The sequence below is a fragment of the Phyllopteryx taeniolatus genome, chromosome 3 (genome assembly GCF_024500385.1).
Source record: "Phyllopteryx taeniolatus isolate TA_2022b chromosome 3, UOR_Ptae_1.2, whole genome shotgun sequence".
NCBI lineage: Eukaryota > Metazoa > Chordata > Actinopteri > Syngnathiformes > Syngnathidae > Phyllopteryx > Phyllopteryx taeniolatus.
In genome coordinates this window covers 26,172,066-26,244,154 of record NC_084504.1, presented here as the reverse complement: position 1 = coordinate 26,244,154, position 72,089 = coordinate 26,172,066, and the positions used below count along the sequence as shown (strand labels likewise).

The 72,089-nt window shown below is 42.2% G+C and overlaps 2 protein-coding genes across 9 annotated transcripts in view; one reads left to right on the top strand and one right to left on the bottom strand.

The window, feature by feature from the left end:
* The window catches only part of rasef (RAS and EF-hand domain containing), a 26,252-nt gene extending 12,373 nt beyond the window's left edge, over positions 1-13,879 (top strand). For 3 of the 7 annotated variants that reach the window (XM_061767926.1, XM_061767925.1, XM_061767923.1), the window contains exons 3-18: positions 5,288-5,434; positions 5,500-5,590; positions 6,299-6,394; positions 6,786-6,863; positions 6,968-7,083; positions 9,271-9,339; positions 9,435-9,501; positions 9,845-9,939; positions 10,280-10,592; positions 11,037-11,195; positions 11,311-11,461; positions 11,911-11,992; positions 12,071-12,185; positions 12,336-12,443; positions 12,673-12,749; positions 13,173-13,879. In XM_061767926.1, coding sequence (XP_061623910.1) covers positions 5,288-5,434; positions 5,500-5,590; positions 6,299-6,394; positions 6,786-6,863; positions 6,968-7,083; positions 9,271-9,339; positions 9,435-9,501; positions 9,845-9,939; positions 10,280-10,592; positions 11,037-11,195; positions 11,311-11,461; positions 11,911-11,992; positions 12,071-12,185; positions 12,336-12,443; positions 12,673-12,749; positions 13,173-13,275 — 1,867 coding nt within the window. In that variant the 3' untranslated portion in view covers positions 13,276-13,879. Of the gene's footprint in view, positions 1-5,287; positions 5,435-5,499; positions 5,591-6,298; positions 6,395-6,785; positions 6,864-6,967; positions 7,084-9,270; positions 9,340-9,434; positions 9,502-9,844; positions 9,940-10,279; positions 10,593-11,036; positions 11,196-11,310; positions 11,556-11,910; positions 11,993-12,070; positions 12,186-12,234; positions 12,444-12,672; positions 12,750-12,860; positions 13,069-13,172 lie in introns of those variants that run through there. The other 4 variants (XR_009787782.1, XR_009787783.1, XR_009787784.1 and 1 more) reach the window with 4 other exon arrangements.
* An 18,754-nt stretch (positions 13,880-32,633) lies between these two features.
* Positions 32,634-64,010, bottom strand: LOC133475290 (transducin-like enhancer protein 1). Of its 2 annotated transcripts, XM_061767917.1 has the most exons (21): positions 63,321-64,010; positions 62,314-62,373; positions 62,087-62,187; positions 58,893-58,956; positions 56,522-56,566; positions 49,453-49,515; positions 49,250-49,354; positions 45,930-46,146; positions 45,772-45,788; positions 42,186-42,299; positions 41,971-42,024; positions 41,609-41,758; positions 41,380-41,518; positions 40,644-40,846; positions 39,897-39,973; positions 39,522-39,771; positions 38,587-38,834; positions 36,793-36,940; positions 36,515-36,665; positions 34,752-34,828; positions 32,634-34,266 (listed from the first exon to the last, which is right to left on the bottom strand). In XM_061767917.1, exons 1-21 carry the CDS (start codon positions 63,342-63,344, stop codon positions 34,159-34,161), a joined length of 2,415 nt encoding a protein of 804 aa, XP_061623901.1. In that variant the 5' UTR covers positions 63,345-64,010; the 3' UTR covers positions 32,634-34,158. The 2 variants fall into 2 exon arrangements, with proteins under 2 accessions (XP_061623901.1, XP_061623902.1); XM_061767918.1 differs by lacking the exon at positions 62,314-62,373.
* Between the last annotated feature and the right edge of the window lie 8,079 nt (positions 64,011-72,089).

The window sequence follows — 72,089 nt, the reverse complement described above, 5'->3', positions numbered from 1 at the left end:
CTTATTTCAAAACAAATATTTGGACTTTCTATCGTTTACTATGTGAAAATGTGCCAGTATGCAGTTAATACCAAAAGAGAAGCAAGATATTCCTCATCCATAACCTTATTTAAGAGATTTGATGTCGAAGTATTTGTGACCAACGCGCTGTGTCTGCGCCAGTGTTAAAATCTCTATCTAATATATGGGGGGGGGAGGGGGAATTCATAAATAAATTGTATTTTTATCGTCATCATTAGCTGAATAAGCATTTTCTGTTAGTCAGTTGACTATGTGAGCAAAGCTATGGGAACACATTGCTTTGAGCCTGAGCCAACGCTAACAAGCGCTTGGTTTAAGATAACACTTTTTTTTTTTCCTCAAAACAGATATTGTATATAGCTGACAGTGAAACAAATATTTTTTTTTAAATTTGTACTTTTGTACTTAAGTAGCCTACGTCTTTTTTCCTCACTTTTACTTAAGTGAAGTACTTAACGTGAAACAACCAGTATTTCTACTTTCACCAATCTCTTTTTACACAAGTATCCGTATTGTAGTACACTGTGTGAGTACTTTTACCACCTCTGTTTATTTAATGTACAACACCTGCTTTGATAACTTGGCACGACAACAAAAACAACTTCTCTGCACCCAAACTGGTGTCACTCTTCTGTTAAATTGTTCGTCATCGAAAAATGCTAAATCAGCTATAGATAACAAATAACACATGACCTGTTTGTGTTTTTATTTATTTTTTCCCCCCCTGATTAGATATATTTTAGGCTGGCACAAGATACAAAACATTTGCCACAAATCATTCTTGGAGCCAACAACATCAAAAAACGGTCACGGATGGGGAATATCGCACTTCTCCGACTCTGTTGACGTAAATGTGCCAAGGTTTGCATATCTCCATGTCGCAAGATCTTCAAGTCTTAGTAATGATATTAAAGATAATAAGAATAATAATAAGTAGATCAATCTCAACCACAGTTGACTTCATTTCTCTTTATCTACGTCGTTCTTACATCTTGTCGTCACCCGCGAAGGTTGAAAAAAGTAACCGGCCCATTTGACAAAATAAGGAGTAGAAAGTACATATATTCGTTTTTAAATGTAGGTAGTGAGCAAAAAATCATCAGACAAGTAATTTCTCAAGTAAAGTACAAATACCGGTACCTGAAACATCTACTTAAGTACAGTAGCAATGTATTTGTACTTTTCCACCATCAGTCTAGCAATATGTGTTACTATTCCTCTTCACCACCTTAGAGATTACTTATATGCTGTACCATTGTACTGAATTCATGCAGTGTGGTTAATATTTGTTATTAACCAAAGTTTCTTGAAAAATAACAAATATGGGTGCCAAAGATTCTTAACTCCTTTTGTCCCACCTTTCTGCAATGTGAGATTGATCAGGATTGGACAGTCTTGCGTGTCAATCATTATAACAGCACCGATGATCTCTCAATATTTTCCAAAGTCTGTCAAAAAGGGAAGGAAGGTCCCTCGTATCTAGGATATTTGCTTTAATTCGGTTGCTAAGCCAAATGTTTAGGGGTTTTAAACTGTTTTGCATTTTAAAGCAAGAATATGTATGAATTGGGCCTTGAAAGAAAACTCCACGCTCCGTGATTTATAGCCCGCCTCAGAACTCAATGAATCAGGGTTCTTTGGTGTTTGTGCATTTCATTTGTAGCTGTGCTACATGTGCTAACATGTGCTAGTGCTAGCATCAACTAAATTTGCATTTTAAGTTTGCGGAGGTTGTTCAAACTAAAATGATCAATGTTTATTTCAAGACATGGTGTTATAAGTGTTTGGCGATGTGTCCGCTGCATGCGCCAAATACACTGATCCAGTACACTAACTAAGTGTAATTTGACAACTTGATGGCGTGACGTGTGCTGTTTCCATGACAGAAAATACAGTAAGCGTGAGTGCTCAATTTTTTTTCTTCTTCTTCTCTCTATGCACTAATCGGCTAGTCATAGCTACTCACAACCTTCCAGCTTCGGCCCTAGTCAACATGGTCCGACAGCTACCATATGGGAAGTTTGGGTCTCTTGTGGTTTTAGATGATTAAACCTCTAAAGAGCCATCCACCCACGTGTCCATTTCCCAGAGATGGGATGAAGTCACATGTGCAAGTCTCAAGTCCCAAGTCATTTTGTCTTGCGCAAGTCAAGTCATAGGTTAGTTCAAGTCAAGTCGGCATAATGATGTAGTCTTACCTGCGATAAAGAGAGGAGACCAATAAAGTCAAACAATTGTATGCTTGGGCAAATCTCAAACGTTGCTGTCACTAGTATTAAAACTAAGAAAACCTAAAACATCATGGAAGAGCACTATGAAAGCAAAGGCCTTGAAATGCAGGAAAGTAAAATAAATTCCAAATTCACTATGAACTCGACAGATGTTTTGTCCTTTTAAAACCAAGAATTAGTCAGGGCTAGAGAACAACATTTGAATTTGCTTGCTATTTTAGTCAAAAAATACAGTACATAAGATCAAAAGTCAGCACAGATCAGCAAAATGATACAAATGATTGAACATCCAAAACCACCTGAGAATACGGTAACTGTATTACCATGCCAGAATTTGATACAGTCAACCAAAAAATTAAAAATAAATGTAGAGAAAATGGTTTCGCGGCTGAAACCGGCAACTTTCTCCTGTCTTGGCACAATACCATCGGACTTTTTCAAAACTATTGCGGTGTCTTTGCTAGCTTATTTGCAGCAAATAATTAATTGCTCACTTCGGTCAGGTGACTTTCCTAAACCTCTTAAAGTCGCCGCCAATAAGCCACTTCTAAAAACGGAAGAATGCTGGATGGTTCCATGTTAGCAAACTATAAACCCATCTCAAACCTCCCGTCCACAGCTAAGATTGTTGAGAAAGCGTTTTTTAATCATCTCAGCTATTTCTTGAACCTAAATGCACTTTTTGCAGAATTTCAATTAGGTTTCCTTCCTCATCACTGTACAGAATCACCTCTTATGAAAGTGCTAAATGGTATAAGATGGAACACTGACTCAGGAAAAGGGTCAGTTCTGGTCTTGTTGGATCTGATACAGTAGACCATAACATACTTTTGAACAGGTTAGAAACGAGTGAAGGACTCAATGGAACAGTCCTTAAATAGTTGCGGCCCTACCTGGAGGAAAGTAACCATTGGAAGTTCTCAATCTGATCGAATACGGCATACGGGGTCCCTCCAGGGTCAGTTCTTAGACCCCTTTTCTTCAGTCTGTATATGCTACCCTTGGGTCAAATTCTTCAGAACTTTAATATTGACTATCATTGCAATGCAGATGACAGTTATAGATCTAGCTAGTTCAAGTGAGGTGTTGTGTCACTGTCGAAAACAAATAAATAACTGGATGAACTAAAATTATCTTTAATTAAACCACGACAAAACTGAGGTCATTGTTTTTGGTGGTAAAGAAAAGAGGATTGCGGTTAGTAAATACCTGGAGTAACGCTCAGATCATAGACACGCACACTTTGTCGCTTACGTTTGTGAAACAAGTCTGTTTTTCACTCGCTGTTAAAATGAGGTTTTTTTCCCCCCCTCTTGCTGGTGTGACTGCACTCTGCTTCTGCTATTATTGGTAGTTTAGCTGGCTAACATCCCTGCCGACACCTGGTAAGCCAAGTCAGATAGTGGTTTGGCCTGCTGTGGGCAAGAAGCTGGGTACACACCGGACTGGTCACCAGTCCATGGCAAGGCACATATACACAAACAAGCATTCACACTCATATTCACACCAATGGACAGTGAATCTAAAATGCAAGTTTTTGGAATATGAGGGGAAGGCAGGAAAAAGCATGAAGAAACCAAGCAAAATCAGATTTGAACCTAGAAACTCCAAGCTGTGAGGTCGACGTGCCAGCAACTATAATAAAACTGCGCTGCCCGCTATGGGTCTAATATTAGTGCATTGAAATGAAGATTCATGCAGTTTGTATTATCTAGCAAACATTGTTTCTTGGAGATATAGATTTTTTTATTGGCCCCCGCGTGTGTGCGCGTGTGTGTGCATGTGTGAGCCCCGGGAGGCCTGACATGGGACGGGGGTGCTGCACTTTCGGAGAACATCGATTGTCACAGCGGTGGTGTTTGTGATGCACAAAGCACTAAAGAAGTTCTCTTTTTTCCTGGTCAGCTGATGGAGGACATTTTGACAACGTGTGTTTTGAATGCATGAAAGGCGAGTTTGTGTGTCCATGTGTTAAAAAAAAAATATGGCGACGTGAGGGAGGCTTGAAATGAGCGTGACTCTGTCCTCTGGGTATTCTCCGGAACAGCACTTATTGGGTCGACTTCGGTTTGTGTGTGTTTTTGGTCATGATAAATGCGTGTGCCGCGAGCTGTTGACAGACGGCAGCCATGTCTGTGTGCTCAGCCCGCCATGTCAGTCAACACACACAAGCGCGACATCGCACATTTTTGCTCTGTGACACATTATACTATTACTCTAAACTCAGCCATGAGTAGGATCACATTCACCCAATGCTTCAATAGGTACAGCTGAGAAATCTAACTCACTCACTGACACTCACTCACTCACTCACTCACTCACTCGATAAAACACGAACAATCGCTACCTCACTCACTAATCAAGAGTACTGTTGTTTTAGAATAATATGACTCAAGTAAAAGTAAAAAGCCACAAGAAATTGTCTTAATTTTCATTGTTTACGCTCATGAAACAGCACAATAGGCTCACCAGACAAAGATTACAAAGCCGTTCTTTTCTCTATAGGGTTTAACCAGATTTCATGAAAAATAGTTCAACGTTTGTAAACGTTGCTTCCGTGTGAGGCTGCGGAGACTTCGAGCGTTTGAATGGTCAAATGGAGTCAAACATCACTAGCAGTTCCGTTGGATTCCAGACCTCCGACACACCCACCACATGTAACCTGGAAATGAATGCACAAACACTAAAGAGCCCTGATTCATTGACTTCTGAGGCTGGCTGTAAATAATGGAGCGTGGAGTTTTCCGGAGAATTTTGAATGTCATCGAAATCCTTGAGAAAAATAAAGCACACTTTAAATGTGAAAATACCTTGCATAGTGGGTGTGTCGTCAGCCAGACGGGACGTGCCCACTCGCTCACTCATTCCCATGGACCCATTAACTGTTGGTGCGCTGGAGGTGCAGATGAAGGTGCCACCTGAGAAATGTAGCTAAAAATGTCCTCATTACAGTCTGCTTGCATTGGGGCCAAGTGGGGCAGTGGCCTGATGGATCCATGAAGGGTAACGCGAAGTCTTCATTTCTCTTGTTGCAGACACGAGCAAGTGTTGACGTTGTACCAGAACATCAGCGTGAATGAGCCCAGGCTTGTCCCTCAGCTGGAGAAAATCCTGTTGAGTTTCACCAAGGAGATCAAACAGCAGAATGCCGAGATGGAGAACCTGGCGCTGGCCATCAGGCGGTAAGTGATGCACACGCACACATACTTGTGTGTTGAGTTTGAAGTAACACGGCGTTGTGTAAAAGAGCGCAGGATCAAGCGTCCATGCAGCTTAGCGAGATGGAGGAGGAGATGGACCAACGTATCCAAACCACGGAGAGGAAAGCACGTGAGCAGGTGGGACACATCATTAGGTACACCCACATCATCCTACGATGTCATTAAACCAACAATAATGCTCACTTTTGAGTGACACCGTCAGGAGAACGTTCTCATTTAACAATACAGTGAAACCAAAAAATAATTCAAAATCCAAAGTTTTTACACTTTTAGAATAGTCGGTGATATTCCAATTTTACGCGTTACCTGTACAATAGTGAGGGGGTTTCTAACATTTTGGTCAGCTCATTGATATCCACAGTTTTTCTTCGCAAAGAGGCACTGAACAGTTTGTTCAGCTCTTCCCTCATGTCAAACACAAAACAACTGATCTGAGATCAGATTACTGATGCAAGAACGCACGCGCTCCTTCACTGTAAGAAACACGACAAGTAACTCACTCATGTTCGAGCTGGCGATGAAGTTTATTGAAAAGCTGTGACGTAAAGTGTGATCACTATCAGTGTGTGTACATAAAAACTTATGTAAGCGTATCGCTGGGACTCAGCTGACTCAGGATCTGATGTTTGCTTTGTGACACGGCAAATTGGAGGCCACTTATTTTTGACTCGGCTTATCGCTTGTTCTAGAGCGGTAACAGGTGAACATGTCACAGGAATGTCTACGCAACTCAATTGAATGTTTCGTTCACTCCAATCATTTTGAAAAAAAAAAAGTGGTAATGATTGATGTGTGTGTTGTTGTGTGCGCGTTTTGTGTCTGTAGGAGAAAAAGCGAGGGGAGGCGGAACTTGGCGAAGTGCGAAGAACCTATGAGATAGAAGTGTGTGAGCTCCAGTGTAAGATCCAAAGGATGCAAATGGTAACCACAGTCTTTTTTTTTAAATATATATAATCACTACAACAAGACCATTTTTATGATATCTCATCAAAAATAAGTTTTCCTAGACTAATGCCTGTAAAAAAAAAAAAAAGTATCTTACAGTCAAGATAAGCACATATAAATTGAATAAAGTGATGTTTTCAAGTGTCCAGTGTGGTGAAAGAAAAAGCAACAGTAAGGAATAACCAACCATAATAGTGGAAATATTATGACAATAAGTACATACATAAATTTGATACAGACATCATGGTGAAATAGGATGTGAATATAGCCAAAATATTCATCTAAAATGGACATATAGCGTTGTAGTTTACTGATGATTATCAAATGGTTGCTTTAAAACGTGGTCTAACCTAAACGTGGTGCACAGATTGAGGAGAAGTACAAGAACATCACAGTGAAGGACGAGAGTCCGGCCCTGAAGAAGAAAATCAACGAGCTGACATTGGTAAGACCACAGCAAATAACTCTTTTTTTGGTTTTTTTTTCTCCGTATTGTTCTTTAATGGCTGCCGCATTCGGTGTCGCGTCCCCGCATGTTGCTCTGTGTAGGAGAATCAGCGCTTTAAACAGGAGCTGCTCAAGTCCCAGACCAAAGTGGCGTGCCTGCAGAGTGACCTGGACTCACTCAAGACCGAGCTCACCGACCAGAGCATCAACTCTGAAAGGTCATTACGTAACCTCACTTTATTTGACTTGATGTTCACGTCCGCAGCCTGTATCCACTTGAAAGTATTACATATCAACAAGTACCCTGTGACCGAGCACCTTTAGAGCATGAATCATAATGTTTATGCACAAACATTAGTGCTAGCACTAGCTAGCTCGCTAGCTAGCTACGTAACATTATGTAGCCCGCTTGCTAGCGGTATTGAATAGTATGTTTTTTTGTTTGTTTTTGCGTGTGTTCTAAAAGGATGTGAAAATTACCAAAACTGTCCTCTCCGGACCACCCAAGGACGATCCCACGCACGTTTTTTTTCTTTTTTTTTTGTAACGTGTAAACGTCCATTATTCTTGCTAAAATCTGCTCCAAAATTTCAAATGGTCATGTAATGAATAATAAGGTTGAGCTATTGCAAGCATTTAGTTTTCTTATCAAACCCCTTTATAAACGATTCTCCTTGACTTCTCATTTCAAACCTAGTTTTCCATTAATATGTTGTGTGTATCTAACATGGTGAGGCCATTAAACATTTGTATGGTTTCACAGTTATAACGTCCCTCTGAGGGAAAGCCTAACTACAATGTGGCCCGTGGAAAAAAAATGTTAGGTTATAGTCAAATTATTACGTACTGTGGCAAAAAATGATACAGATTTTCTCGTTTGACCACTCTAGTATCCTTCCATTAAGGCCAAGCGGGGCAGTGGCCCACCAGATCCAGCAGATGGAGCTGTAGTGAAAAAAAAGCTTCCTTTGTGTGTGTGTGTGGTGCTTTATAGTGCACTCCTGCCACCTAAAGGACTGAAATGGAACGCCATCTATGTCGCGTGACATGATTTTTCAATCAAGCCAGTCAGGCGGACACGTTTCGGACGGTTCTGGCCTTGGCTGAGGTTACCTCGACCTCCAGAAGCAATTTGAGTCATTTAGGGTCTGAGGCAGAGAGAGAAAAAAAAAAAAAAAGAAAAGAAAACGCCCCCCTCTAAGTGTCCTCTCCCTGGCATTGGGGGGTGTTTTCTTTTTGTCAACGGGCGAAACAGGATATCCTGGAGCGAGGACAGACCAGCAGTGTGTGGTTGCCTAGCAACACAACAGCACAGGCAGGACAAGGCTTTCCCTCTGTCTTGTTTTCCTTATCATAAATGATACTCACAGCTGCTTAGTGGAAGCACAGATGACCTCAATGTGATTGACGCGCGACATCATGCGACTCATGCTCATTGGACACTTCATTAGGTACACACAACCACAGGCAGGACACCCAGAAGAAGAGATGTGTCCAAAATGCTGCCCCTCCAAAGTTGCACTATTTTGTCAACTCAATCTGGTCCATTGAGGTAAACTGCTACGAGTTTTAACGTTAATTAACGTCAGCTAGACTGGTCTAGAACAGTGCTTCTCACACTTTTTAAACCAAGTGAAATCTAAAAACCAAATTCTTCCGCTATAATGGCGAACTTTAAAACGCAGTAGCATAGTAGCCCCAGGTGTTCATCACAAACAAGACAGGTTAAAAGACTGCATTAAAATAAATTGCACATAAAACATAAATTGTCCCGAAAAACATTTCAAACTAAATAGTTTTAAAAATTGAAATGGAGCTGTATGGTACTTAAAAGTTAAATAAAACTGAACTGTACTTAACAAATGTACTGCATCAGTGCTTCTAAAAAGTTTTATATTGGTGAAATAAATAAATAGATTTTCAGTTGTAGTCTTTGGAAACTACAATACAAAAATGTAATAATGGTAAAATTCCATTTTTCTTTTTTCTTTTTATCAAATGTGCCCTGCGATTGGTGGGCGATCAGCCCAGTTGACAAGCGACAGGGCAGAAAACGCAGAAGCAAAAATTGATTATTATTCAGTTACTGGTTTGATCCGTAAAATGTCAGAAAATGTGGATCATCGTAAAGGCGATTATCGAGAAAGTTCTTGATTAATTTATTAATCAATTTGTTGTCGATTAGTTGATTATTTGTTGAACATGTAGTGTAATGAATATTTTCACCAATATTTTGGCAGGATTTCAAAAGATTTGAGCAAAACCTTTGAGTTACCACAGTAATTCTCCACGGGTAAAATTCTGGATTTTCTGATTCTGAAAACTGTTAAATATGCATCATGCTCAGATTAGCAACAAATGTTTTTTGATTCTTATTATTATTGTTTAATTGGTGTAATTTGCAGAGACGAGGAGCTGATGAAGCAGTTTTCGGACGAACGAGACATCCTGGAGAGCCAGATTGAGATCCTGCAGTAAGTCACACTCGCGTTTTACCTGTATTTCAGAGAAGACATGATATTGTCAAGATATAATAATTCTACAAATTGTTCTGTGCGTGTGCGGAAAGGGAGGCGAACAGGAAGCTCCACGACAGCAACGACGGCCTGAGAGCTGCTTTAGAGAGGGCCACCAAGGTAGGTGGGCAACGTGTTTTTATTTTTCGCTGACTTACTGTAAATAATAACATTAAACACTGGCTGAAACATTGCTTTGATAAAATAATTGAATGTATTATCATTAAATAAATGAGAAATAATAAAATTCAAATTGTTTCAATCTTACAAATGATCTGGCGTGTCTTTCTGTTTTAAAAATCCAAAGTGGCCCTTGAGCAAGGATATTTGAGTCAGTATGGAAGCACCACAAGCACTATATCGGGTCCACGTTTGGTTACTTGCTGTCATCTTGCTGTCTATATTCAATTATTGTCGTTAATTTTGTTTAAAAGCGCGGTGTATGTGTGTTCCTGTGTTACAGTCAAGTAGCAGCGGGTCTTCCGGCACCAAAGGGACTCCAAAGGGCAGAAACAGAAGCAAAAGCATCGGCTACCCGTCGCCGTACACTCTGGACAGGTGAGATTGCGTCCCTCGCTACGAATGTCACCCGAATGCCTCATTTTGGGTGAATCACAGGGCTCGGACTTTAACGAACGTCGACCGCAGAATTTGCCGAAATGAGTCGCGATCGGAAGCAGGTATCCGAGACCTAAACGATGTGAAATTGTCAAGCGTTTTTCTGCCGATGCCATCCGATGTGGGCGGCGCATGACATCAAGTTATTTTATTTTCCTAGCAAATGTTCTATGTACATAAACCCTGCAGATGCTAAGCGTTTCAAACCTGATGAACCAGCTTTGGAACCGGTCGACATAACGTCGAAGGTTCTTTTGGGTTGTTTTGCACCTCTTTTCAGGTTGTGCCAGCGCCCCGACGACTACCCCGTTTTCGGCCGCCGGCCCAGCAGCGAATCGCTGGCCCTGGCGCTGTGCGACCCGGGCCTGCAGCGGCGGAACAGCAGCGAGTGCGAGGAGGACAGCCTGCCCGAGATCTACATGGACAGCGGCCTGTCCACGCTGCGAGGCTCGCACGGCGGCTACGACTCGGAGCAGGAGGTCAAAGGCCTGGAAGAGGAGGAGGAGGAAAAGGTGGAGGCGGAGGAGAGGCTGACCGAGAAAAGGGAGGAGTTTGTCAGCAAAACCTTGTTTGAAGAGACCTCTGACGCTGATGTGAGGATTAATTTTGCCGTCTTTCTGTGTCGTGGTGTGTGACTGCGTCGTGTATGAATGAACGGCGCACACCGCGACTTCTTTGGAGTGGCACTTCATTCCATTTCGTGACCTGACCAAGTCAAATCATCCAAACGTGCCCTTCTACCATGGAGAACTGGGACCAAAAGGGCCTTTTCATACTTTAAAACAGTGATTCTCAAAGCGTGGTACGCACGTTCCCTGTAGTGGTACTCAGTGTGTCGTCTAAATGCATGGACACATCACATCTTCAACGCCGCCACCTTAGGGTCAAACCAGTGCATTTTCCCCAGAAAACATTCAGTTGGATCTAACTTTGAAGTATAAGACAAACAAGTGGGATGCTTAAATTTGTATGAGAACGCTTAAATTGAGATGATGAAATCTGATCCCCGGAATTGTTGCTGCTATTTGGCGCGACAGCCGGCAGAGACGCAGGACGCAGAGTCAGCGTTTGGCTCGGACAGGAGCTCCGTTCTGGACCGGAAGCCGTCCGAGCCCGTTCGGCCGCCCGCGGCCGCGACCCCGCCCGCCCCAGTCGCCCCCCACGCCCGAAAAGCCGTCAGCGCCATCAGTGTGCGGGTGAGACTTTACACTGTTTTCACAAGGTTCATAAAATCCAATTTGCCCTAAGTAGTATGTAAGGGTCAAAGCAAAGAAATAGGCCAGTAAGATGTGTCCATGTTGTTTTCCTTAGAGCGAGGACAAGGACAACGGCGACCTGGGCTACACGCCGTCCAAGAAGGCCTACAAGATCGTCATGGCCGGAGACGCCGCCGTGGGCAAGTCCAGCTTCCTGCTGCGCCTCTGCAAGAACGAGTTCCAACCCACCTCCAGCGCAACCGTGGGTGAGGAGATCCGCCGCCTTTAAAGCGACGCTACGTCACGATCTGCCAGCGTCCAAAAGTTTCAAGCCGAGTCATCTGTTGAAAATGATTTGAGGTGAGGCCAAGATAGAAGATTGCAAGAATTTCAACCCCGCAGCCTCAGCACTGTGAGGCGGATGTGCTAAGCACTCATAAACTGTGCCACCCAAAAAGTGGATTTCAAGGTGTTGACGTCTTAACATGCGAACTTGCTACAAGCAAGCAAACAAATGTATGTGACAACATTGGCTAAAGGCACAGTCAAAAACTGCACGGGGAGCCCTGCAGCAGTTTGAACGTTTGCTTTCATTCGGAAAATATGCCAAATGTTTTCGAATGCTCATTTACATTCTTTTTAAGATGATTTTCATGTGCATTTGAAATATATTTTACACATGATTTATATTAGAATATATTTCCCCATTTTTCAGCCGTGGATTTCCAAATGAAGACTTTCATGGTGGACGGAGAGCCCACTGTGTTACAAATTTGGGACACTGCCGGACAGGAGAGGTGTGTGCATGGTTGTGTGTGTGTGTGTGTGTGTGTGTGCTTGTGTTATATTATCATGAGTGTTATTGTTGTGTCCAGATTCCGCAGCATCGCCAAGTCTTACTTCCGGCGAGCGGACGGCGTGCTGCTGCTGTACGACGTGACGTGCGAGAGGAGCTTCCTAAACGTGAGGGAGTGGGTGGACATGATCGAGGTACACGGCAGATTCTTCTTCTCCACCCACCGTTTCTCTCATTTGACAGATATGTAAAGTGTTGTCACGGGATTCTGGTGTCGCGTGTAGAAGCTTTGCTGCTATCCGTGGTCATTTGGAGTGCGATGGTGTGTGTGTGTGCGCAAACAGGACATGTCTCAGGAGGACATCCCCATCATGCTGGTTGGCAACAAATGTGACCGGAGGCAAGGGGCACCCTACTGTGTGCCCACCAGCTACGGCGAGAAACTGGCTATGGTGATGACCGCTATTATTATGATTATTTCTTTTTATGCTAATATATTATGCATAGTGTGTATTATACCCGTGCCACTTGTGGGCGATATGATATTTGAACTATGTACACACATATCAATGTACAAGTTCTAATAATCAAAATGATAAAATGACTAAGATAACTATAACCCTAAAATATACAATGCACACTGATTCCGTATTTAATCTTGTCTTGTGTTTATGGAAACAGACTTACAACACTTTGTTCTGTGAAACCAGCGCCAAAGATGGCTCCAACATCCTGGAAGCTGTGCTGCATCTTGCTCGGTAAGCGCTTTGCTGCCATCTAGTGTTCCAATGTACAACCAGCTACAGTGGTGAGCGCCTAGACAATTTTTTCTTTGTCAATTAAGGAAGCGTTATTTACCTCCCATGTAGGCAAAGAGAGCCACAGTCGCTCAATCTTAAGCAGGGTCGAAGAGCCACACACACAAATACGACGTGAGAACACTCGCAAGGAGCTGCTGCAGGCCACAACTCACACCAAGACTCTCACATGCAGACAAACTGGCCAGCTTCTGACTCACTAGGCCACGCCCCTCATTTAAATACACACATCCAAGACGTGAATACCGCAATACGTAAAGTAATTACGCGTTATAAAACCAGTGTAGTACTTTACATTCTCTGTTATGTTTATTTTATATGTAAGTCTTAATTTGACCATGTTTCCTGTCTCTTGTGGCACAGGGAGGTGACCAAACACTCAAAGCTCGACGAGCAAAGTCACTACCAGGCGCTGCCCAACTTAGACGCGCCGAGAAAAAAGCCCAACTTCTCCTGCTGTAACTGAACGACCCATTTAAAAAATTATTCTTCTTATTATTTTTTTTAATCGAGATAAACAAAATGCAGCAAAAGGAACAAAACAAACTTTGTGGCTGTGAAGACATCTGAAGTGACAGTGGAAGTCCAGCAGAGCACAACTGCAACTTGTGTCATTTATCGGAAAATGACAGCGCCTACTGAACTTTTGGAACTTTTGTGTTCATCTCATGTTGCTATTAGCTCATTCGCCATCATTTTCCGCACTTTGCAGATCCGACAGATGAGATGTGAACGCTTTAAGACAGATGTGAAATGTTTTTTTTAAGGTGAACTTAGTATGTGGTTTTTTTTTGTGGAAGGATAAGGCTGCATTTGATTATTTTATGGCAATGAGCTCAAATTTCAGTTGCACAGGAGCTAATTGTCTGCAATTTTACACTTCAAAAAAATGTCTTACTCAACCTACTGCTGATGTGATTGTTGCCCTACAGTGTTACACTCATTCTAGTGATGATTTCAGACTTTAGCAAGTGGAAAGATGGATGCTTTTTCCCTTTATGCTTGTTTATCATCTATTGCTGTTAATGTTGTGTTCAAATGTAAACTAATAATACAAATATCTGAGTTACTGTTCATTTCTTTTTTACCCTGAAATGTCATTTTGTGTGTGTGTGTGTGTGAGAGACATATCATTTTTGATTGGCCTTTACATCTGTGACGTCGTGTCACCGTTCAACTACGATTCAAATTTCGGATCACAGAAAAATTACTTGAGCGCTAGTTCTGCAACCCTGCACACTACGCGACATTTCAGTCGCGTTCGGTCCCATCATCCAGGGTGCAAGCGGGCCTGAGGAGTTGGACTTTAGACTAGGAAATTCGGGTTAGAGTAAACTTAGTGCCAGGGTTAAGGTTTCAGGTTAGAGTTAGGTTTTGGGTTTTATAGTTGGGTTAGGGTTTTCGATTGCCCCCAAAACCGAGAGTTGAGGTCCAGGGTATAGTGGTCAGGTTAGTGTTAGAGTTAGGCGTCGAAAGGGTTTAGGGATCAAGTTAAGGTTCGGTTGTTATTTTATTGCCATGAAAAAGCTATTCAGTGGAACCTCCTTTTAACAGACCAATGGGAGGAGTCATCCATTAAAGCCGTTTGTCCGTTAATTTGAAGCACTTTTTTCATGGCCCAATAAAAAAAAAGAAAACAAAATTTGTGTAATTTAATATAAAAATGTTTGGAAAGTTTTAAAATTGACCTAAACCGACCTCGAACTGCTGCTGTGATTATCTAATACTGAAGTAAAGGTGCCGTTAAATCCAAAGTCCGTTGTTTCCGGCTCCGTTAAATCGAGGTTCCACTGTACTTTACAATAATAAAACAATTTCCTAACTTTACCCAACTCAAACTATAGATCAATGTAAAAGTCAATCTTTTATATTTTTTTTCTCAAGTCACCCACAAACACACACACACACAAAAAACATCCAACTCATTTTTTAGTGGAACTCAAACATTTTGCAAAACATCCAACGAAATTGTGACGAGAACGGGTTCATCCTGCGGACAGCAGATGTCCAGATGGTTGCGTTGTGAGCATATGTGTTGTCATACGCCTTCTTCAAGCCAGCCAAGCGGAAACCATTGAATAGAGCTCGCCAAGTGGGTAGAACGCGGCCTGTAACTGAGGGGTCACCGGCTCGACCCCCAGCCCAACGCTTCAGCGTGCCGCTAATGAACACATGATGCATGGAAAATGGAACAAACAGTCTCGGATGGTGAAACCTTCATGTGAATATGAATATGAATTGTCTTCCGTGCTCTGAAAAGATAAATGAACACGTCACAATTTTTCTGCTTGGCTGCTTTCCTGTGAGCATCATCAAGGCTCTTTTCAATAACATATGTTCTTCATTTTACCCCACTGATGATGATGATGAGGATGAGGATGATGATGCGTGTGTGTGTGTGTGTGTGTCCCATCTGTTGACATTGTCACGCGAGTGATGAGGCGAGACCGTTCATTTGTCAGACAACAGGTGGGGGAGCAGAATGGTGGCGAGTGGGGGGGGGGGGAGTAATTAGATAAACGGGGGACGGTGCAGCCCGAAGGTTAATGACAGTAATGAATAGATTAGTGTGGTGGAGGACGAGGCCTCAAGACCACCAAGACCACCATCCTCTAAATTTAAACCTTTTGAATTAAAACTAGATTAAGAAAGTGATGCAGTCAATTGGAATGTAAATTATCATTGAATACATTTTTTTTTTAATTCTGAACTGATACATATATATATATATATATATATATATTCAAAATGACAACCCCAAAAAAATCTACAAAATATATTTTGAAATAAAAAAAAATAAAAATAACTTCTTTGCTTTGGATTTTGTTATTAATCACAAAAAGTTTAGTTTACAATTAAACCCTAAAAATAATAAAATATATACAAAATCTTTAAAACAACAAAAATAAATCTACAAATTTTTTTTAAATAGATTTTAAAAAATAAATTTTTTGAAATTTGAAATAACGTTTCAATTTTAAAACAAAATTCTAACACCCAAGAAAAATCGTGATTTATATTCCACATAACTGTATTGTTAAATACAAACATATTTCCATATGTGTTACATAATGTTTGATGAACTTAATTGTGTGTAGAACAAAATGCAATTGAGTGTTGTCAGTTTTCCTGTAGTTGAAGCACTGGGTGCAGTACCGTTTGTTCCAGCTAGAGGGCGGCATCCGCCACTTTCGCTTCATCCATCCAGCTATCCATTTTCTTTACCGCTTTATCATCACAAGGGTCGCGGGCATGCTTCAATACATGAGGATTTCTAGTTTACAGTTGACGTTATACTGTATATGACACTCCCTCCATTCATTTATGCAAGAACATTTATATGTTAAAGCATGTTAAATTAGATACTTGACCTTATTTTCAGATTACAGTCATGTTTGCACGTAAACATACATTTATTGTAAAAACATTAACTTCACCGAGAATGTCTTTTTAGTTCTTTTTCGTTTTATTACAATGACAGAAGGCCCAGTTTTTTTATGGCAATAAACAAGCCTTTCATTGCATTCCCTTTGCACTTTTCCAGAATGAATCCCAACCGGATTTATCATTGCCTTAAAACAAACAAAAAAGTCAATATATAGTAATTTTGTAGGGCCACACTAAAAAGAGAAAAAAAATCTGAACTCATAAAGTTATATTATTACTTTATCAAGATATCATAATTTGATAATAATAAAATACAAAAAATATATATATATATTGTACCAGAATAATGTACTACAACATGAGAGAGTCTATGATCTAATCTATGAGGCTAATATTATGGTTAAAAAAAGAAATTCACCACAATTAAGTAATAATGTTACGAAAAAGTAGCATAGAAAGCAATGATATCACTCGGGGGGGGGGGGGGGGGGGGGGGGGGGGGGGTAACATTTTTACAAGAAAAAAATAATATTACAGGGAAAGAAACACCCAAAAAAGTATGAACATAAATGGAAACTGCATGACATTTTAGCAGAATTAAGTCATAATGTTTGGAGAAAATAATAATACACAAAAGATCAAGTCACTTATGTAAATAATATATTTTAAAAAGTAGTTTACAAGGGGGAAAAAAACATTTCATCCAAATAAAATCTTAATATTTAGAAACTTAATTCATATTTCTATCAAAATAAAGGCATAGTATTCCTTTTTAAATTTTTAACATAAGCTAACATACTAAGCAAAATAGATTACACAAAAGAATGTGAATTTTACCCCCGAAAAGTCCTAACATGACCATACGTTTTTTTTTTAAATGTTATTTTATTTTACAAGTCTAAATCTGTAATATTACCAGAAAACTTTTTTCAAGAAAAAAAAAAAAGTTTTAACTTACTCAATAAAGACTCAAAGCTTTTTTTAATCCCTGAGAAAACATTGGTCACCAAAATGTGACCTATCAAAATCATGCTTCCACAAGGCCACACACACGCGCATGCACACACACAACCATTGCTATTCTCCCTGTTCTTTTTCTATACTCAATTAGCCTAAATGACAAACAATGGATGCATACACACGTAAACATTAGTGTGCGGGTACACACGCTCGCACACGTAGGCATGCACGCGCACGCACACACACACACGCACACACAACAACTGATTAACTGTCAAACTGCACAGCCCAATAGGTCAGTAAAGGTTGATATTGATTTACATAGACAGATGGAGAGTCCTATTAGAAGTGTGTGTGTGTGTGTGTTGTGCTGCTGTTGTGTCTCTGCAAACACTCAGCGTTACCATGGCGATGATAAGTCTGCATGATGAGGCCCAGTGATAGTTCACGTCTGTGTGTGTGTATGTGTGTGTGTGTGTGTGTGTGTGTGTGTGGTCAGGTAGCGCGGTTGTTTTTGTGTGTGCATTGTGGGGAAAATGCAGACGTTAGACGCAACATAAGCATAATGATAATAATACCCAGATACATTTTTTGCTCTTACTAGCGACATATAGGAAAGGGTCTGCCTGCTCCGTATAATATGAGCAAAACAAATTCATCATCAGTATGGTCGCAGAACAAATTAAAGTCATATCTCGAGGCACCACTGTATAATAATATTAAATTAGATTACAAGGGAATCATTTTTGGGTGAGAATGAACCCTCAATATTATACCCAAAATAAATAAAAATAAGGAACATGATTCCATTAGAATAAAGTGGCAGTACTGGAAGGGAAAGAAATGAAAATTAAGATTGAGGCTGTAATAATATGGGAAATAAAATTGACATTTTTATGAGAAACGTTGGTATTATTTTACAAGAATAAAGTGGTAATATTATGAGGGGGGGGGGGGACATTATTGTACAAGAAAAAAGGAATCATTAATAAGAAAATAATAATTACATTTGACGAGAATTAAGTCTTCTTTTAATGCAAAAAAAACAAAAAAAAGTATACTTCGGGAAAAACCTTTCGTTGCAATATTACGGGGAAAAAATACAACAATATGAGAATAGCGTTGTGATTTAACGAGGAACTTTTTGTTTTTACTAGAATAAAGTGGTAATATATGTGTGTAAAAAAACAAAGGTACAAGAACAAAGTAATAAGAATATAATAAGAAAAGAAAAAAAAATTCTGTGAAAAACAGTTAATATATGCAACTAAACTCTTGATTAAAACATGTTTCGTCAACATGTTTTGATGCCAATCAATCATACCTTTGCATATAATTGCTTACTAAGAATCCCTGACGTGGACACGTATGCTAATGAGCAACTTAATTAGGCCAATCAGGTGAGTCAACGTGGTGGTCATTAGCGCTAATTGCCCTGCTAATAACATACACGAGAGTGGATGTGTGTGTACACAGGAACATGTGTGACCTACTTGTTCAAGTCTCCATACTACCGTGTGTGCGTGTGTGTGTGTGTGTGTGTGTGTGTTGTTGTCCATCATACCCATTAGCATCCTCCCTGAGCGGGAGCCGTGCCAGCCAATCAGGCGGCGGCGGTGCTTGCCGTCAGGTGCCGTCAAATGGTGGGCCAGATTTATCAAAGTGACAAAGCGTGCTGCACAGCGTGACAGCGGCATTTATCTCTCTCCATCAGACACACACACACACACACACACACACACACACACACACACACACACGCCACATGAAAGTCACATCACCTTGACTTAGTGCAGAATCCAAAGGATGCTCTTGCCTGGGGGCTGGGGTAGAGTTACTGACAATATTATTTAAAAGTCATTTTCAGAATAAAATATTGGGCAGGGGGGGGGAGGGGTATGGGGGGGGGGGAATTGACTTACTCAGGTAAGTCAACTTAAAAAAAAATGGGATAGATATTTTTCTTTTGATCATGGAGACGGAGGGGTGTATCCATCCAATTACCCAACTACTAGTTTAAAAACACTTTACTTGGTTAGTTGACGAAATAGCTATAGGATAATCGATTGACTGATGGTGGCCGGATGTTGTGATGTTCGCTGCCGCCATCTAGTGGCGAGATCCTGAAGCTCACTTGTATGTCAAAGTTGCTCACGACGCAGACAAAAATCGACTGACCGATGGCTTGCAACTTAAAAAATAATAATAATTTAAAAAAAAAAAAAATATTTTAAACTCAAATTAGGGCAATCTCAAATCAAAATATGGAAGAAATCGGACCAACTCTGCAATCGGAGTTTGTTTTCGAAGGGCCCACGGACCCCGAACTCAAATGGTGGACTTCCTATATCTTCTTGGCCATGGGTTCTTGAGACTTTTGCAGGTTTACTCAAGATAAACAAGCCTACTAAATTCAATCTTGCTTAGCGAAACTGGCGATGAGGTGTGAATTTGTCCAATTTGGATGCAATCCATCAAAAGTTTTTCTTTCGACGACCCCCGAAAATCAACAAAAGAGCCCGACATGGCTGCATCAAACCAAAATGGTAGACTTCCTGTTTGTTTTCAGCCATGGGTTCTTCAGACTTCTTTGTGTTAATATTGATAAATGGTCAATTTTTGTTTGCCCCCCCCCCCCCCCCCCCCCCAAATGAATAATGTTGCTCTGTCCATAAATGTACTGCATGTGCATTGTGTACGTTGCCATCTTGCCTTTTTTTTTCTGTGTGTGTTATTGTGTGTTCAGAGCAGATTCGCTGCGACTCCCACCGTCAGACAACATCACATCACGCACTCGTGTCAGTGCACGAAACACACACGCACGCGCGCACACACACACACACACACACACACACACACACACACACACACACACACAAAGGAGTCTGAGGCGATAAGGGAGTCTTTGAAGGTGGAAATGAGTTTTGGCGCCTGGCTGCTCCTGTCTTGCGGGTCATGTGACTAAATCCTTCGACATAACATGATAAGACAGCTACTTCATGCATGCGTGTGTGCGTGTGTGTGTGTGTGTGTGTGTGTGTGTCCCTAGCTGTACGACTAACTCGATATGTGTATAAGTGTCAAAGAAAACTTGAAACCATCCTCATGCAGGACGCCAGCAAATTCGAACACATTTGTAGTAGTCGATAACACAAAGTATTTATTTGAAAGAATGACGTTTGCATTTGAAATATTAATGACATGAATTTAACTTGAAGTCAAATGAATTGTATGGAATTTACAAAGCAATAATAAGATGTTAAAATTGTAATTAAATACAAATAAAAAGGGGGGGGAGATAGGATTTTTGGAAAATAATATTACTTATTGAGTCAATAATAGCATCATCATCATCATCATCATCATCCAGCATTATCCATCATCTGCAGGATGAAGGCCTCTTCTTCACGTTCCCGACCACTCCGCCATTTTGCAATTTGTTGCCGGTGTATGTCGGACGATTTCATCCGCTTTGTGTCCAGTTTCTGTGCTGCACCTTTTGTCGGCCCAATTTCCATTTAAGGCTTTTTTCTTTTTTGAATGTAACTCGCCGTCTTATCCAACTGCATCTTTCCTTGTCGCGAATGCTTATTTTCAACATTTGGTGTTCCGTGTTCCTTCAAGTCTAGTCTTTGTACAACTTTGGCATTCGTAGTCCAAGTTTCACCACCGTAAGCGACGACCGGTAAAATAGATTGATGGAAAACGTTTCTTTTCAAGCAAATGGGGAGATTGTTCTTGAATGCAACATAATATAAAGTCTTCCATAAGCCCGCCAGGCAAGCTTTGTGCGGCGCTTGTATTTCCATCCATTGTTCCAAGTTGGCCTAAACCGATGTCTAGGACACAGTCCTCCATTTTGATATCTCTTTGTGGACAGTGACGATTGAACATGACCTTCGTTTTTCTTTTGTTCATTTTCAGACCTGACCGACGGCTTTGCAATTCTAATTCCTGAATGCGACGGCGGAGTTGTTCAGCATCGTGAGAGAATAAAACGATGTCGTCTGCAAAACCAAGATGGCTCAAATATTTCTTCAAGGCAAGCTATAAATAGCTTCCAAGAAGTGCGTCGCCTTGCCTGACCCCTTTTCCTAGACTTATTCGCACTCGTTCATCATCAATTCGTATTGAACCTGCAGAATCGTTGTATATTGATTGTAGAATGTTGATATAGGTCGGCTCTATCCCTTGATTTACTAGCGCCCGCAGTATCGAAGTGGTGGCGACTGAGTCAAAGGCTTTTTCACAGTCGATGAAGGCTACACACACACAGAGGCATTTCGTACTCGTTGTGTCGTTCGATTATTTGTTGTTGAACTGTCTGTATGTGGTCCGTAGTATTCAAACCCGCCGGTTCTATCGGCTGTGCTTCACTGAGTTGGATTCCCAATTCGTTTGTCCAATATCTTTGCGAAGACTTGATCGGTCGTTGCGAGCAGGCTTATTGGGCGATCATTTTTATTCATTCATTCATCTTCCGTTCCGCTTTCTCCTCGCTAGGGTCGCGGGCGTGCTGGAGCCTATCCCAGCAATCTTCGGGCGAGTGGCGGGGTACACCCTGAACTGGTCGCCAGCCAATCGCAGGGCACATCCAAACAAACAACCAGTCGCACTCACATTCACACCTACGGGCAATTTCGAGTCTTCGATTAACGCATGTTTTTAGGATGTGGGAGGAAACCGGAGAAAACCCACGCAGGCACGGGGAGAGCATGGCAAACTCCACACAGGCGGGGTCGGGGATTGAACCCCGGTCCTCAGAACTGTGAGGCAGATGTGCTAACCAGTCGGTCACCGTGCCGCCGTAGTTATTTTAAATAAATCCAAATTACATAAACAACACAGCAGATGCTACTGTAAATAATACTACAACCTATCCCTCTCCATTAGGCGTCCTCAAAGAGTGAGTACTTTTACTGTAATTTCCTTTTATTATACAGTGGTTATTAAGCACTACTGTAAATGTGTGTATGCATCTCTCCAAAGGTATGTTGTGTTTAAGGGGCCATGTAATGAGAGCGTGTACAGTATGAGAGCATTTTACTACTGAATGTTGGGGGGGGGGGGGGGGGGGGCAGTAGTGTGTGATAGCTTTTCAATAGTGTGTACGAGTGTTTCCGGAATGTGTTTGAGAGCATTTCAGTAGTGTGTGTGTGACAAGTAATCCTGAATTACGTCCCTGACAGCCCCTCTTAGGTGTGAGTGGTTTTTTTAGATTGCATTTATCCAGTGTGCACGATAATGTGTGGCAGATAAACAACCTTAAACACACACACACAGTAATACATAGTAATCAGGGGTTTACAATGTGTAGTTTGCAGCCTAATTGCTCTTCAGGTCCCTATGAGAATACTGCCAAAGCCATTAGCTGCTGCTATTCTCAGTGTGTGTGCGTGTCTTAGAAATGCTAATGAATGTGCACGAGTGTGTGTATCTCGGTTAGCTTAGCACAACTTGGCTCCCCTCCAAGCCTGAAGAGCTAATTGGAATCACAATAACATTCCTCAAAGGCCTCGCTGGGTTTAGTGCTAACGATTGCGGGAGAGGGAAGCGGCTCGGGGTGAGGCTGAGCGAGAGGGAGGGGGCGAGGGCGCCCTAACGATAGGCGCTAACAATGTTTGATTGGGACTTTTAATGAGGGGTAATCACTCAGCTGGAGAGGGGGAAGAGAAGAAAAAATAAAAGAGGAAGGGGATGGTGGGGAGAAGGAGGAGGGCGAGGAAAGAGCAATTATCGCCTCTCTGAGCCGTGAGTCGCACAAAGTGCCTTTATTCACGTGTGTGTGTGTGTGTGTGTGCGCATTCACTGTTTTGGGGACGTAGATCAGTTTCCACAGTCACTCATGGGGACGCACAGTAAAAGGACCAAAAAGCAGAACCCGCGTCACCGGGACCTCTTGCAGCATTGTGGGCCTTCATACTGGAACAGAGTGTTGATTTCAAAGACACGATTCACCAGCGTTGCCCCACGAATCAATGCTATCGGTCTGTCTCCACGTCGTCTGGGATTTGTACGCATTATTAACCGTTTCAAAGTGTTGAAATATGCTTCGGAACAAATCTATTCACTCTCGTAGTCACTCGAACTGTATGAGAAACGTCGTGAAACTCCGACTCTTCCTCAAACTTATTTTCGTCGGGAGCCGCACTGTAGTTACAATTTCCCTCAGAGGGCCGTTATGACAGTGAAAATCTAAATGTTTAATCACCTCATCGTATTATTATTATATACAGTCTACACAACAGATTGAGTTTGACACCCATCGTTTAGCTGTTTTTACACAAAACAGGTGAAAATATTTCGGGTCTGGACAGTTTATTTGAGTCAGCGCGTTTTGGTGAAAAGGGAAAGTTGTCAGCCACGAAGGGAAGTTTGCATGCAGATTCATTTCTGCGATTTTCATTAACTGCTGAGTGAGCGCATCGTTTTATTTAATGCACCTTTGGGGGAAAAAAAAGGTTGGGAAGATGATGTCACCGCGGGCGTTTGCTTCTGTGAATGACAACAGGCTTTTCGTCTGGTCGGCGTGACTGCAGACTTTGAAGTGACAGCGTTATAAATCAGTGTTGTTTTTTTTTAGCAAATTAAATTAACGATTGAACATAATTTGGGGGTTGTGTGTTGAATTGACTACGCAACGGTATATGATAGCAAACATAAGACATAATACCAACTTGACCGATGCGGTGTATGAATAACTCAAGCGAGATGGGGTTTTACGACTTCCTCAATTGCACGATTTAACCACATCCCGGGACGTTGAAGTACTACAACAGATGACCATGTATTTGTGCATACATTAGACGAAGCATACAAATAATCTATTATTCCTTGTATTGCTCTAAGCCTTGTGCAAAATTGGCTCGACACTTAGAATGTCCACATCTGGACAAATATGACGTTGCCAAAGCCCCAAGCGCTCCACAGCGTTAGAAGGCGACATTTGCAACAGGGGACATTTTGCGCACAATTCTGCTGCTACAGCGAGAGGAAAGGCCGAACCGGTGCGATTTAAGGAAACGCATAAAAAGCGCAGGTAATGGACTGTCGAGGCCTTTTTACAGGGAATGTTTTGCGGCGACGTGTGCGGTCGTAGGCCTGCTACGGTCCGTTCCCTCAAGACAGAAAAGAAATGCTTTCGGTCCTGAAACGATCACAGATTTCATTAAGAAATCGGGCAACACCTGCTCGTGTTGCGCTCGAGACCGCACTACCCGAGACCAAGAATTTGGGGAATTTTGTGTCGAGACCGAGACAAGCCCAAAACCGTGACAGAGCCGAGACCGAGCAAACGCTTCAACGCTGAGGGTTTGATCAAGGACAATGGAAGCGCTTGTAAAGAAAGCCACTAAGTTCTAAGAACACGAGCAGGAAAAGTGGATTGAGTTGATTTCAGGGAGCGTCGATGGAATTTGGGATGATGGTCAGAAAATGTGCAGATGTCCCCTCAACCGCCTTTACAAGCGCTTCTCCAGGATTATCGTCAGGGCAAACGTGGCCGCCCGGACCCAATTCTCCTTACGCCAAAAAAAAAAAAAAACATTGAATAAAATGCTGTTTGCATTACAACTCCGTGTTCAACAGAGAAACCCACGTGGACTTCTTGAAGACAGTTAATTCTAATAGCAAAATACTCATTCATTCTCATTTGTATTTATAATTCATTTATTTAGAATAAAATAACCCATTATTGACTAAAATTCTGAATGGAGAAGAATCCTGCAGCAGCTGTTGTGCAGTCAGAAAATGCGAAAAAACGATGGAGGAGGTTAGAGACACACACACACACACACACACACACGCACGGTGATGGAGGAGGAGCTGCCACATTATGATCAATAAAACCTTTTAAGACTTTAAACCAGGGGTGTCCAAAGTCTGGTACAAGGGCCTTCTGCAGCCCACTGCTTTTTTTCTGTACAAAATAAGTTACAATGTTGTTGTAGCACACTTTTTTTTTTTTTTAATTAAAAATATAAGGTACTATTACATAGCACATGTTTTGTTCTGTAAAAACACATTTTAAAAATGTTCAGTTTATTTTCCTATATTGAAATGCAGTGTCAAAGTTCAAACTGTATATAATGTTGCAGTGTTGTACAATAACAAAACATCGAGGAATGGACCCGCTGCCTTGTTTTTTATGAACACTTGCCCCTACTACGCTACTGCATTTCAATGTTGGTCATGATGGTGGTACTGCTATTTTTTTGAGGTGGTACTTGGCGTAAAAAGCTTGCAAATAAAACTTTTCGTGTTTTGATGTTTTCTGTGGCATTTTGTGTTGCTTAAGACATCCTGTCTACAGTTAATAAAGCTTTTATGACCATAATTTACATTATTTACAATGGGGGGGGCGAAAAGTTTTTTTTTTTTTTTAACTTCAGAGGTTCCACTGTGTCCCTCTTCGTTCCTTTCCCATTTTCTTCCATCCCTTCTCCCCCCCACCCCCATTTTTTTCATTTTCCCGCTGCTCATGTCTATGCTACACTTTATCATAACCTCCCTCCCCATGAGGGGATTCTCCAGACCCTCGGAGCAGAAAATGGAGCCTAGTGGAGAGAGACAGTGAGTATGGGGGGAAGATGGGGGGGGGGGGGCTAGTAGCGAAAAAGGCACTCAGATACAAATATTAGGAAAACCTGACCAATCTAATGACATTAAGATTTTTTTTCCCTTTTTAAACATGACAGTGTACAAAACTATGGTAACAACAAAAACAACGTCAAAGTGAAACAAAGTTGCAACTGTAACTGAATCAAATATGGGGACAAACAGAGGATTATGGATTATGGAAATCAGGTTGTGATCTGTGAGGCGCTAATCCTCGCCGCAGTGAACAAACCCATAAAAACCCGAAAATAAAAAGTGTTCGCCAGATTAACCAACAGATTAGCCACGTAGCCACGCGCATATTTTTTAAAAACCTTTGCAGAAATAGAATTCACACTCTAGGGGAGAAGACAGCCGGCATAATGTGTGTGTGTCCGTGCGCGCTCATGCGTGCGAAGACAGGAGATTAGCATGATGACCCAGGTTTAAAAAAAATTAACTTTATATAATCCTCTTGTTGCCTTTTAATCTCAATTCTAAAGAATAGGGAATTTAACTAATCCAACAAAAAACAAATTATTTACTTAATTAATTAATACAACATTTTAAAAGTAGCACAGACAACAAATGTAGTTTTTATAATTTTTTGGTTTAGCTGACTAGGAGTTAGAGCATTTTCATTCCTGTTTACAGTCAGTTGTTACTAGGCAGAGTTCACAGGGCACAATCATAACTGCGCCATTGGATGATAGAGTACAACAGTATATCAAGTCTATTGGGCATAAGGCAGCTTTACAGATGCCACGTCTGCACTTCAGGCATTGCAAAGTCATTTATTTGAGGAGAGGCATTTCTTTTTTTCACATCGTCTATTTCAGCGGAGGCAACAATTTGACAAAACACAGCAGACATTGCATTACATCCATTTTGAAATCAAATCCCTGCTCTGCATTAAATGTAATTAATCCTTCTTGCCGATTTAACGAGGCATCAAGTGGCAACGGAGCGGAAGACGTCTGTGTGAGCGGCGGCGTGTCTTCACTAAGTGACAGTCAGCCTCAGGTGAAGATGTTAAAGATGGAAAAGCCTCAGTGACAGACACACACACACACACACACACACACATTTATCCCCATGCTATTGAATAACTCTGTGATGCTTTCCATATTCCATGTGAGGGATTATTACAGTTTACCCACAATCCCCAGCAGCTGATTATCCTCCGTGTTGACAGGACAGAGCTGCGCTATCGGCGTTGTGCAGCAGCCTGTGCGTGCGTGCGTGTGCTTGTGTGTTTTATGTTAATGCGGCGGCAGGCAGGTGTTTGCGGTTGATACCTGCAGCTCCAGCGGGGCTTGATCGCCTCAGCATGGTAGCTCACCTTGGGGAGGGGCGGGGGACAAAACTCATTAGTGAGCACACACACACACCCACACATATATATACATACATACAATAGCACAGTAGGCAATCTGAGGTGAGAGATACAAAGTGGTAAAAGAAAAATGGACAAAAAAAAAAAAAAAAAGAGCAGATACAGTAGCAGAAAGTCATGTTCAAAAACTTGCCGGTCATGTGAGACTTGAACGAGCATTTCCATTGTTATAAAACTGTTGCGTCAGTTGCTCTTTTCTTGCTCTAAAATTGGTTCATTAAAATGTATTTATTCATTCATTGATTTATTTTCAATTCATTCATTCATCTCTTCAAATAATTGTTGAAAATGGCTTACACTCTTTGACAATGTTTATGGCTCAACAAACATGAAGTTTTGTTTAGTTTCATGAATACACTCATTATACACCTCGTCAATATCGATACGAGGTGAGTGCCCTCACCTTCCTCTTCTCCCTCCAACACAACTTCAAAGGTTGTTTTGTTTTCCTTTACAGTGGTTAACCTAGTCTTACACTTGTAATACAATAAAGAGTTTTGAAATGTTACTTAAAACATGACCTGTAAGTGTTATTTGATGGCCACTGTTTGACACAGAATTATTATTATTTTTTCTTATGAGGAGAAAAACTGCTAAAATGAGGATTTGAGCCTATAATCATTTAAGTAGCCATCGATCTTTACAATAGAGCAATGGGGTGAGTGGGGGTGGTGGGTGGGTGCACGCACATCCTGATTCAACACAGCATTGAGAGAGAGAGAGAGAGAGGCTTTTTTGTTATTTTATTTTTTTATTTTATGTATTTTTTTTTTTTTTTTTTTTTTTTTTTTTTTTTTTACATGTGGCGCTGAGATAAATAGGATTAGGGATTTGGGAGATTTAGGGGGGAATAATCCCTCAGTGTATCGGCCAGACAGAGAGAGAGAGAGAGAGAGAGAGAGAGAGCAAGAAAGACAGAGAGTGCGGGAGAGAGAGAGAGCGGGACGATGATGATAAAAAGAGAACGCAGTCATTCACTGCTCCCCATTTTGAGCGCGCAATGACTTTGTCTCCCTCTTTTCCTCCCCGGATCAGCTTTCATTTTGTCACCGCCAATGTTGTAATTGCCTCCTAATCGCCTCATACTGCCTGTGGGTGTGTGTGTAGGTGTGAGACAGAGTGTGGATGGAGAATTAAACATTCACAGTAATTGATCAGATTTACAGTTTACATGAGAGCGAGCGGGAGAGAGAACTGAGTGTCTGTTTGTTGCGGGTGTTAGTATTTAAGAGCGGATTGGGCTCGTGTGTTATTTAACATGCGGTCGATTTGAACAGCTGCTGTGTTGTGGTATTATCGACACACTTCGTATCCATGCCACGTGTACATGCTCCAATTAGGAGGGGGGAAACAAAAAGAGCATACAAACACGCAGAGTTACACTTTACAGGTTTGTTGGGCAACACTGAGTGCACAATAAGACATTTCATCGGGGATCAATGGCACAGTAGAAGGCCTGAAAAATGGTACAATTTAGAGATTTTTCCACAGCCACGCAAGACTTCGGCTAATCTCGAATGACCTATAAAACAGGGGTGTCTAAACTTTGCCCACTGAGGGTTACATACAATACAGGAAAATGGAAGTTAAGACGAGGGCCACATAACCTTATGTTTGGGAAACATGCTAACCTAATCCAACATACAGTACTGGAGGTCAACATATGGAAATTGTGAAAGCAATAAATATAAAACTATTCATGTGATATCTAGGTTCTGTATATCTAAAATGAATTGTCATGTTTTATTCTTTAAAAAATGTACAAAGAGCTTGTACAATTTTACTTTTTCATTTTTTTATTTTAATAAAATTGGACAATATCGTATAACATTCAAATTAAAAATAAACAAAATAAAAACAAGCGTGATATCTTGTAACAATTATTTAAATTAAAAAAAAAAAAAAAAGTTTATTCAACTTTTTATTTTTTTAAAAAAATCTAAATTATTTGTATCCTAACTTTCGGGTGCAAGCCATGTTTTTAATTTACGAGTGTGTTTTGCTGTATTTTTGGATTTCTCTGTGTGTTTTTGGGGTGGCACTACAAAAGGATGTGGCCTGTAACGGTGTTAGGATTATGAATCTGGACCTGGACCGAACCTGGTCATTAAGTGCTGCCTCCTTGAGTGAATATCCATCAAATTTGTACAGGCACTCGCTTCTTGTGTTTGTGTGTGTGGGGGGGTTAACATGGACACTGAGCGTGCGGTTTTGTGCATTTTGACAGTATAATGGCAGAGAACTTTTAAAGTGGACATATTTTGCCAAGGTGGACGAATGGTTAGAGCGTCTGCCTCACAGTTCTGAGGACTAGGGTTCAACCCCCGGCCCCGCCTGTGTGGAGTTTGCATGTTCTCCCCGTGCCTGCGTGGGTTTTCTCCGGGCACTCCGCTTTCCTCCCACATCCCAAAAACATGCGTGAATTGGAGACTCTAAATTGCCCGTAGGTGTGAATGTGAGTGCGAATGGTTGTTTGTTTGTATGTGCCCTGCGATTGGCTGGCAACCAGTTCAGGGTGTACCCCGCCTCCTGCCCGATGATAGCTGGGATAGGCTCCAGCACGCCCGCGGCCCTAGTGAGGAGAAGCGGCTCAGAAAATGGATGGATGGATATTTTGCCAAACCAACTTTTTCTAGTATTTGGGATGTAATATCATCTCTCTGGTGCTTCAGTAAACGTGAAATACGAATTAAAGTAATCTATGCATTCCTGAGCCCCAGACATTTTTCTGCCGAGAGGCCGGAAATCAGGTAATTTGAATTTCTCACGCGTATCTACAGTGGGTACGGAAAGTATTCAGACCCCCTTAAATTTTTCATTCTTTTTTTGATATTGCAGCCATTTACTAAAATAATTTAAGTTCATTTTTCCCCACATTAATGTACACACAGCACCCCATATTGACAGAAAAAAACGGAATTGTTGAAATTTTTGCAGATTTATTAAAAAAGAAAAACTGAAGTTTTTCACACCTGGATTTAGGGATCATCTACCATTCCTCCTTGCAGATCCTATCCAGTTCTGTCAAGTTGGAGGGTGAACGTGGGTGGGCAGCCTATTTCAGGTCTTTCCAGAGATGCTCAATTGGGTTTAAGTCAGGCCCATTCAAAAACAGTCACTGAGTTGTTCTGAAGCCACACCTTCGGTATTTTAGCTGTGTGCTTAGGGTCATTGTCTTTTTTGAAGGTGAACCTTCGGCCCAGTCTGAGGTTCTGAGCACTCTGGAGAAGGTTTTCGTCCAGGATATCCCTGTACTTGGCCACATTCAACTTTCCTTCGATTGCAACCGGTCGTCCTGTCCCTGCAGCTGAAAAACACACCCACAGCATGATGCTGCCACCACCAGGCTTCACTGTTGGGACTGCATTGGACAGGTGATGAGCAGTGCCTGGTTTTCTCCACACGCCACTTAGAATTAAGGCCAACAATTTCTATCTTGGTCTCATCAGACCACAGAATCTTATTTCTCACCATCTTGGAGACCTTCAGGTGTTTTTTAGCAAACTCGCAATGAGGAGAGGCTTCCGTCGGGCCACTTTGCCATAAAGCCCCGACTGGTGGAGGGCTGCAGTGATGGCTGACTTTCTAGAACTTTATACTATCTCCCGACTGCATCTCTGGAGCTCAGCCACAGTGATCTTTGGGTTCTTCCTCATCTCTCTCACCAAGGCTCTTCTCCCCCAATTACTCAGTTCGGCCGGACGGCCAGCTCTAGGAAGGGTTCTGATGGTCCCAAACGTCTTCCATTTCAGGATTATGGAGGCCGCTGTGCTCTTAGAAATCTTAAGTACAGCAGAATTTTTTTGTAACCTCGGCCGGATCTGTGGCTTGCCACAATTCTGTCTCTGAGCTCTTCAGGCAGTTCCTTTGACCTCATGATTCTCATTTGCTCTGACGTGCACTGTGAGCTGTAAGGTCTTATATAGACAGGGGCTTGGCTTTCCTAATCAAGTCCAATCAGTAGACTCAAACACAGCTGGACTCCATTGAAGGTGTAGAAATGAAGAAATGGACAGCACCAGTTAAATATACGAGTGTTACAGCAAAGGGTCTGAATACTTATGGCTGCGTGATATTTCAGTTTTTCTTTTTTAATAAATCAGCAAAAATTTCAAGAATGAAGTTTTTTTTTTTCTGTCAATGTGAGTGAGGTGCTGTGTGTATATTGAGGGTAAAAAATGAACTTAAATGATTTTAACAAATGGCTGCAATATACCAAAGAGTGAAAAATTTAAGGGGGTCTGAAAACTTTCCGTACCCACTGTATGTCACTAGAGAAGATCTTTGCCTTCGCTTTCTGCTCCTGAGCCAGCGCCGCTCACAAGTGGGTCTTCTACATAGAAGCAACAATATCAGAGGAAAGGGGGCGGTCTTAGCCTAATACGAACAAAGCGGATACAAAACTGGATCAAACACAAGTAGCTGTCAGATGGGCCTTTTCTGGACACTCGTAAAAACAAATGTGTTTTTTTTATTTGTTAGTTAGTTTTGTTTTTGTTTTTTGAAATTAAATTGACACTTTTATACTAGGTCCATGTTAGAGAGTCACTCAATGGAGGTCTAAACAGACAAAATCCGGGACCTTTAAGACATCTGGGACTTCTTTTAAATTGTGAAAAAAAAGTAATGCTAAACACATGGAGAATAATTATATACTTTCTCTCCTTTCAAACATTGTCCAGACAGTTCATAAAGGTTTTTTGTCAGCCACAGCTGGAGCCCGGGACAAATTGCATTACATTATATTCTATGCAAAACACTTTAAATGAGAAGAACAAAAGAACAGATGGTGGCTTCTCTGCAGTTGTGACTCACCTCTGTTGATGTTAATGTGGAGTCACGGTGAAGGATCTGCTTACAGCACTGGAGGACACAGTAAGGAGACGGCATCATAGTTAACAGAACCAAATGAAGTCGGCCCATTTACAAAGTATGATTTAATAACTTACATGAGGTTGCGGGAGCCAATCAGCATGACTCTGCTTGCGCTGGCACATCTTTGATACGAAAGGGAAGTACATTTTTCTGCCGTAAATGCTTCCAAGAATATGAAAATTTACCATTATTTGTAAATACTATAGGCGTAGAGTCACAAGCTAATGAATGTATCATAAAAAAAAGATTTTTCAAATGAAAATCATACATATATATATATATATATATATAAAGAACTGTTAGCACGTTATTCTTGGAATAAGCATCGACAAAGTTCATACAAGTGACTGGAAACTGTTACGTTAGCAACTGTGCTAATGCTAATGACACGGGAGGTGTCGTGGCTAGTCTGTCGCTGTTATTGATCGCAAAAGTATGTAATCAATGCAACAACAGCTCCTTATTGCAAGCAAACATCAATGATTATTTTTGCTGCTGTTTTAAGGTCAAATTATTCCATGTAGTGGCTTTTAACCAAAAATATTTATTGGGTGCAAAAAAGGGTTAATTCTGTGTTCTGGTGCCAACAAAGTCCACAACTACCACCTCAATTACAAAAACAACACCATTTATTATCTAAACTTTTCAGATTAGCTGTTAAGACCATTTAGTTTTTCTTCAACATTTCTTTTTCATGTAAAAGATGTACAAAAAACACTATTTCTAAACAACATCCCGTAAGAAACCAAAAAAAAAACCAACAACAAAAAAACAACAACACATATATACATTTTTACAAACATTCAACGGACAAAAATAGAATTGGAAAAAACAACAACAGCAAAAAAAACAAGCAGAGTTGAATTATTGTGACTTAGATGTCGCACAAATATGAGCAACGCTGATGCTTGTCACTCCTTTTGTGGGGATGCAGTTGGATTCTTGTTCATCCAGACGAGTGATGGTCAAAATAATCGACCGACCATTGATTGTTAAGACTTGTTAATTCATGGTGACTTGCTCAGAACATCAAGACTCTTTCATCCTGTAATTTCCTTTCTATGAATTAATCGATTGGGAGATTTTGGTTGCCCAACCCTCATAAAAATCATTTTAAAAAGGGTGTAAGTGAGGTCCTGTATATAATATATATATCAGTGTCTGTTATAGACTCTTATTTGGTTTGCTGTGTTTTAACTTTTCAATTCAGTATCAAATCTGTGGTGGGAAACCTTTTGAAACAGCCCCAAAACCTATCCATTCATCCATTCATCCATTTTCCATCCATTTAAGCACTTGCCCCCATTAGCCCAATCCTATCTTTGCTGACTTTGGGTGAGCGATGGGGGTACACCCTGGACTGGTCGCCATTCACACTTATGGACAATTTAGGAGTTTTCAATTATCTTCACCTGTATGTTTTAGGAATATGGGAGAAACTCCACCAGGAGAGCCTGACGCAGAGTCGAAGAGAGAACCTCTCGACTGTGAGCCGGCCGGACGTGCTAACTCGTGCTGCTCTATATATACACATTTGTTCCATTAGAATTTTTCATATTTAGAGGACTTTGGAGGACTTTATAGAAAGTGGAAAAAGGTTCCCCACCCTGCTCTTAGATGGTAAAAGGCTGTGTGGGCCTCAGGACAATTGATGGCAGGAATGGATCCGCTGATGTGATAGTGTGCGTGCGTGCGTGTGTGTATGTAGGTGGAATCGCTGTAAGGACAGCAGAGGCCGCAATGAGACGGCGTGGGCGTCTCCATGTGGGGAGCTAAGGTTCAGAGGGCAAAGAGGCAACAGACTCTGAGCACAACACTCCCCGCCTCCGAGATTCTCCTTGGCTCGCGTCCACCATTTTGTCTCCTCAGTAGTCTGTTGGCGAATTCCAGCGATGCTTGTTGGCTTTTAGTATTTACTCTGTTTTAATAAAAATGCATGCTCCGGTCGCCCGTTGGGTGATCCAGAGGAAAAAAGGGCAGTGTTGCAACCTTCGAGTAACATCTGTCTTGGTCTGTGAAACTCTGCCTCTCTTTTTCCCAGTTGCCACAAAGAAAGGGAGCGTGATGATTTCAAGCTCTAAAAATGGCCGTCGTATTCATTTTGTCAAAGGTACAGACGAGCCTTTCATTGCAGCGTTAGTAGATGACCTCATAGACAGTGGCCTTCTTGTCCCCGGAACCAGTGACGATGTACTTGTCGTCCACAGAAATGTCACAGCTAAGCACCGAGGATGATTCTTTAGACTGCAGGGGGATGGAAAAAGACACATGTAGTGTTTGAAAAACTAAAAAAAGTGAGCATAAAAACATGTAAAAGAATGTACAGCGAACCCTCGTTTATTACAGGGAATACGATCCAGACCCACCCGCAATAGAGAGACCATAAACATTTTTGGGTGCAACTTTAGCCCTCCCACACTCTTTAAACACATTGTAAATATATTTGAATGGAAAAAAAAATACAAGCACAAAACGTATAGAAAACACTATGTATTGTAGTATCTATGCCTTTCAGAGGTGGAGCCTGGTGGGTTGGCGTGTGACGTGACGAACTTGGGGGAAGATTGGGCTGTGTGGCTAAAGCTATGGCGAGTCCGCGTGCGAGTGTCTGTGTGTGAGCTGTGTGCTCATTGTTTTCATCCGCGATGAAGCAGGCACACGGTAGTAGGTGACCCATGATATAGCAAAGGAGTTTTGAGCGAGATGTGATTTGTAACAACAGCGCATACCTGGAAAATGCTGGCGCCGTATGGCGTTCTCCATGCGTTTAGCAAGTTGTCCTTCCCAGTGCTCACGAACCATTTACCTGCAGAAAAATAATGAACCGCCCCTCAATGCGAGGTGTATTCAATCCATCAAACGATCACACAAATTGTTCATGTATGTTATATTATCTTCAATAAAAGTAGGTTCATCTAGTTCACTATAATACATTAGTAACAATTTTTAAGTCTAATACACTTGAACCCTCCTTTTATGGTTTGGTCGAATTGGACCCTTCACCCATTAAATAAAAAAAATTTAAATATAAATGTTAAAAGTATTTTTTTGCAATTTGTTTAAGTCAGCCACAATGAAATGAATGAATCAATGAAAATAGCAATGGGCCTGCTAAAAATCATTGTGTTTTGCTGACATGTCTGTACAGATTCTCAGTCATCCAGATCATGTAATCCGCAAAGGTTGACTCGGGGCAACTGAACTTTTTGTTGAGTTTTTTCGTGTTTCCCAAAAACATTCAAAAATGACTTCGGCAATTAGGCAAATGATTTTTCAGTTCATCACTGAATAGGTTGCAGAGGCAAAAATTTTTTTTTTCTAACTTTCCAGGGGACGCTACCGAACAAGTTGTGTTGGGAACGACCAAAAGAATTTTTTTCACCAGGATACACACGCCTGCAAAAAATAGGTGTGTTTCCGAGCATGTTGAGGCCCCCCAAAAAGGTGATTACTTTGACAGCAGAATAATAAACACCGCGCTTCCCTAAATATAACCACCTTTTTCACGCAGATACGAAGCGGATAGCAAAGTGATTCTCAACCACTGTGCAATTATCCAATTTCAATTATCTATTACAAATAATAGGTCTTCATTCAGCTATCTATGCCTGTGACGTAAAGTGACAGGCAGAACAATTAAATGCTCTTCCAGTGGATGTCACAAAGTACAATTAACCTATGTATCCACCTGATGAGATCATCAGTATTTTTGTTTGGTGGTGCGCTGGGACATTTTTCTCATGGAAACTATTTGCCTCGGCTCAGTAAAGTTTCGGAAACAAAGAGCCATTGGTCGCCAACCACCGAGCCGTCGACCGCTACAAGGTCACACAGAGAGACTGAACTAAAAATATTTTATTCATCAGAGTGTGAAAAAAGTTGTATTTTAATAATCAGGTGTATAGACGTCAAACTGTTTGTAATACGACATATAAAAAAAGTTAGTCCTACGAGCTAGAAAAACATTTGTAGAAAACAAACATCTTTGGAAAGCTGGAAAGGGGAAAAGGCAAAATGAGGGATAAGATGAAGAGCCTCCAACTTCCAAGAAAAAGTAAGCCGCATTTAAAAGATTATATCAGCAGTCCTACTTAAAATATGAGTTTATCGCAACCGGTGACTGTCATGCACTAACCCTGCTTTGCCTAATAAGTGGAAAACAAAGCACTGAATTCCTTGCTCACATTTCCAACCTCCTATCTTTGTTAAGCTGGATTTTCTCTAATGACGGCGACCAAACAATTTCACGGACTAACACTTCGGGTGTCATTGTCTCCAATTACCCCAAGATAGGACCGCCTCGTTAAAGAGAATCAAGCACTAGGCTCCCATCAATTACAACTACGTAACGGTAAGTTTAAATTTCATTCATTGGTTTTTCCTTGAGTGTATGGCAGTCAAAATATTGCGTAACGTGAAACCGGTCCGTAGCGTAACAAAGGTTGGGAGACACAGAGCTGGAGCAGAATATAGCGGACTGCTGCTGACTTACCGCAATAGGCAAACTGCAGAGAGAGCACACAGCTTTCATGGAGATGCAGCTGATATTTGTCCGGCTTGGTCACGTGAAGGACCTCCACATTACTGCTCTCCATGCCCACGGCCAGCCACTCTCCTGTCGGACAGTAGCCGAGAGAGAATATCTGGACAGAGAAGGGAGAATCGGACGTCACTGGCGAGTATGTGACCGACTGTGTTGGCGGGCGGGAGGGGCTGGTTCTGCGGTGAATGTTTTGGAGCGCACGCGGCGTTCCCGAGCCCAGAACGCACCTGCGACGTGAAGTCATGCTGCTGCAGTTGACGTCCCTCTCGCAAATCCCACGACCGGACGGTGTTATCCAGGCCTCCGGTCCACAGCTTGGTGCCATCATTGGAAATGTCAATACAGCTGGCTCCGTCTGTGTGGCCCTGGAACTGCCTGCGGGGTGGGTACAAACATACGCGCACACACCACTTACTTTCGCACACCAAAGCATACTACACTAGTGGACGCAAAAGTTCTGGGGCATTCACCTGTGCCTTTGATATACTTTGAAAGTATTGACATACTTGGTCTCCCATTCCGTGTTCTGTTTATACAGAACAGACACCAAGGAAAACGGTTCCATGATTTTCATCCAATTTTCTTGTCTTTGCAATTACTGGTACACTTGCTTGTAATGCAACACGATGAGAGAAGTGGGAAAAAATGCAATAAAATGCCAGATTTAACAAGCTGTGTAAAAGCCACTACTACTAAGTTTCATGTCATGTTATATGGTTATCACAACAGATCGTCTTATGTCCAACTTTGGACTATGTGGTTCTGTTATATGTTTTAACAAATTATTAACCAATCGAAAGTATTGAAAACACTTGGAAAGATACAAGTATTGACAAGGATATTGGCCACTTATGGGGGAAAATGAACCATATTTGGCAACTTAAACTTGGGTCAAAAGGGCAAGTTTTTACTACTACTAACTACGATGAAAATAAATTCTAGAAAAGGTGTAATACGAAGTTAGTTGATCATTATCATAAATATAATCCTCCATGAATACATCAAGTTAGAATCTTTATGAACAGTGAACCCTCGTCTATTGCGGGGGATACACTCCAGACTCACCAAAAATAGTTCAGATAATCTGCAATATAGAAACCAAATATTTTTTTTATATATATATAGTTTTATCCGTCTTGTTTAAAATTATTAATATACACTTATTTAAAGATATTCGTTCACGGCGGTTCTCATTCTCAAGAGGCAAAGTTTGCTTTTTGTCACTGCAAGTTGACGTTTACTGGAAAACATACATCAAATTGAGAGCAATACACAACTATATTGTCTATCAAGACCAAAATGTTCACCAAACCATTAAATGGTGTCTAACGAAAGTCCGCTAGCCTAATGCTAACATATCATTTGAAATGCCATAGACGGGCTGATGAGAATTAGATGAATGTAATCACAACCCTTCAACCAACTGCCACTCGAACACACACGGTGCAACATCACATAAAGACACAGCATACAATAATTCTCTCTGCTCTGTAGAAACGACGATTACTTGATCTTTTCTGGTTCTTCCTCTTGCTCTTAACTCTGCCATACCTACATCCAGTAGAGCTCAGTGCTACCAGGCATGTTGTGGCTCTGTGTGGTACTACACTGAAGGTACGCGCGCGCACAGGATTGGTTAAAATTCTGCGATATAGTGGTGGCGCACGCAATGAACTGCGATACAGCAGGGGAACGCTGTATTTCAAAAGCTCATTTCACGCCGCCTTCCCGGCAAATAACAGTGGAGACTGGGTTTATTTGCCTCGGTCTTGCAGAGAAAATTTGCCCAAGCCCTGTTGCAGCTTTTCACATTTAGAGAATTAGATACATGGTGACGTCAGCACCGACGACAACTGCTTTTGACACAAAGGGGTGTGGGCGGTGAGTCTCGAGTGGGAAACATTACACTCTGGTCACAGCTTCCTGCTATCTGCCCTTTGTTCATGTTATGATTAATGGGTCCATTCCATTTAGGTGGAAGAGCGCCAAACGTGTGTGGGTGTGTGTGTGTGTGTTCTTACCTAACCAGCGTCTGGTTGTGCAAGTCCCACACGGCGATGTTGCCGTCGCTGCAGCACGAAAAGCACACCTTGGAGTCCGGGCTGATGGCCAGAGCGTAGCACGCCGGCGCCGACGACGTCAGCTCAGCCTTGATCCTGGGGGTGGGCGTGGCCAGGTCCCAGATGGACAGTGTGCTGGCCTCGCCGCCCACGATCAGAGTGCGGCCGTCAGGGAGGAGGCGGCAGGAGCGGATATAGTTGTCCCGGTTCTGTGAGGTAGATGAATAAATAGCATTCATTCATGGAATTTAAACCAACTGATCATTTCCTTTGTATTGAGCAGCAGCCTGAAAGTGTGGCTGGAGCTCAACTTATCATAACTGACATCATGTCTGTTGGAAAGTAAACAAGTTGAAAATGGGTCAGAGAGATTATCCTGAGCGTGGTGTATGTTAAATGTGATTTTTCCTCCCTATTCTGCTTAGAAAACTGTCGGGACCGATTATTGTTCATGTTAACCCTGTTTAACATTTACGATCGCAAATCCTTCAAGGTTCAACCATGCCATGGAATCCCCGATTGTGAGGTGAAACAGAACGATAGTAAATTAACAAAGCTCGCTCAAGCTCGCACTGTTGTCAGACACAAACAGAGGAGCAAATGGTTGTGTTGCATGTTTGTATAACGTGTCTAAAACAAATCATTCGCCAAAATAAAAGCAACGAGGAGAAGCGCAACCACTATGTTAGTTACCAGATAAGCCAACAGTCAGCCTTGCTTCTTGCAGTTCTATGACTATTCTTTCATCCATAGTAAGCGGCATTTCAAAAGTAGGTTAAAATGTTGAAAATTGCTGTGCGTGTGTCCATGCGTGTGTCCCGCTTTATTAATAGTGCACTCCATTTTGTCTGAATCGCCTCAAGACGCGATAAACCAAAACTCCATTCCTTACTCACCAAACAGTCGAGTTGCGACACGGGACTCTTGTTCCCGGGGTGACTGATGTCCCACACCTTGACGCAGCCCTTCCCGCCCGTGTAGACATGCCGCGTGGGATTACTGATGGTGACGGCGCAGACCACCTCGCCGTGGTTGAGCGTGTTGATCTGGCGGGCGTGGCGAGGAATACCTGGGCCAACCAGGGCGTCGGGGGGGAACGGCACCGGCTGCATTTGTCCGTCGGCCGCAACGTGGAAGGAATAGGCACTAGGAAAGAAAACGCATGGACAAAGAAGGAGCACGTTAATTATTGCTTAGTAGCAGGGATGCGTTCAATGACCTCACATGTTCTCGCGCTAATCAGACAAACAAGTTGCTGCAAAGTCACTTACGGCTTGCCACCAGGGATTCCTGTCAGACTGGGAGGCATTCCAGGAACCCGCATGTGAGGGTGCGGATCAAAGCCGACCTTGATGAGAGACCGCACAGACACTTTATGAGCACAGTGCAAACACACACACACACACACACACACACACACAATCACACAGGCACTGACAGCACTTCGGCACATAAGTCTCGTGAGCACAAAGCAAACAAGAACACACAATCTGAAAATGGAATGACAAGGGGTAAGAGCCTGTAAACACAGAGACTAAAAGCTGTCAGTACCTTCCCAACACACGTAGACACACACACACAAACACACCCAACCTGACACACAAACAGCTGCTGAGTACACACAAGCAGAGTTATGGCAAACTGTTGCTCAGACACAGGCACCACTTGACTTAACCTATTTAAACAGTGTAATGAACACTATATAAATACAGCAATGAGTGATGAGCTTGTTGGAAAATAAACTCACCCCTCATCTGACTGAACAAATACAGGGAGTCCTCGTTTAACAACGTACCAACATTTGCACCGTTGTCCATCGCTAACATAGTAGTAAAGCCATCATTTGTTTTACTCTGTTGTTATTTACTGAAATTATGACTTTACTACTGTGCTAGTTAGTGTAAGGTAGGGATAAACTACGGCAGATTCTGACGTGTGTACAAATTTGAGCTACAGCATCGCTGTAAACTCGGGACTTTCAGTAAACATCTGAAAATCACAACGGTCCTACTACTCACCATCGGCGAGCGGCCATATGCGGCCACTGCGGCGGCGGCGGCAGCGGCGCTCATCTGAGGCGAAATGTTGTGCAATCCGGCAGCGTAGGCAGCAGCGCTGGCCGCCCCGGCCAGGTCACCGTTCATCCCCGCGGCGTGTGGCAACATGCTAAACGCCCCCGGGTACGGCCCGGGCACCGCCAGAGGCGTCCTGAGGCCTGCGGCTGAGAGGAGACGAAGAGCACTGCTAGATTGATATAAGACCTGTGAAATTAAAGCTGTGGCTATTTAAGGCCAGATGCCCTTGTAAATTAATGTGGCAACAATGAAGCTTTGGCTTCAGACACGTTCAGTCTAGATTGGATCAGCAGGGAGGTAGAGCTTAATAAATATTCATCACATAGATGCTGGTTGAATTCAGACTGAAGCAATTAGTGAGTATTTACCTCACTAATATTAATGAGCCTCCACTGTAATGGGTCCATCATGGTCACATGATCTACTAGTGTGTCAGCCTAGTGAGGCAAAACATCCTCCGCTAAAGACATGAACATTTTTTTTTTCCTGTACTTTGTTTTTAAATGTCTTCTTGCGCTTCGTATTTAAATGCTTTTCATCTTGTAATTTCATCTTCTGTGTATGAAATGCCCTATGCAAATACATTTGCCTTGGCTTTTAATGATAAAAATCTTATTTAAGAATATTTAAGGATTCTCAGACACTCTGAGTGATAGTTTTGTTTTAAGGAGAGGCGTACGAGGTGGATGTGGGATCTCCATGGAGGGGGGTTTTGAGAGGCTTGGCCGGACACCAGGTGTGGAGCTCGGCCCCGGGGTGGAATCCCCTCTTGGCGTGGGCGTGCTTGACTTGAGCCCAGGGGTGCCTGCTTTGTCTCGCTGCCACACAGACAAAACATAAATGTTATGTTATGTTAACCTAGGCTGGTTGTGATAACTGACAAAAAAAATTCTAAACAAGATCCGAACCATTGCCATCTCTTTGGATTTGAGGGAGGAGGAGCTAGCCGACGATGCGGTCGAAGCGGGACTGCAGGGGTCCTTCTTGAGGAGACGTGCTTTATCCAAGCCATTTTCTCTTGGGGAGGGCAGGGGCGTGCCACGAGGGGAGGGTTGCTCCTGCCCGAGAGATAACCATCCATATAATTAATTACCGGAGAGCAGAATTCCTGTAATAAACCTGTTAGCATTCGAGGAAGAATCCCGTGTGGGCTGTAATGAATGTCAATCAAGCAAGGTCCATGCCTCTGCAGGATTGTAATGAAGTTTTGCATTAATCTACTTTTTAAAAAAAGAACTTTGATGAAAAGGAGGAGTACAAATATGCTGACCTCATTTGAGACATCCACCACTAAATTATCATCGCTCTTCTCCCCGTCGCTATCCTGCAAGGATAAAATATCCATTAGCGCTTTCTCAAACACCCTAAAGGGAAATTGATGAATATTTAAGTGCAAATAAGGCATTATTTTTCCATGATGGTGTCTTTGTAAGTGAACAGAACAGAGGAGTCCTTGTGTTCCGCTGAACGGGAAGCTTATCTTACATAGTGGCTCGAGTCCTTGTCCTCCACTTTGCGCTTCTTGTTGTCGTTTGAAAAGTCGGGTCCGTTCCGTCGCTTGTCTGAGTTGCGGAGGCCTTCGGGCAGCAGCGAGTTACTCTGCACAGCGGGAGACAGAATGGAGGTTAAGAAAGTCTCCCCGTACTATTTGGGGTTCGTGACTACACTGTACATTGAAGATATGGTCCAGATCCGCCCGCTAGAGGTGAAAATGTGCGATATAAAGAGACCATATTTTTTGGATAGTTTTAACCCTTACAACACGCTTTAAAACGCTTATATTTATTAAAATACACTTATTAAACAACATTGTAAAGGCATTGGAACACACACGAAAATGCAAGCATAAAATGTATAAAATACTGTACATGTTGTGGTGTTGGTGTGTTAGAGCTGTGTCTTTAAGAGGCGGGGTCTGGTGAGGTGCCATGTGACTGCACCCATATTTCTCAGGGCGCTTGGATCTCTGGGTGACCAGATACAGGGGGGGGGGGCTCGGTTTACGGAGGCCCCAACACACAAGGTTATGGCGTGCAATTAATGTATTGTTTCATACTTATGGGCCTATACGTGTATTTTTATACAAATATTTACTGTAATTATGACTTTACTATCTGCACTGTCAGTGTAGGTTAGTCATACATTATTGCACATTCCAACAAATGTACAAATTCAGGTTTTTTTTTTTAAATCCAATCTGCACACATTGAGATCAGCTTTTCCCCAACGCACACCATCATGCTGAGAGCACGATGTAATGAATATGATGCAGTCTTGAAGTTAAAGGAGGGCAGTTTTTGTTTTCTCTCGTACCAGTGTTTGTACTGCATGTGTAATAAGAGACCTTTTTTGTGGGTGCAGCTTGTATGACCAAATTTTACGGTAAATGCTTTCACTAATGGAAAAGCGTCAACAAAGGGCAGTTGTGTTGAGCCGAATTGGAACCACGGAGTGAAAATAACTTGTGAGTCCCCTCACCCCCAAAACCACATGACAAATGACTAAATACGTCTGACATATTTGTGGTGTTTCGGGCCAGAACTCGCCATTTAATGGTCACTGTGGGAGGCGGTGCATTATAGGGCTCCTGTAAACCTGTCCAGTTTTGCACCACTTTTTTTTTTTTTTTTTATAAATCATTTCCGACGAAAATCTGGTGGGAACACGTCGCACCAGACCGCACTTTCCTTTTAATGACAGCCACTCTGCGCCCGTGTGTGGAGCAGGTTAAAAAAACAGAGCGGTCTTATTAGCAAATAGGTTAAGAGCTCACAGGAGCGCGAATTAAGTGGCCACACACATACACACACACACACACACACCTCTGAAGTTGATGATTATATTAAGTGGCTCTTAAAATGTAACCGCGCTGCCTCTCCTGCCTATGTGTGTTGAGATGTGTGCACACAATGTGTAATTGACTGTGAAAGTCTATGTGTGTATTGCTTGCATAACGCTTGTGTGTCTCCAAAGCATACATACACCACAAAGCACACACTAAGCACCCCCCCCCCCCCCCACACACACACACACACACACACACACAGCCTCCTGACCAAAGGCTCCCATTGTTAATGGATTAAAGCTAGATGTCGAGTCCATTATAGTCTCAACTTGTCAATGAAATGTGCATCCAGCATACACAAACACACATGCGCGTGCACACATCAAGCAGCAGGGTGGGAGCACTGACAGTGTTGGGGCAAGGTGTGGGGGTAGGGGATAAATGTAAAAAGGAAGAGGAGAGGAGGGGGGTGAGAAAAAATGGGGGGAGTGGATGAGGAGATTAGAGGACAGAGAAGATGGAGGAAGGGTGTGAGTGTATAGAGGAGAAGGAAGGGTGACAAGAGACAAGGGGGGGGGGGGGAGAATCTGCCTTCTACTACAGCCCCCTGTAGGCCCCCCCCCCAATCCCACCCGTCCCGCCTACACCTTTATAAAAGGGTTTTAGTGGGCTGAACTCAGAAGCGCTGACCCGCAAAACATAAGCAACCCCTCCTCCCTTTTCCCTATTTGCCTTTAGCATGATCACACACACACACACAGACACACACACACACACACTCAAGTGTCATATGACTGCTGCACCTTCACCCCTCCCCTTACCCAAGCCCTCCTCTCTGACTGGTGGCGATATTAAACACAATGAGAGTCTTTAAGCGCGGGATCAGGGGCAGTGGGTGGGGAAGGGGTTATGAGGTGGGGGGTAATCTGCTCACTGAGGTGTTAAATAGGCACAACAATGCAGGCTAGGCTGGGCTGGAGGAGTGTGTGTGTGCGTGCGTGCGTGTGTGTACGAGAGAGCGAGCGTGCTAAAAGGCTCATTTGGCAGAGAAAGGAGTTCAGAGCGGTTATAGGGCAGAACTAAGCAGGCAACCAAAGCTCCCCGTCCTTTCCCCAAGAGAACACATAAACACTCACACGTGTACACACACACACGGACGCACACACACACACACACACACACGTTGTCTGTCAAGCTTAGCCACAGACGCCATCTAGGTGTGAACGCACGGTTAAAACAATTACGAGGCATTGGCATGCTTAATGTCACGGTGAGGCAAGCTTCATTGATCCCACGAGTAGAAAAAAATGGGGAGGAGAAAGTCAAAACCTTGCAAAGCAACAGGTGCACTCCAGCTAGAGTGCTAGAAAGTTCCTGTTTTGACTTGGAAAGGGACCATATTGAAATCTTTGTAAATAGTTGGATCTCTGGAGTCCCTCCCACCCATCAAATGTAAAATTAAACAACCAAATAAATATTTTTGTGAGCTGCCTTTTTCTGAAAACATGTGTGAGCAAGATCTTCAGAACTTTGTCAAATTTACATAACAACACGCCCCCAAACTGAATTTCTCCGCCCATGGCACGCTATTTACAAATGGCGGCTGGACTCCACCGAAGCACTATCACGTTAAAGCCATAAGGTAAGCAAAGCAGCAGTGTTAGCACAGATTAGATAACGACGCTTCTGATAACCGGCACATACTCGAATGTTCGGCGAAATTGTCAACAAGGAGGCGGGGGGTCATTTGTGCTTAACAGAGTTCGTGTTCCCTGTATGTGCCACATGCGTGGATCCGCTACACTAATTGAAAAGTGTACTTCGGCAGCTTGGGGATGAAGTGCTGCTTCCAGAAGTGAAAATACAATAACAATTTTATGGGTACTCACTTCATGGGGGTGGATTGCAAGCACATTTCATTTGCTGTCTGGACACGGGGGATTGAACATTTCCTGCTCTAGAGGGAGTCTCAGAGTCTCCACAATTTCCCAATAACAACCCAAAAAGTCGCTAGATTTGTTGCTAGTCACTTTAAAAAAAAATCAAAATAAAACATAATACATAAAAAAAAGGTTTCATCGTCATAAAAAACGAAAGCTGTAGTTGAGAGTGTGACAATTGGATGTTAAGGTGAGTGTAATTTTTTATCCTTTGTGTATTTTGACAGAAGAAACAAGAAACCTTGGAAATTATTTATGTAATAACATTGGTTGTGGATGTTTTTCCTTTTTATTTTTATTGATTGATTGATTTTTTTTTTAAAGAACTGTGAGTAAAGGTACTTACGGTGCCAGGTTCCCGATCTGTTATGGCAGAAAATGTGATGTCATGGAGTAAAAAGAAAGAGAAAACAAACAAGATAATGATAAAAACAATGGGGAAAAAAATCACATTTCCAAATAATCCAGAGTGGTCTGCATGTTAAATTGAGAAATAATCAAAACCTCTCAAGTGCTCAGGTCCTCCGGTGTGCGAGTCAGGCCCGGACAAGTGGGACTTCTTATCAGCGCCGTCTTTCCCTGCCAGATGGGGGGGCATGGCACCGAGTGCTCCAGAGAGCGCCAGCAGGCTGGCAGAACCGCCAAGCTGTGAGGGATGCAGGCCAGCGGGGTGAGGTGTAAGGGGCACAGGGGCGCTGCCGTGGTTGTGTGATAGATGCTGCTGTTGGCAGAGACAGACAGAGACAGAGTGACCAATGGTAATTCAAGAGGAAATAGTCTGTGTGATTGAGCGCTAAAAACAGCTAAGTTTGTTTCAGCGCGGTAGCTGGAATGCCAGGCTGTCGATAGCACTTTGTTTGGAAGTCGAAGCATTGCATTTATACTCTACCAGAATTCAGCACAATTCATATACCAACAGGAAATTATGCCACATGATTTTGATCTGCATGCAGTCAATTTGGTTAAGTCAAGTTACAATTTGTCAGTCGTCAGCTCAAAACATTACGTCATAAGGTGTAATCAAACGAGTCTTTGCTTGTCCGAAAAACAAATGCCTCTTTTACACAGGGATACTAACATTAAAAAAAAAACTGACACAACCAAGCAGAAACTGACATTCACCTTTTACGTAGAACCTATTAAAGCAGGTTCTTGCCTCAACTGTGGGAAATTTCACACAGTGACGGTCAGATAATTATCTGGTGTGATATATTAAATACTTGTCGTGTTTAACACTAAAGGACAAGAGAAGCGAGCGTTGGGGTGTTATACTTCACACAGGCTCTGATATGATTTCCAAAGGTGGGAAATTGCCAAGCTGACTGAATCACCCCATTCCGTGCAAGTGCCTTTTACACAGAAAAAGACTTGCAAACTCCACACAGGAAGTGGCACACCACGAACCTCAGAACTCTACGGCAGAAGCGTTAACCAACACAGTGCTGGTGTACTTGTTAAATATGTGATGTAATAAAAGGAGAAAAACGAACAGAGTGCACTGTTTCTTCTGCGTCTGGACTCACAGCATCTCAACAAGCTGCTGCAGTTGACAAGGAGGTGAACACATCCTCTACCCCTGCCCCCATCCTACCCCGTCAACCCCCTTCCTCCTCCTCCCTCTGGGGTCAAACACTAAACAATACTGACAGCTGGGATCAGAGTCTCTGAGATGGAGGAAGTGGTGGGGGCAAGGAAGGAATGATAGAGGAGGGAAAAGGTGGTGGTGGTGGTGGTGAAGGGGGGTGGGCGCAGCTGCTGCTTACACTGTCAGGTCTTGTGAGGGAGTGATGGTGGGCAGGGGGGAGTGAAGGAGAAGAGTTTGGCTGGCAGCGCCGCTCTCTCTTTCACACCAAATCAGACGCTCGTCTGAGCGTGAAATTCCTTTGTGTTCCAAAACATCATTATTGCCTCCTCAGACAGTAGCCGAGAGAATCCAAGCTCACTGATTTGCCGCGGGGAAGGGGGTGGGGGGAGCAGGAGCAGGAGGAGGAAGGATATAAAGGGTTTGGGATGGGGGGGTGATTCAGGGACGACACAGGAGGTGGCTCGGCAGGGGTGGAAGGAGAGCTGAAGGTCAAACCGACTTTTATCTCACCTAATTGACTAAACGACTACCTCTGCTGTACCGCTCCTCCATTCTGTGTCCAAAACAACGAAATGGTTTTTAGCCTCTACTCCCATCCACACATACACGCACGCACGCAGTGGACTGCCAAACAAACCCACACAAGCGCACACACACGTCACACTTGATCAGCCAAACGTCCACACACACAGCGAGTCTTGATAAACAAGGCAGGCACACATCTGACACTCCCTCCTCCTCGTGCCCCCCTCTCCGCCTGTTGTTTTCACACACACACACACACACACACACACACACACACACACACACACACACGCACGCAAAAACACAGTGACGCAAGAAAACAAATAGGACCCCTGATGGGAGCAAATGGAGGGGAAGTATTGGCGGAGCGCAGTTTGTCATGAGATGTTGGCGTGAGCATATGCACGTATGTGTGTCTCTCTGTGTGTGTGTGTGTATGTGGGGGAAGGGGTATGGTGGAGGCAGGGCCAACACGCTTCATTACACACATTTAACTCACAAATGGGGTGAATGACAGGCTGGCGTGGGAGATGAGAGAAGAAGGGGAAGAGGGGAGCGCAAGGGGGCAACACCATGACCCACCCAACAAGCCCCCCTTTTACAAACACTAAAATCCTGCAATTAAGACTCAGAGCAACTGCCTAATCTAACTCTACACCCCCCCCCCCCCACTTCACCTATCATCTCTGTTCTAACAACACCTATCAGTCCACACCAACTAACAAGCCAACACTTGCATCCATTTCTCAGAAGACAACCTTTGCTCAGCTAAAGCCCAGGCGACCTGTCCCTTTCCCCCAATTCCCTGTAAGTCAACCCCAAACCCCTTCCTTTAGAAGGTCCACAATCAAGTTGAGCATCCTCAAACACTCGACCTCCCTATTATACTGCCTGTAAAAGCTGGCATTCGTTCACAATCTCATTGGCCTGGAGACCAGTTGGCGACATTCAATTCAGACGTTCATTCAAAAGTTAAATGTAACCTAATGTCACAAAACCGCCATCAATTGTCTCTAAAACGCATGTGGACATCTCTACTTATGTTCACTTCAACCTCTGAAAATATCAGAAGGATCGTCTCAATATTTCGGATTTTTATGGCCGTTAAAGCACTCTCATAAAAGAGGACTGTCTCAGACACCCCTGTGCCGCACTCAGCCACCAGAAAACAGACAAAACTTCGGGACACGTCATACCTGCATTTAAGTGTTTGACACCAAAAGAACAGAATACTTAGACCACTAATAAGTTACTAGTGATGTAAATATTCTTTGCTTTTGCTGTCGAATTCTCAAATGGGCGGCCTGCAGCAAGCTACAGCTGCACCCACAAGCAACAAACACCGCACCTGCCGTACATTACTTGTTTTTTCTTCCACTATGTTCTTAGAATTGTGGGGAGATTGTTGATTAATAATGTCTTTAAGATTGTTGGTCAATAACGTCTTGAAGATTAAATATCTTGGGCATTTTAGAATAATATTTTTTAAGTATTGCTTCCTAAAGCACTCTTCTAATCAATACAGCAGGAACAGGAAATCAGAACATTGGGAGACTTTTAAAAATAATGATGAATTAATTACGGATCTATAGTCAAATGCCCGTCACAAGTCCTGATGACACTTTTAATACAGTATGTACAGGATTTATTTAACCTGGGGTACTATAGACATGAAGACAGATGTACATAGGTAAGCAAGAGGATAGATACACACCGTAGGTGGAAGACCAGGCAGTCCCCGTACCCCAATGACGGCATTGAGCTCGGCCATAGTCACCTGCTTGGCCCGCTCCACTGCTTGGACCACCTGCTGCTGATGCTGCACAACACATGCACACACAAACACAATGTTCACTTCCAAGGACCGTTGTAGCAGATTTGTAGGCATAGGTAGAGAGACAGGGGAGGTGTGCTCACCTCCTGCGAGAGGAAGGGGATGACTTGCGCGCAGATGGTGTTGAGTCTCTTGGCAATCTCGGTCTGTGGGAAAGCAAAAGGCGCAACGAGAATCTAGTTACGTAATCAGGAGATGTTGCTAACAATAATGAAGCAAGACAACATGAGGGAAGACAGCAATCATCCACATCAAACACTGGTAGTTTGTGGCCTTTAGTCTATTGTCCACATACAAAGTCACTAAAAAGCATTTTTACTGGAAAAAAAATCAAATAAAAATCACTCTAACGATAGTTCCCCATGGGGTTGGGGTCATTTAGTTACTCAACTGCAGAGAGTGCCAGGGGTCTATTAGGGGCAAGCCTGTTTTTGTAGATATCTAATCTAAATAAATGAGAATGTCTTTTATTTCAGTACCTCATTTCCCCAAAATTGAAACTCCTATATTGTGTACATTCACTATAGTAACAGTACACACAGAGAAATATTTCATGATTTCATTTTAATTATCTTTATAAATGTGATGATAATAACTAACAGCTAACGAAACCATTTCAAGAAATGAGAATACAGTGGAACCTGGTGTTACAAATTTAATGTGTTCCGTCACCCCATTCTCAAACAGAAATGTTTGCAAACTGAGGTAATGTTTCCCATTGAAATGAATGATAATGCAATTAATCCGTTCCAGTCACAGAATGTTATATTTATGTTATTTTTATTCTTGTGTGATTAGAAACATATACTGTGCAATATAGAAATAGGTAAAACTGGTTAGCACATCTGCCTCACAGTTCTGAGGACCAGGTTTCCGCCTGTGTGGAGTTTGCATGTTCTCCTCGTGCCCGGGTGGGTTATCTCCGGACACTACGGTTTCCTCCCACATTCCAAAAACATGCGTGGTAGGTTGATTGAAGACTCTAAGTTGCCCGTAGGTGTGAATGTGAGTGCGAATGGTTGTTTGTTTCTATGTGCCCTGCTATTGGCTGGCGACCGGTTCTGGGTGTACCCTGCCTCCCGCCCGAAGATAGCTGGGATAGGCTCCAGCAGCCCGCGACCCTAGTGAGGAAAAGAAAATCGATGGATGGGTTCGCTTAAATCACTGTGCAATGTCACAGCATTTTTGGATACAGTAATGTTTACGTTGACTGTGGTTCCTGCTAGGCCTAAATTGCCATTTGATGTAAAAAAAATAATAATAATTTAAAAATTTTAAAAATGAAAAAAATGTTTAAAAAAAAAAAAAAAAAAAAAAGATATCTGAAGCACAGAGCCAATGATGTTTTTGCAGCAGGAGAGAAAAAGCACAAAGTTCTGAACCTTCTGAAGCCATACCAAGACATGTAGCAAATTCAAGGTGGCGAAAGCATACGAACCCAAGAGCTTCTCTCTCCAATTATCGGGAGAGGGCTCGGGTTTCTCGCTTTCTTTTTCATTCTTGCCTCCGTCCATTCTGCACTTGTCCCCCTTTCGCTAACAGCACTTAAACATAATCTCATCAGCTCCTAACTTCATTTGCTGGGCCCCGAGTATCCATGCCAACACATCCGCCCTGATCCTCTTCCCCCACTCCTTCACCCGGAGGTGGCTACAATCGTCTGAAAGCAGATATCCCCTCAGCAGCGTCGAATCTGATAAGCGGCCTCGTGTTACACGTCATCCAATCAAAGAGATATGAAGGAGGTCGGGGTGAATAGGGAATCATTGGGGCTGTGACACGCCGCGATGGCTCATTGCTACACGAAAGTACCTTTAGACGCATAAACAAAAGCTGCATGTAACACTAAGGGTCTTTGGAAGTTCATGCCACCTTTTCCACTGCACAGTACCAAAATAGTACCACTATAGTCACGGGAAACTTAAAAACCACTGCCGATTGAACGCATTTTTAGAAATGACACAAATAGCAATGAATGAGAGTGACACTCGTTCCTGTATTCTCTTCTCTGCATTTGGCTGTTTGAGAGGAGACTAAAGGCCTCTTTATACTCCTGCGGTCGCCAACGGCCGCATTGCATCACGTGAATGACGAATTGCCGCGTGCAGCACCTCTGCGTAGCTTGCCGCGCACCCGACAAAAATAGTTGCTGCGCGTCGAACCCCATGGAGATCATCTCTCGTGATTGGTCAGTTTTAGTCACATGCTGTGATGACGTACCAGCGTGCCTATGGGCTCCACATACCATCTAGGTCGCCACCTTCTCGATGGATTTTGCAGCATAAGCCTTGAGGCTTCTTTATACTCGTGCGGACGGCGATCAAGCTGACATCACTGCGGCTGTCCCACGCGTAGTTTGCCTTTATACTCGAGCGCAACCCATGCGCGCTGTTTTGAAAGAGTGCTGCAGTTCTCCTCCAAGTCGGGGGTGTTGCTACGGCTGGTATTGGATAGGACACCACAAGGTGGAGTTTCCTCTCATTTTTGCCATTTCCGGTAGCCGTTTTTACTTTCCTTTCAGTAACAAGGAACAAAGCAACAACAATGGCGACCGCAACAGAACAAATGGACCTAGATGATCAGATGATGCGTTTAATTATGCTGCAAAATCGATCGAGAAGGCGGCGCCGTAGATGGTATGTAGAACCAATGGGCACGCTGGTACGTCATCACAGCATGTGACTAAAACGGACCACTCACGAGAGATGATCTCCACGGCGTTCGACGCGCAGCAACTGTTTTTGTCGGGTGTGCGGCACGCTACGCAGAGGTGCTGTGCGCGGCAATTCGTCAGTCACGTGATGCAATGCGGGCGTTGTCGGCCGCGCGACCGCTGGAGTATAAAGAGGCCTTTAAGGGCCGATGCATCAGAGAAGAGACTGAGGATAAACTTTGTGGAATTTTCTGGAAAAAAAAAAAAAAAAAAAAACATGGAATGCGCTATTGAAACAGATCTAAAATCTTTAACAACAAATACATTCAGGAAATAAAACAAGTGATTACTAAAGTAGATGACTTATTCTACTGCCTACAATGCTCTTCTCACAAATGTTCCATTTGCGATATCTAAGTCGCGTTTTTTTAGGGTAAGTTTTTTTTGACATGTCACAGTAATTTTGACAAATCTGATTTTACGGCCCATACAAGCTTATTGGTAGATATTTTTAACTGACACTCGTCAGCCAATCGAAGAACTAGTTTTCAGTTAATGTTCATATAGTGAAGAGAGAACAGAAGCTGTTGGTTTTATGGTCTATATTTATAGCCTACATGTGTTTTTTTAATACAAATATTTCCTGTATACATGACTTTATTACTGAGTTAACATAGGTTAATGGTACACTACACTGGATTCCGGCTTAACCTCGTGCAAATTCAGGTTACGCTGCAACCGTAGGAACAGAACTCCAGAGTAAACAGAGGACTCACTGTTCTAAAACCCGACCACCTTAGTTGCGGGAAACTCCAAAATACATGGCACGGTGAACACATAATTCAGAAAGAGACACACACACACAAACACGCACACACGGATACCAAAAACATCTGTATTTACTGACTGCTCATAAGGAGACTAAGGGCTGATGCAGCAAAGAGGAGACTATGAGTATAATACTACAGGGCTAAGGAACAGCAACAGGGTAACCTCTGGTTAGCATGTTTTTCACTACTTTTACCATGTTTAAGTGGACTTACAAAGGACATAACAAACGCATAAAACGCATTTCATTGGTTGTTCATATATGCAGTGATGACAGCACATTGAGGCAAATACAGTTAAAGATGGCGTTCCGTTCCGAAGGTGACGTGTGGTGACATACAGTAACCTGAATTTGTACGCAAGTCGGAACACACTGAACTCACAGACCTGAGCTAACGCAGGAATGAAGTCATAAAATCAAATGAAAAACCAAAAGTCACCGATCTGGAATTCTTCTGCTGCACACAGACCTCTTACGCCGCTGCGCAAAAGTAATTTGTTACGTGTCAGAGCATTTACACTCACATTGACACATATGAACAATTTAGTGTCTTCAACTAACATGCATGTTTTTGACTGTTAGGCGGATGGGCTGACCACTATTTTCACCATGCTGCCACTTCGACAAACAAACAAACAAAAATGTATAGCCACCTCCACCTTTCGGAGCGTATTTGGATGTTATAACAACACAAGGACATGCATATCGGCTCACCAAAGCCCTAACCCCGCCACCATTCAGCCAATTATGCACTTGGGTGAGCTAAATAAAGTGTGAGCCTTCTCAGGACAACCTCTGAACTACGCTAAATGATTTATCTGCAAACTGAGCTGGAGCTTTATAAAAAAGAAAAAAAAAAGAAAAAGGGAGTTGAGGGAGAGGGGGGGGGGGGCAAATAATATGAGTCAAACAGGATCAGGTAATTAAGTGAGAAAGGAGGCAGAGGTGATGAATACAGGTGAGTCACTTTGAACCACGTCATGTTAACGCTAGATTAAAGTAAATAATTGACAATTAATGGGAAATTAAAGACGATTACGGGCTTGTTTGCCAAATCTTTCTTGATGTGGTTAGCAGCAGGAACAATCAACAGACATCAATTGACAACATGACGCTGCTTGGGTGGTGCAAATACCAGCCTGTTATGCATTTACACTGGGTATACAAAGCAGTTTAAATAAGTTTTGAACAGGGGAATTGCTAAGTCTTCCCTTTTCTGCAGTTTAGAGTAACGCTGTTCTGTATAAACAACACCGACAAGGAATAGAGGAGGCAAAGTTGACCCGGCAAGTTAGCATGAAGAACCCCTTTTAAACTGCATGTAAAAGCTGTCTTTTTCCCTCCGATTTTATGCATCACTGCTTAGCATAAATGGCACCAACACCAAGGAACATGGGGACATATTTGCCTTGCAAGTTTCTGGCTTTGGAGGGACTATTAGAAGACCCTTTCCATTTGTCTGCCTTCAGAGAAAAGAAGCCCCATACAAAATATATTGTGAAAGTATTTTTTTCCACCCATGTTTAGTAAATGGCACCGACACAGAACGGGGGGCAAACTAGACATGGCAAGTTCTAACGTCCGGGGTTATATCAGATTACACTGCATGTGAAAGCCTTATTTTTCTGCATTGCAGGGTATTCAGTAATGGCGGGACCGGAGGGCCTTCCCTCAGTTCTCTGTAGAAGGCAAAGGCAGCTGTATGATCTCCTGTTTGGGTTCTGATGCAGCAATTTTGAAGGCTCTCTGTGTGATAGAGGCTATAAACAACAGCCCCCCCCCCCCCCCCCAGCCTCCGAGAACAGCTTGCAAGCTGCTGACCTCGGCATGCTGTAAATCAGTCTTACGGCTAATTGGCGGCGTGTCTCCAAAGCTCAGAAAGCGCTAATTTTAGGCTGACTATACCTGTAAGGCCATTCTCAGAAACCCGTACTGCGGACCTATAATTAGCCTCGTATCACGGCTCCCCAGATTAGGCCGTCTGCGAATAGTCTCACTAAAGACTATCAGGGCATCTTAACTTAATGAGGATCAAACAAACCGGGTTACCTGCATTCCCTCATATAAAGCAATATTGTGCAGGACGAAACATGTGCACCACATGATTCTAATAGTCACAGGAAGTCTAGCTGGAGCCGGTATTGAACAGATATTTTGTAAAGAAAGGAAATTTATTGAGATCTTCAGTAACTGCTGCCAGGCATTTCAGTCCGTCTGTTTGTGCTGTTTACCAAGAAGGACCAGAGAGGGAAGTTTGCAACTGGAAAACTCATTCATCCAATTCCTAAAATGCTTGTCCACACCAGCTGACTTTGGGCTAGAGGCAAATAACGATTCACACTCACATAAAAACCCATAGACAATTTAGAGTCGTCAATTAACTTGTTTTTGGGGTGTGGGAGGAAGCCGGAGTACCTGGAAAAAGCACACACAAGCACAGGGAGAACATGCCAAACTCCACGTAAGAGGGTCCGAACTGAGATTTAGACCCGGGCCTTCTTGACTGTTAGGCAGACATGCCAACCACTAGTTCGCCGTGCTGCTCTAATTGGAACAAAATTATTTAATCTCCAACCGATCTCAATGAGGAATTATGTTTTGAAGTTCGACCGGCGGGGCACCATACTACCCTAACGAGGAACAGACATCCGGTTACACACACACACACACATTTAATTGGAATGATACAGCATCAACACACACACACACACACACACACACGTCTCAGCAGGGGGTAGTTTGTTTGACTGTATCCCCCACGCCGCACGCCTACAGAAGCTTGTTGCTCTGACAACTAAAACCCCAAGCTAATGACCTCCCCTGGAGCAGTGTGTGCGTGTGCACGTGTGTGTGTATGATAGGAAGAAATGCATCTTCCTTCGTCAAAAAGAAGGAACAGAACTTCACATGGACATGAAATGAAAGCGGAGCCGGCAAGAAAGGAGGTTTGTGTGTGCTAGTGTGTGTGGTGGGGGATGTAGAAGGGCTCACCAAAGAATGGCGAGAAGTTGAGGTGCAAAACCGAAGAAAAGCCCTCGAGGAGGATAAGGAACAGGGAGGAGAAGACAAGAGGAAGGTGAGAATCTTCAGTGAAGCAGCCCTGGCCAATCCGCCTCCAATTTCCTCAGGCCTGACTGATCGATAGCTTGGGTAATTACTGCTAAACGCTGCGAGCTTCGCAACACTCCGTTGGGGAACCGTGTGTGCGCAAACGTCCCTCTCCTCATGATTGCGTCTGCGTACTTCACCATTAAGCCTTTTGTTTCTCAGCTTTTTTGGCGGAACAAACGTCCGCAAGGGGCCCATTTGGCACATCAGCCTTCCCAAGGTTTGCGTCAAAGCACACTTCTTTGCCTGCAAAAAGTGGAGGTTGGGTTCTCTAACTCGGCTGATGATCGATTTCTGCCCCACGCCCCCACCCCACACCCCTTCCTTCCCACAGCCCCTCCCTTCTAATGTAATAAAGCAGGCCGCTCCCCTAGACAGCTCCAATCAATCTACAGAGCCATTCATCCTGCCTCCGGGCTCAGCCGGCCGACCCTAACCGGGGAATTGGAGACAGAGCTCCATCGATCACGGATAAACACGCCTGCGTGCAGACACACACAGGCACATAAACATACAAGGTAACCGGTAAGGAGCGCACATACACAAACACAAAATACCATACCTGTTTGTGCATTTCGATGTTGAGGCCGTAAGACATCTCGTAGTACTGCAAAGGACAGAAAGCGCACTGGTTATATTACGCCACCAATGAGCCTCTCGTTACTTGTAATGCAATTACAGTTCAAGTTGTAAAAGTGTTTTTTGTAATTGGACGGGTAGAAAACAAACATTTCCTTTTCCCAACTAAGCCGTTGCTTTAGACAAAACACCGTATGTCCTCCATTGTTTGTTTACTGTGTCACACTGCTTCCCAGGAACACAACCCATGTGAAAACACAACCCAGATCAGAGTTTGCCATTCTAAATCTGAACCTAAGTGGAAGCACTGGCTAAATACAGCAGATCCAATTGTTACTTTCTATCCAGTAAAGGACTCAGGACTGATGAGAAACTCTCAGGCAAACATGGACGCAGAGGCTGTTTACACATCTGAAGTGGAAACGGATCAAATCTGTGTTGCTTTGGTGCCTGAAAGGTTTTTGGTAACGACAGTATCACTGTTTCCTGCTAAAAACTGATCTGTGAACGTGAAAAACACGGCCATGCAGGTTGAGAGGCCATTTACGCGAAAAGGATTGTAACTTAAAGGGGAACCAACTTATGGAAATTGACATTTTATTGTTTCGATATCAATAGTCTCTGGAGTGCCTGGCCACCCATCAAGTATTGGGGAAAAAAATAAATTAAAAAATGAAATTTTTCTCTGTCTGTTTCTGAAAATCTGCCCAGCTGCAGTACTTACACTGCCTGAAAAACTAACATCATAGCCATAAGAGGGGAAACAAATATATTTATTATATATAATATTATTTTCACGACCATAAGGCGCACTTAAAAGTCTTAAATTTTCTCCAAAATGGACGGGGCGCCTTATAATGCGGCACGGCTTATGTGTGCACAGAGTTCCAAAATCTGTAAATGTTTTTGTGTGACTTTGACGAGCGCTCCGCTTGACTGACTGGGAGCATTTCCTGCCGACATGCTGCTTATATAGAGGAAAGGCGGACGTGACTGAGGACAGCATGCGGACGTTAAAGGGGGAAGGGTGCGCGGGAAGGAGGACGCTAAAGGCACGCCCCCAGTAGGTATATAGCATGTGCATTGTGCAAAACAACATCCGTTTGGCTAAGGACCCCCAGAAATTGCACCTACGAAGAGACACGCTTACGAAGCACAGTTTAAACTGCAAGCTATCAGTTACGCGGAGGAACATGGGAATCGAGCAGCCGCGAGAGAATTCAAGCTCAACGAATGCGTGGTTCGCAAGTGGAGGAAGCAGGAAGACGAGCTTCGCCAAGTCAAGAAGAGGAAGCTGAGTTTCCGCGGAAACAAGACGAGGTGGCCCGAGTTGGAAGACCAACCCGAGCAATGGATTAATTAGCAAAGAACAGCCGGGAGAAGCGTCTCTACAGTCACCATTCGACTGAGTGCAATAACTCGGAGCTTGCCATCATTCCGGGAGGCTTGACGAAGGAACTCCAACCGCTGGACATCGGTGTAATCAGGGCGTTCAAAGTGAAGTTGCGAGCGGCGTGGGAGCGACGGATGACAGATGGCGAACACAGCTTTAGTAAGACTGGGAGGCAGTGGCGGGCGAGTTACGCCACAATTTGTGAATGGATTGTGGATGCTTGGGCTAACGTGTATGCTTGCATCATTTCTGAGGAGCCGCACGGCAACGAGACCGAATCCAACAATGACGAGAGGGAACCTGGCGTGTTTGATGGAGAACTTGCCCAGCTGTTCATTTCGGATACAGAAGATGAGGACTTTGATGGATTTGTGGATGACGACTGATCAAAAAATAACATGAGTACATTGTTAAATACTTCAATAAAGTACAACCAAACTCAGTTTTGCTCCCGCTGACTTTTTAAAAACATTGTTTTAGCGTGCATGCATGCTACCGTATGTTTTAAGCTAGCGTATGTTTGACCATGCCTGCGCCCAATAATACGGTGCACCTTATGTATGTGTTAAATACAGGTATAGACCCAGTAACTGAGACTGCGCCTTTTAATACGGTGCGCCTTATGGTCGTGAAAAAAACGGTATATATTTTGGCTAAAGCATGCCACAAACATGTTATTAACACACCTGGGAATTGTTTTGAAGTGTGCAAAAAAAATAATCTGTGATCTCTCTCATTTAATAACCAGTAGTTAGACAAGAAAGCCTTTTATAATAATCGCATAGGCTTCCTGTTCTTCTGGTGTGAACACGCACACAAAGAGTCGTCGCTTCAGGCGAGATGAAAGTTCAGCCAGATCAGAACACACAGAGGGCTGATGAGGACATCATTTTTTCTCAATGGCACTTATGTTTGAGAACAACAACAACAACAACGACAACAAAATGTAAATGGATCTCACCATGACATAGTGTCTCTGCATCTCCGTCTTTTCACCGGCCAGCTTCTCACACTCCAGTTTAAGACTGAAACGCACAAAACTTACAAGTTGTCACAATGAAAGGCGCCTTGGGATTCTTACAACAGGATTAACGTGCAAAATGTAGCTCTGTTTTTAACACAGTCTAAACCTCCCAAGTCAAATGCCGGAATAGTGGTATAACTCCATGTTCAACCAACTTGTTATGGAAATATGCCTTCAAAGCTTAGCGTTCAGCCCATCATCATGTTACAAGTGAGACGTCAGCTCAGTCAGCAACCAATGGATTGTGCACAGTGTTTAAAATGTCTTTTTTTATTTTATTTTTTTTTTTTAATAAATGGCACCACACAATGGCACCAGGTATGGCAAAGAGGAAAAGTGTCATGAAAACCATAGAACAAGAAATGGAACTTATCATCACCCAGTAAAGTTGTTTGGCTGGACGTAAATACAGTCGCAAGTAGCTGAAAGCAAACTGGCTAATGGCGCAATCACATTGTTACGTGTCTGTCAGGCAACTTCAAAGGATTTCAAGTATTTGCGCCCCCTAACCCATAGACGTGTAGCATTCCATAAGGCTAGTTTTGACCCTTTGGGGGCACCATACTTAGAATAAGTGTCAAAAAAAGCATCACATTTTTCCTGTAAATTCACAAGATCCTTAGTTTACAGAGTTCTGATCCTATGGCAGCCACGTAACACACATTTATAAGCAAGTCTGAAACCGCCATAGCCTATCACTAACCTACACCAAAGTCATAACTACATTAAATATTTGTATTAAAAAGACAGATTTTTGCCATGTTTGTCAGTATTCTTGCCTTTATAATATATTTTTGTAATTTCGTCAGGTTTATTACCCGTTTTTTTTTCAAATTGTGAAAGTTTTGTCATTTGTCTTTTTTTTTGGCCTAGTTTTTGTCATTATGCAACCCAAATTTGCATGTCATTCATAATACGCTGTAGTCAATCACCAATCTATGCTAAAGCAATAGTAAAATCATGATTAGCGTAAATATTTGTATGGAAAACATTTCAAGGCCATGAATATAAAACATTCAAATGAAAAACGGTAACCAAGCATGCCTTGATGACATGTTTTCACGTTGTACCTGTGAATATTCTCATGCATCCAGGTCATTTCATTTTCAGGGCATTGAATCGATCGCAACTGGACTGTTGGCCTCTCATCCATGCAGGCTTTGTCAGTTCACGCAACAAGGCAAGTTTTCACGTCGCAGTGCAAACTAGTTCATCGCACGCCATATGTAATGATGAAATGTCGCATGTCGGTACCGTTGTACACCGAAGACCCTCCGTACAGTTAGTCAAGACGGTTTGAGACTTAATTCCCTTAACTGTGTGTTATTTCCTACGGGATTTTTTTTTTTTTAAACTTGGAATTCAACAGCCGTTATGGAACAGAAAGTGTTCGACCTTGGAGGTTGCACTGTATAATTGTCTATTTTTAACATTTACAGATGCGCGGATTGTGTCTGAAGTCTCACAATCCCTCTGTTGGATTAAAAAGAAGTCCTCGCAAAACAATCGAGCAATTTGCGGTTTCTCTGGCGGTTTTCCCTGACAGTAGATAATAAGATGAGCAAAGAATGCGAACGTCTAATCTCGCTTTTTTTTTGTTTGTTTACTCCCTGATTAAAGCGCCCGCAAGTCGCCGGAGAAACCCTACATCTTCTGTTGAAACAGAGAACATGACTCGTCCTGTTGAGCTGTGACAACAGTGGTGTATTTGCTTGTAGGCTGTTTGTATGCGTTTGCACATAAGCGCAGCTCACCTTTGGAAACCACCCTAGCACAAATACATTAACGCAAAAGAGACACACATGTCACCGGAGGAAAATAAGGAGTGATTTACAAAAGCCCACACGCCAGCCATCACCGCAACTCGGACCTACCGCAGTGTCAGGGGAGAAAAAAATAAATAAATAAAATTAAAACAAAAACAGCCCGGATAGCTGAGTGTGCCACACGCTCTCATGAACCTGATCCGTGTTTATGGGTGAGTCTGAGGCCAGTTTGTTATGCTAACAGGGGTGACTGCGGCTGGAGGGGAATTGCATTGAGACAAAGGGTGGCCAAAGTATGACCCGCGGGCCATTTCTTTATCCCACACACCGAGCATTTACGATATCAAGAGTTCTGTATTCTTTGTTGCATGAATTTAGCAGCTTTTTCACAAACATTGGTTAATTACAATACCATTTTCTACACTGCTTATCCTCAATAGGGTCGTGGGTATGCTGGAGCCTATCCTGGCTAACTGCGGGCAGGAGGCGGGGTACACCCTGAACTGGTTCCAGCCAGCCAATCGCAGGGCACATATAAACAAACAACCATTCGCACTTACATTCATACCTAGGGACAATTTAGAGTCTTCAATCAACCTACCATGCATGTTTTGGGGATGTGGGAGGAAACCGGAGTGCCCTGAGAAAACCCACGCAGGGACGGGAATAACATGCAAAATCCACACAGGCGAGGCCGGATTTGAATCCGGGTCCTCGGAACTGCGAGGCAGATGTGCTAACCAGTCGCCCACCCTACCACCCAATTACAATATATTCATTTTTACTGATTTTTTTGTAACTCATTCATCTCATTTATTGTAAATAATCAAGTTAAATTTAATCAAATAACTGGTTGAGTAATTACCATGGAATTAATTATAAATAATACTGTTTAAAAATGTTCATGAATTATTATCATTAAAATAAACTACAGTATTTTACATAGATAGTCGACATTTGTAATCAAATATTTGGTTCATTATTTATAATTAAATTATTTATGAATACCATTTTAAAATGAGCATGAATTTGTATTTTATTATAAAAATAAACATTTATTAAACATACACTTAACATTTTTCTCCATCCATCATTTTCAGTCTATCTGAGGTCGGGTCGCAGGGATATTATTATTATTATTATTATTACTACTTTCACCTTTATTATTGTTATAAACACATTTAAATGTACTTTTTATTTACCTGGTCTACAAATGACCTGACTTGTTTGTCTGACTTAAAAAACAAATGGCGCCCTTGAACATAAAGCTTTGCCTAACCCTGGTTTAGATGTTACAGATGACAGTGAGACATTTACCGATTTCTTTTTTTTTTTTTTTTTTTTTTTAAATAAAGTGTTATGTACCTGTGGTATTGGGCCTGCAGGAACTGGAATTCCTCCTTGATGCGGTCCAGGGATTCTGGGATGGTAAATTTAAAGGGCTGACCCGGAGCCTGGTGGGGAGTCTAATACAAACACACACAAACATATTATTATTAACCCCATGCTGCGGACCTCAATGTGCATGGGATCCATTCCAGACTCACACTCATAACCATTTTGTTTTGAACGCTAAGGCAAAGGTGACAAACCTGAGTCACGTGGGCCATAAACGGCCCGCGAGAGCAATTGATGCGGTCCGCCGTGCAATTCTAAAGACAAATAAAACCTCAGAGGAACAGCTTCAAAACAAGTGACCACAATATATAATAGTGTCTTTTTCATCAATTTTGTATGCCCCCCCCATGACTTTGATGACAATGCATTGTGGGTATCTGTATTATCAACAAACTTAGCATTAGTATTCAATGAAATGTGATTGTTGGTATCCCTCTATAGTTGTATTAGCATTAGCAGTCAATGAAATATGGTTTTTGATATCCATTTGTATTAGCAATTTAGCATGAGTGGTCAAAAGGAAATGACTAGTCCAGTCCATCTATTTGTATTAGCAGTTTGGCATTGGCAGTCAATTAAATGCAGTTGTGGCTATTTGTATTAGCAACTGTTCATTAGCAGTCAATAAAATGTGGCTGTTACAATCTGGCTAAGTGTATTAGCAATTAAGCCTTAGTAGTCAATAAAATATGGATATTGCCAGTTATATGTATGTGATTGTTGCTATTTGTAGTAATAACTTAGCATTGGTAGTGAGCAAATGTTTTTTTTTTTTGTATTAGCAATTCAGCATTAGCAGCAATTAATATGGTTGCTATTTGTATGAGCAATTTAGCATTAGCAGACATTGAAATACTGTGTGGTTATTAATCTGAGCAAGTAATTTTAGCAGTTTTGCATTAGCAATGAATTGATTGTGGTTGTGTCTATTTACATTGGCAAATTAGCATTAGCAGTCAATGAAATGTGGTTGTTGCTATTTGTATTAGCAAGTTAGCAGTAGTAGTCAATGAAAAACGCTTGTTGCCAAATATATGTATTCGTAAGTGAGGATTCGCAGTCAATTAAATATGGCTGTTGCCATGTCTAAAAGCAATTTAGTAGTCAATGAAATATGCTTGCTGCCATCTATCTATGTCAGGATGTTACAGGCAGGTGATGAACAGCAAAAGCCACAAAGGGGGGGTTATAGGGGTCTTACCGGGTGTCGCCCCTGGGGGAACATTGTTATCTCCGGACGAGGAGGGGGGGTGTCCTCCCGCTTCCGTCACGATGCCCCCACCTTGAGAGGCACCAAACTCGGAGGAAGGTGGTGGGGGGGCTTGAGGTCGGTGCTGCCGAGGCGGTGCTCCGGTTCACCAAGCCATCCGTCGTCCTTTCCGCCGAAGGACCGACACTTGGGAGCCAAGCAAGCCGTGTAACACGCTTCTCTTCCGGGCGTTTCCAGCCGCCCCCCTTACCCTCCAGCGGCCGGAGGGGCAGCAAATGAGGCAGAAAAGCACGGGGGGAAGCGAGCGGCTCGTTAAGAACCAGCTGAGCAACGGAAAAGCCCTGGGTAGTCACCGCGCTTTTTGTTGTTGCTTTGTGAGGTTTGCTCCTGTGTATTCCGAGTGAAAGAAGAAAGGAAGGAGGAAAAAAAAGTATCCGTCAGTAACAAAATCCTCGCCGAGTTAATTGCTCTGAAGAGCCTCCACTTGACTCACGAGCCGTCCGCCAAATTGTTAATTTTGATATATTTACCTCCCGCTTACTTATGGTGGATACATAACAGCAAAAAAAAAAAAAGAAATACGATGTTGGTTTGGATAGCAACTACTTCCAAAGCGGCGGCGGCCGGAGCAATCGTCCGCCGTCCGCCGTCCGGCTGTAGTTCCCCCTTCAATGGCAACTTTCTCACGCGGTTTCACGCTCCAAGCTAACTGAAACTGGAGGACGGCCCACCGAGGGGCCTCGCCAGCCAATCCGAGGCGCCGCTCCACGTGGGACTCGCGAGGGTGGACCGCGCCTCGGACCAATCGCCTTGTCTCACGCTGGCCCCACCTTGTGGCGGTTGACCTGGGTTGAGCTACGCCGCTGCTGGCCAATGGGAGCGCAGCCTCTCCAGGAGGCGCGAGGAGTAGGGCGGGCAGGGAGAAGCTGTCAATCAAAGTAACGTGGCTCAAACACACGCACGCACACACTAACAGTAAATACTGACTTTCTTAAAACCTTACTAATAAGTGTCAAAACGAATCATCACTCCTATATTTATATCTTTTTTCCCCCTGTTCAAACGGTTAATCTACATTGGTACGAATTCCCTTCCCTAAATCAAATTGTCAGGGTCCCTTGGGAGAAGAGCAGCATCCTCAACTACGAGGTGGAAGAGAAAACATTTCCTTCACCCCTCCATTGGAAAATAATGAACATTAATCTGTTCCAAGGTCAAACTGTCACTATCCGAAAAGCTTTATTGTCTGTGCGGGAAATTTAAGTAACATTTTAAACATTTTTCCTTGTAATATTGGTCTTTTTTTATAGTAACATTTAAAAAGTAAAATTTACCCCCTTCTTCTAGCATTTTATTCCCAATAACAAATCAACCTTTTTTTTATCTCATGAAATTATAACTTTTGTGCCTGTAGTATAACCCCTTTTTCGAATTAAAATTTAACTTGGAAAAAAAACACTTTTATCCGCATTTAGCCCTTTTTTTCTCAGAATAAATATAATTCTTACCTTTTTCTCATTACATTGGTACTATTTTTCTTTTTTCTTATAATATTACTACGTTTTCTCAAAAATATGTTTGTCTTTTTTGAAGAATCTGATTTTTTGAGAACAATTAAAACGTTTCTCAAAATGTATTCTTGTAAAATTACCTCTTTACTATTTTTTTCTTTAAAAAAATACAACTTTATTCTCATAATATGGTTATTTTTTTCCTGAAAATCTTTTGTTTTATGCACAGTTAAAAAAACAACTTTGTTTCATTATTATAAAATTACCACTTTTTCATAATATTGCTACTTTTTATTACTCACGGGAAAAAAAGATTTAGTTCTTGTAAAATTACTCCTTTTTCTTTGAAAAATATTTTTTTCTAGTAAAATTACAAGTTATTATTGCAAGTGAATTTTCTTTTGGAAAATATCTAACTTTATTCTTGTAATATTATCGCTTTTTTAAATGGAAATTTTAATCTTGTAAGTCTACGCATTTTTTTCAAATGATTTTAATATTGTAAGAATACTACTTTTCTCTTTAAAATATATAAATTTAGTGTTGGGATACTATCCTTTTTTTCTAAGAAAATTACAACTTTATTCTTGTAATATTATCCTTTATTCTTAGAAAAAGACTTATTATTGCAGATTAATCTCTTAGTTATATATTTATATATATATATATATATAAATATATATATATTTTATTTTTTATTTTTTTACGGTTTGGCTATTATACTGGCCGGTAAGTGACAAACAACAGACGTGGTAAAAGTCAACAGGTCATCACTGGTGCATATGTGGGTTGTAAAAAAAGGCGAGCCATGTTCCACTTATCCCGTAAGCATTTGGTGTGTAAAAAAAAAAAAAAAAAAGAAAGAAAGAAAGAAAGAAAGAAAGCCCCTCAGGCCGACACCGACCTGTGATTGGCTCGGAAGGGCTCGACCCCTTACCCTCTGACCTCTGCCGCGGCTGATCCAGTGCATATGAGAGACTCCTGACTACGACCAGACGTGACCTTTTTCTCACAGCTCTCACGACAGACACACACACACACACACACACACACAGCGATGACCTGCATGTGAAGCTAATGTTAGCATGCGTGTGAAGCTAATGTTAGCATGCGTGCATGTGCATCCGTTATCCCATTTTGTCTCTCTAGGTGTTCCCTAAGCGGAACAAGCTGATTTACTTGTAACGTTATACGCTTGTAACTATTTGCTGCATTGCAAGGCAAAAGTACTTGCACACCGTTTTTGTTTTTGTTTTTCAGTCCACATGCAGTATGTCAAAATACATGCTATAAAATGTGAAAATGTCCACTCTAACATGCAACAAATATAATGCTGCCTTGATTTATGAGTTTAATTCGCTCACTGCCATGCTTGTAACTCAAAATACTTGTATCTCAAAACATCTTTCCACATTGAACTGAATGGAAAGGCCAATAATCTGTTCCACCCCCACAAAAAACACCAACAACATTTTTGTTTAATAAGAAAAATAGCACTCTACAGTATTGTACTTTATAAAAACATACAGTAGCAAGATAATTGACGAGAATATAAATAATTAAACAGTTTGTGCATTATGATTTTCATGCTTGAATAAGAAGAGTTTCACAACTAAGTGACTGAGTAAGCTGCAGTAAAATGTTTCATTTTTCGCTGAGGATAAAGATGTCATGGCTGTGAATATTGCTATTTTGTCTGTCTACATGCATTGTAGGACCATTTGTTTTTAAATATCCGTTGATTAATGGGTTATAACTACCACAACATTGATGCTAGTTCCATTAACCCATTTATGGCATTGTTCATTGTGTGTTAGCATTGGGACTTTCGTAAATTACGTAGTTTAGCGCTAGTAGCTTCAATGTTTGCTCTTAACTCAAGACAAAAGATCGAGCGGGTGATGGATCGTATTTCTTGAAAAACGTACAAGTCGCGGTAGCACAGTACACGAAAACAAAAATGGGCTCAGCGGTTGTGAACTATACCACCTATGAACTAAAGTGATTGAACTTAGTACCTGATTTTTTTTTCCAGATGGGGAAAAGATGGGCTTTTATTTGAGACTGGCATTTATTTGGACACTTTCTGAGAGACTGTTCATGTGATTCAATTGGTGTCACTGTTTTGGTTAGCAGAAGAGCAGTTAACGCGTGAATGTCCCCGTGTGAGCATTAGGCACTCAGATAATTCACTTACCACTCGTTATTTTCTCGACGTTTGTGAGCGATGCACTTGGTCACCCGTGGCTCACGGGCCGCAGGTTGACCACCGGTGATGTAAGCCATTCACGGTTCGCTCCAAGTCTTAATCCTGTAATCTTAATCGTATTGTACTTACCTCTCAGATCATTAACGCTTTAACTAAATGTGTTGCTCAGCTGACCTTAAAGGGAGACCGTAGAAATGTCTTTAGCTACATAACGTCCACTAACCCAGAGACCTCGTGATTCACACTTGACTACTTTATTATTTCACAAGGTCTAGTTACATGGCTTTAAGTGAGCTGGGTGCCAAAAACGAAATGTCATATAAAGATAATGCCTTGTAATAATATTATGACCACAGAATGCTTATTCTAAAGTTACTGCGCAGACCACCATGTCCAAAGTTCAACTGGAGTTTCTGCGCTTAATATACCACAAGTGAACGTTTGCTTTAAGATATCGCGCCATACGGACACATCACACCATCTGCCTCCAGTTTCAGTCAAATATGCAGAATGTCACCCCCCAAAAATGTATGCACAATTTAACAGCTGGAAGCTCAAGCGGTCTTTTAGGTTGACTCATGAAGCTATTCATCCATTTTCTATAGTGCTTGTAAATTGTCCTCATTAGAGTTGAGGGTGAGCTGAAAGTCTATCCCAGCTGACTTTATGGCCCCCGGACTGGTTGCCTGTCAATCGCGGGGCACGTCTCGGCAAATAACCATCCACCCATGGACACCCCGCTTAATTTTTCTTTTAATAATTCCCTATATTAATAGTTTCAACCATAAATATACCACAAACTATGATCCCAGAACACTTTCGATATAATTTCCGAAACTATTTTACAACATTGCATGTACATGCACATGCAGCGAAGACTCTCCGTACCTTCCATTAACAACCCAGGCTAAACTCAGCTCCTCCCTGACATAAATACAATGTTAGTCTCCCAGTGGCGTATCCTCACTTCAACATACTTCCTTGACACCAATTTGTAGTTTCCTCGAACCCACTGCTTTGTCGCCACCTTGTGGCACCTGAGAGAAAATAGTTGAGTATTTGTGTGAACAGCTGAAGATAGGTTCCACAGGAAAAAAAAAGAGCTAATAGGCAATCCACTTGAAACCCTTTTAAAGCAACCATTGCAACGAAAAGCTTGATTCCAGCGAGACAGTCACTACACTGTACTGTGTCGCGAACAAGCTCGCACAATTTCCTTAACAAATAGCTCATCCCCTTTATTCATTCCAGGAGTGTCTCGTTCTTTGGAGTCATTTGTTTTGGAGTGAGAGAAGCACACAATTAGCCCCTGCTTTGGATAAGGGACAAGTAGCCGTACGAGCCTCATTTGGTTTGCAAATGATGCCTCCCATTTCGTTGTGATTTAGCGGGCTGAAAAACAAACGGCGGGGGGTTTTGTTTGCACAGAGGAGACGAAGAAGAAGAAGTGTCTGTTTCAGCACTGACCCGCTCATCGGCTCTGGAGTGGACATAAGTGGCTCCAACAGATAATGACTGAACGAGCCGCTTTGCTGAGTGATCCCAGTGTTTGTGTGTGAACTTCTATGCAAACCTGCGTGTACGTCTATGCAAACGTGCGCTTGTATGTGTCAACAGACGGTGATTTGCATGGAGGTTTGAGGCTGAGCCGTCCTATTGTCCTTTGTTGTTTATTTTTATAAATGGACGTCATTTGAATAGCGTCAGCTCCGCCCACTTTCACAACACTTACTTACTGCGTGCATGTGTGAGCGGTCTGACGGGGGCGCTCTTTTCCGTCTGCGTAACAGGAAACCTGAGTGCTTTCGGAAGTTCATGTGCAAACGTAATTACCGCGCCATACAAGCCATGCAGGGAAATTTGCCAGGATGCATTCATTCACCCTTTCTGTGTCAGTGCCATTTATACAGAACAGCCCCCCCCAGATACAACCTCCGGAGATGTAAAATTGCCTGATCATCGTTGTCCCCCCATTCTGTGTCAATGCTGTTTATACATAACAGCAACCTAGTAAATAAGGGTTTTCCAAGCAGTGTAAAAAGGGTTTCTGATATTCTGCCCGAAGGCAGACATTTCTGAAATAAACGTGGTAGAATGCAAGCTTTTACAGGGAATCTAAAAAGAGCTTGTGATACTGGCCACGATGTAGAAAATTGCCAGGTAGGCTTCACAGCCCAATTCCATGTCAGTGCCATTTTTACCATTTATAAGGAAAAAAAAAAAAGGTGGTTTAAAGCGGGCTTCTCATACTACCCTGAAAGCGGAAAATTGACAGTTCCACTCTGTCCTTCAAGCCTCTGTCAGTGTTTTAGAAAAATGCAGAAATACTGGCTTTTATGCCAGATAAACTTCACAGAGCAATTCTGTGTCGGTGTCTGATGCAAAGAAAAGATGGAGGAATGCTGGTTATTACAGGACAAGGGCATTCTAATACTACTCCCAATGGCCAAAATTTGATGCTGTTGACATTTTGATTGAAATGGCTTAAGTAGGTTCGAAGTGACGTTTCCACTTTTAACCATTTCCGCTGAGCTGTAAAGTGCAGCTTCGTTCCTCAAGCGATATGAAATCTTTTTGCGTTTCTGTTGTCAAAAGTTGCTGGTGCCAAAAGTGCAGGATGCTAAGCGTTTTATTTTAACACATCAACTAGAACAAAGTATAATGGATTGAGCTGTATTTTGTCATGTTCATTGTATTCTTCAGGTAATACACCTTTAATGGTACCAAGCAGTAAAATGAATTAGAAATTAAAGACTGTATAAGTACGAAGAGAGAGAAATTGTATTCAAGGGGGAAAGTCGTTGGTAGAAGATCGTGGTGATTATCATAATGCAACGAAGCATAAGTGTTATTTTTCCCAACCCCTATTCCATGGTAAATTTTGTCAGATCTTATCTCACGACAATTTGGAATGCGTGACCTTAAATAATAAGTCAAATGCTTTACTTTATTTTTCTTATCTTAGGCTGTGACTAATGTAATTGTGATTTCATCCCCACAGAGAAAGTGCGTTAAAAGAATTTCAAGGAATGTGATGGTGGATCATAATTTTTTATGACACTTTATTTCCATGTGAGCGAAGCGATATCGAACAGTTTGAGATTGGTTGAAAAAAAAAATTATTCCAAAGACAACGGCAGATGTTTTAAGCACATTTTACTGTTAAGTAATGTGAGCCAAACAAGTTTCCAGGAAGGAAAAAAAAACCCCACGTGGTTTATATCACATGAAAACAATCCATCATGGATGGATAATTTAGCAGGTAATATCGAGGGATTTTTAAATACTTTCTTTTAATACTTTTTAAAAATTCAATCAGATATGGGATATGTACTTTTTACACTTAAAATATACTTCCGATAATTTAAACAACAGTAAGTTATGATAACTTTTTAACGCTTTTAAAGTGATTTTAGATTTATTGTTTAATTCTTTTTTGGAAATACTTAAAAATACTTCATTCGTGGGGATTTTTTTAAATATGTACTTTTGAACACAAAAAGTACATACAATATTATATTTAAAAAATGATATTTCTTTTTTTATTAACATATCATAATTCTTTACAATACTAGCATTTAAAACTATTTTAATACTTTAAAAATATTTGTTTAAATACTTTAATACTGACTATTTGATACTTAAAAATCCTTTTAAATACGTTGAAATATGTTGGCGTACATTTAATATGTAAATGTTTGTATACTTTCAATAACTATTTTTTCAATAATTTAAAAAAATATTTCACCTATGGGGATTTTATTTTAATATGAAGATTCTTTTTTAAAATTTATATATATATCTATTTTTTTTTTAAACTTTTAAAATACTTTAGTACGAGGATTTCATTCATTCTGTTTGGAAAACCCCCCGATACTTATTCTTATAAATATTGATACTGATAGGGGAGAAGGCTACGGTCTCAGGCAAGTATCAGATCCCATAGCTATGCGAAACCATCTTTTTTGGCACGGGTCGGAGCTGCGGCGTGGTGCTCATTCAATCCCAGCGTGCTGAGAGTTCTTGTATAATTTATGAGAGTGCATTAAACAGCCTCGCACCGGGCAGCCGATCATGTAAACAGATCAGGGCTTTTACAGGCAGCTCACCGGCTGTTTAAACAGCCGAGAGGAAGAGGGGAGAAGGAGGGAAATTAAAACGTTAAATGGGAAACACGTGTGTGCGTGTGTGTTGGTTTTGCAAGAAGTCGACTAGGAAGTGACACAGTGTGGAGCTCAAGTACACATCTAAAAAAAAAGGGGCCTAACACATCTAATCACTCACACATACATACACACACACACACACACACAAAACCACAAAACCTGACTTTGATCTGGTCCAGCTGTGAACGTATCAAAGGCAACACGTGGAGCAGAACCGCTGCACACACCATCAAGTCCAGATGGAGCCCGCTGGCCGCTTTTCTGACTTGATATATTTCTCCTGATATGACATATCCCCCCCCCCCCCCCCCACCCCCAAATTCTCTGTTTTATTTGGAAAAAGCCCAGTGGGCTGCGCACGTTGGTCAAATCATTGTGAAAACCACGCTGCACTGAACGCATCACTCACTCACACACACACACACACACACACACAAAACAACAACAGTGGAAGGTAATGAGGATCTCCGGTATTTACTTCTCAGCCTTTTTTGGCCACAATAGGGAAACAAATTTGATCCCAAAGGGTACTAAGGGCCGCTGAAGCAAAGTGGACAGATTGGTGGAGTCAAATATGGTTATGCTCCCATATTTTCTTATTGATGTCATCTCTCGCCGTGTACCCTCAAATCTTACACCAAGAAGCTTGTGGACCAATTGACCAATAATTGAAAATTCATGCCATGGAGAGACCCTTTTCAAATATATTTTATTCATAGACTTACACGTTCGTTCCACATGCTTTCAACTTATTAAAACACATTCAAAATTGTTTAAACACATATTAGCGCCTGTTCTTACTCGCAGTTTTAAGTGGCAAAGGTGTGCTTGCTTCGTCACTCCCAGTTGAAGTTTACTGTAAAACTAACACAAA

Coding starts and splice junctions, on each gene's coding strand:
- LOC133475290 (XM_061767917.1), bottom strand. CDS start 63,344: ATGTTCCCCCAGGGGCGACACCCG. Junction 42,025..42,185: donor ACAAGGACTCGAGCCACTAT/GTAAGATAAGCT, acceptor TTATCCTTGCAG/GATAGCGACGGGGAGAAGAG. Junction 41,519..41,608: donor AATCCAAAGAGATGGCAATG/GTTCGGATCTTG, acceptor TCTGTGTGGCAG/CGAGACAAAGCAGGCACCCC.